This window comes from Anas platyrhynchos, chromosome 1 (assembly GCF_047663525.1).
Source record: "Anas platyrhynchos isolate ZD024472 breed Pekin duck chromosome 1, IASCAAS_PekinDuck_T2T, whole genome shotgun sequence".
NCBI classification, from domain to species: Eukaryota; Metazoa; Chordata; class Aves; order Anseriformes; family Anatidae; genus Anas; species Anas platyrhynchos.
Window position 1 is genome coordinate 109,405,877 of NC_092587.1, and position 53,426 is coordinate 109,459,302.

General features: G+C 46.9%; 4 protein-coding genes across 4 annotated transcripts in view; all 4 read right to left on the minus strand.

Moving 5' to 3' along the window:
* LOC139999176 (uncharacterized) overlaps window positions 1-176 on the minus strand; it is a 1,918-nt gene extending 1,742 nt beyond the window's left edge. The window contains exon 1 of the mRNA XM_072026239.1: window positions 1-176. This exon is cut by the window's left edge and continues 447 nt beyond it. Coding sequence (XP_071882340.1) covers window positions 1-111 — 111 coding nt within the window. The 5' untranslated portion in view covers window positions 112-176.
* Window positions 177-14,648: 14,472 nt separating this feature from the next.
* Window positions 14,649-16,573, minus strand: LOC139999179 (uncharacterized). Its single transcript, XM_072026240.1, has 2 exons — window positions 15,944-16,573; window positions 14,649-15,458 (listed from the first exon to the last, which is right to left on the minus strand). The coding sequence occupies exons 1-2, from the start codon at window positions 16,499-16,501 to the stop codon at window positions 14,778-14,780; spliced, it is 1,239 nt and encodes a 412-aa protein (XP_071882341.1). The 5' UTR covers window positions 16,502-16,573; the 3' UTR covers window positions 14,649-14,777.
* A 6,269-nt stretch (window positions 16,574-22,842) lies between these two features.
* LOC139999180 (uncharacterized) lies at window positions 22,843-25,815 on the minus strand. Its single transcript, XM_072026245.1, has 2 exons — window positions 24,138-25,815; window positions 22,843-23,652 (listed from the first exon to the last, which is right to left on the minus strand). The coding sequence occupies exons 1-2, from the start codon at window positions 24,783-24,785 to the stop codon at window positions 22,972-22,974; spliced, it is 1,329 nt and encodes a 442-aa protein (XP_071882346.1). The 5' UTR covers window positions 24,786-25,815; the 3' UTR covers window positions 22,843-22,971.
* A 5,213-nt stretch (window positions 25,816-31,028) lies between these two features.
* On the minus strand, window positions 31,029-33,972 carry LOC139999183 (uncharacterized). Its single transcript, XM_072026249.1, has 2 exons — window positions 32,324-33,972; window positions 31,029-31,838 (listed from the first exon to the last, which is right to left on the minus strand). Exons 1-2 carry the CDS (start codon window positions 32,969-32,971, stop codon window positions 31,158-31,160), a joined length of 1,329 nt encoding a protein of 442 aa, XP_071882350.1. The 5' UTR covers window positions 32,972-33,972; the 3' UTR covers window positions 31,029-31,157.
* Window positions 33,973-53,426: the final 19,454 nt, after the last annotated feature.

The following is a 53,426-nucleotide window of genomic DNA, read 5'->3' on the forward strand; positions in this document are numbered from 1 at the left end:
TGAGGATTCAACCGGCTTGTCTGGAGCAGCATCGGGTGAAGTTTCTGCTGGAAGCGGCTCCCTTTTAATTTCTTTTGTCTCATCTTCACTGAAACTTCCGCCTGAAGCCATTTCAGTGGGCAGCTCAGTCTTCGTCCTGCCAGTCAGCAAGTGAGACCCAGCTGGTCTGTCTGGGCGTTCTGGTGGGAGATGCTTGAACATCACCGTGACACCCGCAGTCACCACAGTGACATCACAGTGGAACGGCCAGAGCAGATGTTGCTGCCCAGCACTTGTTGCTGGTGCTGTACCACGGGTGTTTCCACTCCAAAGAAGCACATAAAGCTGTGTTGAAAGGGGATGGCTTCTTCCCTAGACCTTGCTTCCCCTTCCCCGTGTGATAGCTCCCTTCTGGCCTCCTTGATGTCCCTCTACGTTTTCCAGCTGGGGAGGGAAATCAGTTGCCCGAGCAATGTGAACTAAAGAATGTAGCAATCTCTTCCTAGTTTCCTGCCACTCCTTGAAAATGCTCTGTGATTTCCACAGCACCGCTTCTGCAAGGGAATAGCTGTGTACCCAGGCGATGCTCCTCAAGGTCAGCAGTCTCCCAGAGGCTGCTCTGCAGGTCCAACCAGAATAAAACCTATACAGATTTTGCTGATGACATAACAGAGTAGATGTACAAGCCCTTGTTTCTTTGATTGGCTTCCTATGCTTTGATTTGATATTTTAGCAGTGTGGAAAGCAACTCAACAAAACCAGTGACGTTCTCCAAGCCTTTTAAATCACACCCCTCTCTACAGGGTCAAATGGGCCCCTTTTTGGAAAGGAAAGGTTCGATGTCGAGGTAGTGTCTGGATGCACTATGGATGGAATAAATCCTAAGTTTGCAAATCATACTAACTATGAGGAGATGTGAGCTCCCTTGTGTATAGACAGGCCTTGTGGCGAGATCTTGACAAGTCCGAGTGCCAGGCAATCACTGACGTATGAAGTTTAACAGGGACAAGCGACAGATTCTTCACCTACATGTAGGTTGGGGCAACATTGCCTATGCATACAGAGTGGGGGATGAGCAGCCCTGCAGCAAGGGATCTGGGCACTGTGGTCAGTGGCAAGTTGAATAGGTATCAACAGCGTACCCTGCGGCCAGGAGGGCCACCCATACCCTGGGCTGCATCAGGCACGGCATTCCTAGCCAGCTGAGGGAAAGGATTGTCCTGCTCTGCTCTGCTCTGCTCTGCACTGATGTGGCTTCACCTCAAGCACTGTGTGCAGTTTTGGGTGCCACAAAATAAGAAGTACATAGAGCTGTTAGCGAGTGTCCAAAGGAAGCTAGGGAAATGGTAAATAAAAGGTCTAGAGGGCAAAACGTGTGAGGAGCGGCTGAGCTCCCCTGGTTTGCTCAGCCCCGACAGGAGCAGGCTGAGGGGAGGCCTCATGGCAGCCTGCAGCTCCCTCAGGAGGGGAGCGGAGGGGCAGGCGCTGAGCTCTGCTCTCTGGGGACAGCGACAGGACCTGAGGGCACGGCATGGAGCTGGGGCAGGGCAGGGTCAGGCTGGGGGTTAGGGAAAGCTTCTGCACCCAGAGGGTGCTTGGGCACTGGGACAGGCTCCCCAGGGCAGCGGTCACAGCACTGAGCCTACAGAGTACAAGAAGCGTTTGGACAATGCTCTCAGACACATGGTCTAAATTTTGGGTGGTCCTGTGTGGAGCCAAGAATTGGACTTGATGATTCTGGTGGGTCGCTTCCAACTCAGGCTATTGGGTGATTATTTTATGATTATATACAGGAAGTGTAGCTCGTGTCATGTTGGAACTACAGCAAAAAGCAAAGTCAGCTCATGCAGGCCCACAGTTGCACCATTGCATGGTGCTTCTTATTAGATCAGCTCTTGAATTAAGTAAGCAACCTGGAGGTGAAAACCTCTTTTCTTACTTACCACTTCAGCAGTCCAGTTAACTTCAGTTTAGGCATTTTCCTAAGTGCTGCTTTTGTTTGGAGAAGAACATTTATTCAGTGTTTCTTTCCATTCCTAATATTTCAGGTTCCTAAAGGAAGTCACTGCTGGTCAATGATTGCACACTCCAGGCCCATTCTTTGGAAGGACAGTGGCCAAAAAGGCAGCCAGAGCAGATGTTGCTGCCCAGCACTTGTTGCTGGTGCTGTACCACGGGTGTTTCCACTCCAAAGAAGCACATAAAGCTGTGTTTCAAGGGGATCGCTTCTTCCCTAGACCTTGCTTCCCCTGCTACTACCTGAAAGCAGCAGCTCCGGCTCCTACCTGAAAGTGGAGGAAAGCACCCGCTGGTTCCAGATCTCACTGAAAGCAGCCTGGGAGCTTCTGCCACAGTCCTGCCACTGCTGCCTGACGGTGCTGCGCTCCTGCTGCTCCCGCAGGCTCAGGCTGACCGGTGCCTCCAAGAGCACTACATCAAAAGGATGCTTGGTGTGCAGCTAGATGACTCAGACACCTCCCTGAGCATCAAGTAGGCTGCAGCCAGCTTCAGCAGCAGCACGGCACCACCAAAGAGTTGTGCTGCAGCAGAGATGCAGTTTGTCAGGCACATGGCCAGGCATGCCTGCCACCACTGCTTCCACCTCAGATGTCTGCAGATCTGCACCCGCATGCTGGTGGGCAAAGGCTTTTCTCCCCCCATGCCTTGAAGAAGGTTGGGTTCCAGCACCTGACGCCAAGAGCTCTGTCTAGCCTGGTGCAGGAGAGATTGCCCCCTGTCGCCGGTTGATCCTCCTGTGGCACCTCTGCTCTTGCCTTGACCACTTGCTGTTAGGCAAAGAGACAACAATGTTTGTCCTTTGTTCTCCCTGAACAGGGTTTTGTTCGAGTGCATGAAATCCAGTTTCAGTTCTGCTAACCAAGGCATCCTTCCCCTGTCATGCCCTGCCCCTATTCTGGAGAGGGTTGGAGATAAAATCGTTCTAGTGTTATGGACTTCAAATAAAGCGCAATGCCTTCAGTGGCTTGCTTTACCTTGAATCGCTGATACCCATTCCAAAGCAATTTCTGGAAGTCTTTACACATCTTCAAATTGTCATACCCCGTTTTGTCAGGGAACAATTTCCTAGTTGTGAAAACCTTGTTTGCACTAGAGTGCAAACCTGCAAAAGCTAATCTCAAAATAATGCCATTTTCTAGGCTAACAAAGTGTTAGTGAATCCGATTTTTCTAAATGTGCATCTCTTAAAACTACAGGAATCATCAAGTTCTATTCTGATCTTCCCTAATGCAATGGAGATGAACTTCTTCAGGTCAGTTTCAGATTGGAGAGAAGAAAAAACAACTGCATAGCACTTACCTTTTAAGGTTTAGTGACAAAATCAATCTTTTAACTGTTATGAAAATAGTCAAAACTTTAAATGGCAACTAGAAGATGGTGACCAGTTTGGTAACACTTAAAAAGGATGCTCAGAAAACTGTAAGCACAGAACTGTGGAAAATCAAGCCCTTTAAGATTGCCCACCTTAGATATCCATAAGTGACTAAGCTCTACGTGTTAATCTTCAAAAGCTTGTAATTAGGTTGTATTTTATTCTCTACTCATTTAAATTAAAGCATTACCAAGATTCAGTAGATAAACTTCAATTCTTTTCCCATTCCTGCTACAAATAAATGTTATGACTTCCAAATGAGCCACAACAATACCAGTTCTTTTATAACGATGAACAAAGCCCACCCTGCCATGGGCAGGGACACCTCTGTCGCGTTAAAGGGGTGTAGCTGATTAACCGTTACGGGCCCGGTTGGATTCAGAATACTGAACCAGTCGGACATTCACCAAAACTGGGGGTCCGTTCGGACATTCACCAAAAATGTAATAACCGCCTGGGGGTCCGCTCAGACATTCACCAAAAACGTATTAACCACCTGGGGGTCCGTTCAGACATTCACCAAAAATGCATTAACCGTCTGGGGGTCTGGTTAGATTCAGAACACTGAACTATCACGGATAACCATCCTCACCCTAGTTGCATTAATGAGAGCTATCACAATGCAATCAAGTATGGTTTATTACAGCAACAGATAATCAGGTTCTTTTGGATTGCCGGCGATAGTGACTGTCTGCAAAAGCAAGCTAGTATGCATGAAATACACAGGTGTTATAGGTGTTACAGATGTGACAGGTGTTATAGGTGTTATAGGCGTTACAGATGTTATAGATGTTATAGGTGTTACAGATGTTATAGATGGTATAGATGTTACAGGTGTTACAGGTGTTACAGGTGTTATAGGTGCACAGCCTAGAAATAAACGCGTTGAAAGGATCAAAGACTCTATATAGAGATTTATAAGCAAATATTCAGATCTCACCCAAAGGCGTCCCAATGGGGGGGGAAGAGAGGCTCAGCCCGTCGACTGATCCCAGGAGTCAGGAGGTCCTAAGGATGTTGTATGTCCTCGGGATGGTATCTCCCCTGACGATGGTATCTTCCCTAACATCCCCGCTCTCTCGGGCCAATTTATATTATTTTCTATCTTTTAGGTGGAGCTTGAGTGGCTCTAGTCAAGCATATCTTAGTTATGATTGGTGTAAAGTTTTCCCGTCTCCGTTTAAAGTAATAGGCTCCGAGAAATTCAGGGCGCATGCTCAGTGAGGGGTGGTCGCACCTTGGAGGCGGGTAGCTTTTGGGATGGAGGTGTGTTTTGGTATTATAATGATATTATAATGAGCAAAAAGTACACTAGGGTACAGCATTTGTCAAAAGATGACAGGTCTTTGGCTTAGGGTGGCAAAAAGTGCAGCTTTGTGCACAAGAACAATTGAGGCCCCACCTGATTACAGAGCCTAGCCGTGGTGTCTCCACTCCACTCCACGCTCCGTGGTGTTCCTTAGAGCTAGCACACCAAGTTTCCCCAGCGCGATAGCATCTAAGGTTGGGAGCCTAGGGAATGCTCAGGTAATGCAGTTATGCCCTACCCTGAAAGCCTCTTCAATGCTGTACCTTTTCCTTAAAAGTGTGAATGTTAGTTTTATTTTCCTAGTTACTTCAGGCATTTACACCACAACCGCCCAGCAGACCAGGCTGCCCAAAGCCCCATCCAGCCTGGCCTTGAGCACCTCCAGGGATGGGGCACCCACAGCTTCTCTGGGCAGCCTGTGCCAGTGCCTCACTGCCCTCAGGGTAAAGAATTTCCTCCTAATATCTAATCTAATTGTACCCTCTTTTATTTTAAAACCATTACCCAAGAAAGTTCTGTCACTGCACTCCCTGACAGAGTCCCTCCCCAGCTTTCCTGCAGGCCCCCTTTAGGCACTGTAAGGTCACTGTAAGGTCTCCCCAGAGCCTTCTGTTCTTCAGGCTGAACAACCTCAGCTGCCTCAGCGTGTTTTCACAGGAGAGGTGCTCCAGCCCCTTCGTCCATCCATCCTCGGGGCCCTCCTCTGGACTCATTGTCATACTTGTGTGTCCTTCTTGTGCTGGGGGCCCCAGAGCTGAGCACAGGGCTCCAGGTGGAATCTCACAAGAGCAGAGAAGAGGGAGACAATCATCTCCCTCACCCTGCTGCCCACTCTGCTTTTGATGCAGCCCAGGATACAGCTGCCTTTCTGTGCCTCAAACCCACACTGCTGGCTCATGCTGAGCTTCTCATCAAACCAGCAGCCCCAGGGCCTTCTCCTCAGGGCTGCTCTCAATCCCTTCTTCACCCAGGGCCCAGGCGCAGGGCCTTGCACTTGGTCTTGTTGAACTCCATCAGGTTCTCACAGGTGCACCTCTTGAGCCGGGTCCCTCTAAATGGCATCCCTTCCCTCCAGCATGTCGACCGCACCACTCAGCTTGGGCTCACTGGCAAACTTGCTGCGGGTGCACTTGATCCCACTGCCCATGACACTAACAAAGACATGAAAAAGCAGTGGTCCCAAGACTGGTCCCTGAGGAACACCGCTCATGACTGTTCTGCACTTGGACATTGACTGCAATTCTTCAAGTGCAACCATCCAGCCAGTTCCTTATCCACCGAGTGCTCCAACACTTCTAGAAATATCAATATTTTAAATACATATCTTTTCATCAGTTCTGGACTCTGCTCTCTTGCTTTTCAGGGATGCCTCTCCAAAGCACTTGATTTCTCAGCACCTTCATGAATGTTAGCTCAGAAATTTAAGCACAGGTTGTTACTGCCTGGCAATGTAGGGCCTTTCCCTTGTAAGCATTCATCCTACTATGAAGGTGACATTCCCTTTCTGAGTCTTCTCTAATTAAAATGCTGTTATTTAATTAGACTTTCTCAACTTGCCCTCAGAAGCCATCATTAGGAAGAGCATCCTCGGTGCATGCCAACATCACCCAGTCTTTTACTCTCTACAGCTAAGTACCTAGAGCTTGACTGTTACAGAAAACCATCACACTGATGTCAGAACAGTTGCTTGTCCTTCCTTCTGAGGAAAGAAAAGCAAACTCAATCTGAGGTTACACCATAAAAATGTATATAATAATAATAAATGGACACAGGAGAACTGTAAAAGGTTTATTATGCAAACAACTATTTTCAGAACAATCAGCCTATGAACTGTGAACAACTCTGAACAACTCTGAACCTGGAAGTGGGTGCCGCTCTCCCTGCTATCCCTAGTGGGTCCTGCGCTAGGGTGCCGGCCCATCGCCTGCAGCTGTCCTGTCTGAGCCGCAGGTGCAAGTTGGGCAGTGTGGGGGTGCTGAGGGCTGCCAGTCGGGTGGATTTGGCATGGCCGTGGCAGAGGCTGCTGCCAGCCCGGGACTTGCAAGTGGACGCAAGGGAGGTCTGGCAGCCTCGGGAAAGCGCGCAGCTGCCGCGTTTCGGTGCATAGGTGGCAAGGCGGGTCCCATGAGAGGCAGAAAGTGGTAGCGTGTGGGAGTAGGAGAGGCAGGTGGGCTCTGGCTGCTGCGTGCTGGCAGCTGGGGGGAGGCCGGAGGCTGTTGATTGTCCCTGCCTGCTGCCTCTGCAGCGGGGCCTGGCAGGGAGGGAGCATCCGTGCATGAGGCTGGATGGGCACCGCTAGCCTGGGGGGGGGCTTTTGCCTGGCGCTTTGGGAGAGGGGACCCTGGGGGGGCTGCTGTCTGCGTGTCTTCTTCTGCAGCTTTTTCCATCCCGTCCTTCTCCTGCCCAGCATCTGCTCCCCGCCCATGCTGGATGCCTGAGCTGCTGCTGCTGGGGCACTTTGCATCCAGATCCGCCTGTGTTGCAGGGGCAGCCGGGGCTTTCCTCTTCAGGGCGGCACGGCGATTGCAGTTGATGAGCAGGTGGGGAGAATACCTCTTGAAGTTGGGGTTGTGGTAGAGGAGTAACTAAAAAAATGCAAAGGAGGAGAGTTAGTTGCTACCATTTCCCAAAAATAATAAAAAATCGTTGATTGAGAAACCCAGGTACCACGACTCGACAGATGCTTCTGCGTAGCATTAACATAGAGGTAAAGGTAAGACTACCCTGCTAATGTGCATCCTACAGTTGAAACAAGAATTCAGATATTGCACAGCAAGAGATCTTGCAACTATATTAAACTGAGTAGACTCCTCATAGCCCAATTTATTTATATTTCCATTCCATTAATTTAAACTCATTGAGTATAACCCAAATATAGTGTATCCACATTTCTACCACTCATCAATGCCACCTGACAAATACCTCGACACCAGCCTGAGAAAGACATTAAGTTTAGAACATTTTCTGTCGTCCTCACCTCCTCTATTGCCAAGGCCTACTTTATTTAACCCCCCCTATCTCCCACTAGAATATCGTGAGTGTTGGTTCATGTGTGGAGCAAGTGATGTACCTTCCTATGAGCAGAAAATGCATCTTCTGCCATGAATTTGGGAAGCGAGGCAGATCTTGGGAAGGTCCATTTCATTTTGGTGAATCCATACAGGTTAAGTTCACGAATGAAACTCTTCACACTGTCAGCCTCAAAAATTTTCTGCGGCCCGGTCCTCCCCAGCACTTCTACTTTAAACATTTCCTCATCGATCACAATACAGCTTTCACAGCGAGCCCAGCAAATGCTCTTAAACTCGTCGCCTTCAACTAGGTACCACAGTTTCGTTGGGAAACTGAGGAAGGAGAAGACATTGGTTTTGACAGCACGCTCCTCAGAAGAACTACCGCGTCTGCTCTCACGGTTATCAGTGGAAGCTGGGCAATCCTTTCCTCCCTCCGTTGATGCTGCAGCACCATCAGAAGCTGCTCCTCCATCCTGTCCCGGAGGCTCAGCAGAAGGGGACTCTGAGGATTCAACCGGCTTGTCTGGAGCAGCAACGGGTGAAGTTTCTGCTGGAAGCGGCTCCCTTTTAATTTCTTTTGTCTCATCTTCACTGAAACTTCCGCCTGAAGCCATTTCAGTGGGCAGCTCAGTCTTCGTCCTGCCAGTCAGCAAGTGAGACCCAGCTGGTCTGTCTGGGCGTTCTGGTGGGAGATGCTTGAACATCACCGTGACACCCGCAGTCACCACAGTGACATCACAGTGGAACGGCCAGAGCAGATGTTGCTGCCCAGCACTTGTTGCTGGTGCTGTACCACGGGTGTTTCCACTCCAAAGAAGCACATAAAGCTGTGTTGAAAGGGGATGGCTTCTTCCCTAGACCTTGCTTCCCCTTCCCCGTGTGATAGCTCCCTTCTGGCCTCCTTGATGTCCCTCTACGTTTTCCAGCTGGGGAGGGAAATCAGTTGCCCGAGCAATGTGAACTAAAGAATGTAGCAATCTCTTCCTAGTTTCCTGCCACTCCTTGAAAATGCTCTGTGATTTCCACAGCACCGCTTCTGCAAGGGAATAGCTGTGTACCCAGGCGATGCTCCTCAAGGTCAGCAGTCTCCCAGAGGCTGCTCTGCAGGTCCAACCAGAATAAAACCTATACAGATTTTGCTGATGACATAACAGAGTAGATGTACAAGCCCTTGTTTCTTTGATTGGCTTCCTATGCTTTGATTTGATATTTTAGCAGTGTGGAAAGCAACTCAACAAAACCAGTGACGTTCTCCAAGCCTTTTAAATCACACCCCTCTCTACAGGGTCAAATGGGCCCCTTTTTGGAAAGGAAAGGTTCGATGTCGAGGTAGTGTCTGGATGCACTATGGATGGAATAAATCCTAAGTTTGCAAATCATACTAACTATGAGGAGATGTGAGCTCCCTTGTGTATAGACAGGCCTTGTGGCGAGATCTTGACAAGTCCGAGTGCCAGGCAATCACTGACGTATGAAGTTTAACAGGGACAAGCGACAGATTCTTCACCTACATGTAGGTTGGGGCAACATTGCCTATGCATACAGAGTGGGGGATGAGCAGCCCTGCAGCAAGGGATCTGGGCACTGTGGTCAGTGGCAAGTTGAATAGGTATCAACAGCGTACCCTGCGGCCAGGAGGGCCACCCATACCCTGGGCTGCATCAGGCACGGCATTCCTAGCCAGCTGAGGGAAAGGATTGTCCTGCTCTGCTCTGCTCTGCTCTGCACTGATGTGGCTTCACCTCAAGCACTGTGTGCAGTTTTGGGTGCCACAAAATAAGAAGTACATAGAGCTGTTAGCGAGTGTCCAAAGGAAGCTAGGGAAATGGTAAATAAAAGGTCTAGAGGGCAAAACGTGTGAGGAGCGGCTGAGCTCCCCTGGTTTGCTCAGCCCCGACAGGAGCAGGCTGAGGGGAGGCCTCATGGCAGCCTGCAGCTCCCTCAGGAGGGGAGCGGAGGGGCAGGCGCTGAGCTCTGCTCTCTGGGGACAGCGACAGGACCCGAGGGGACGGCATGGAGCTGGGGCAGGGCAGGGTCAGGCTGGGGGTTAGGGAAAGCTTCTGCACCCAGAGGGTGCTTGGGCACTGGGACAGGCTCCCCAGGGCAGCGGTCACAGCACTGAGCCTACAGAGTACAAGAAGCGTTTGGACAATGCTCTCAGACACATGGTCTAAATTTTGGGTGGTCCTGTGTGGAGCCAAGAATTGGACTTGATGATTCTGGTGGGTCGCTTCCAACTCAGGCTATTGGGTGATTATTTTATGATTATATACAGGAAGTGTAGCTCGTGTCATGTTGGAACTACAGCAAAAAGCAAAGTCAGCTCATGCAGGCCCACAGTTGCACCATTGCATGGTGCTTCTTATTAGATCAGCTCTTGAATTAAGTAAGCAACCTGGAGGTGAAAACCTCTTTTCTTACTTACCACTTCAGCAGTCCAGTTAACTTCAGTTTAGGCATTTTCCTAAGTGCTGCTTTTGTTTGGAGAAGAACATTTATTCAGTGTTTCTTTCCATTCCTAATATTTCAGGTTCCTAAAGGAAGTCACTGCTGGTCAATGATTGCACACTCCAGGCCCATGATTTTGAAGGACAGTGGCCAAAAAGGCAGCCAGAGCAGATGTGGCTGCCCAGCACTTGTTGCTGGTGCTGTACCACGGGTGTTTCCACTCCAAAGAAGCACATAAAGCTGTGTTTCAAGGGGATCGCTTCTTCCCTAGACCTTGCTTCCCCTGCTACTACCTGAAAGCAGCAGCTCCGGCTCCTACCTGAAAGTGGAGGAAAGCACCCGCTGGTTCCAGATCTCACTGAAAGCAGCCTGGGAGCTTCTGCCACAGTCCTGCCACTGCTGCCTGACGGTGCTGCCCTCCTGCTGCTCCCGCAGGCTCAGGCTGACCGGTGCCTCCAAGAGCACTACATCAAAAGGATGCTTGGTGTGCAGCTAGATGACTCAGACACCTCCCTGAGCATCAAGTAGGCTGCAGCCAGCTTCAGCAGCAGCACGGCACCACCAAAGAGTTGTGCTGCAGCAGAGATGCAGTTTGTCAGGCACATGGCCAGGCATGCCTGCCACCACTGCTTCCACCTCAGATGTCTGCAGATCTGCACCCGCATGCTGGTGGGCAAAGGCTTTTCTCCCCCCATGCCTTGAAGAAGGTTGGGTTCCAGCACCTGACGCCAAGAGCTCTGTCTAGCCTGGTGCAGGAGAGATTGCCCCCTGTCGCCGGTTGATCCTCCTGTGGCACCTCTGCTCTTGCCTTGACCACTTGCTGTTAGGCAAAGAGACAACAATGTTTGTCCTTTGTTCTCCCTGAACAGGGTTTTGTTCGAGTGCATGAAATCCAGTTTCAGTTCTGCTAACCAAGGCATCCTTCCCCTGTCATGCCCTGCCCCTATTCTGGAGAGGGTTGGAGATAAAATCGTCCTAGTGTTATGGACTTCAAATAAAGCGCAATGCCTTCAGTGGCTTGCTTTACCTTGAATCGCTGATACCCATTCCAAAGCAATTTCTGGAAGTCTTTACACATCTTCAAATTGTCATACCCCGTTTTGTCAGGGAACAATTTCCTAGTTGTGAAAACCTTGTTTGCACTAGAGTGCAAACCTGCAAAAGCTAATCTCAAAATAATGCCATTTTCTAGGCTAACAAAGTGTTAGTGAATCCGATTTTTCTAAATGTGCATCTCTTAAAACTACAGGAATCATCAAGTTCTATTCTGATCTTCCCTAATGCAATGGAGATGAACTTCTTCAGGTCAGTTTCAGATTGGAGAGAAGAAAAAACAACTGCATAGCACTTACCTTTTAAGGTTTAGTGACAAAATCAATCTTTTAACTGTTATGAAAATAGTCAAAACTTTAAATGGCAACTAGAAGATGGTGACCAGTTTGGTAACACTTAAAAAGGATGCTCAGAAAACTGTAAGCACAGAACTGTGGAAAATCAAGCCCTTTAAGATTGCCCACCTTAGATATCCATAAGTGACTAAGCTCTACGTGTTAATCTTCAAAAGCTTGTAATTAGGTTGTATTTTATTCTCTACTCATTTAAATTAAAGCATTACCAAGATTCAGTAGATAAACTTCAATTCTTTTCCCATTCCTGCTACAAATAAATGTTATGACTTCCAAATGAGCCACAACAATACCAGTTCTTTTATAACGATGAACAAAGCCCACCCTGCCATGGGCAGGGACACCTCTGTCGCGTTAAAGGGGTGTAGCTGATTAACCGTTACGGGCCCGGTTGGATTCAGAATACTGAACCAGTCGGACATTCACCAAAACTGGGGGTCCGTTCGGACATTCACCAAAAATGTAATAACCGCCTGGGGGTCCGCTCAGACATTCACCAAAAACGTATTAACCACCTGGGGGTCCGTTCAGACATTCACCAAAAATGCATTAACCGTCTGGGGGTCTGGTTAGATTCAGAACACTGAACTATCACGGATAACCATCCTCACCCTAGTTGCATTAATGAGAGCTATCACAATGCAATCAAGTATGGTTTATTACAGCAACAGATAATCAGGTTCTTTTGGATTGCCGGCGATAGTGACTGTCTGCAAAAGCAAGCTAGTATGCATGAAATACACAGGTGTTATAGGTGTTACAGATGTGACAGGTGTTATAGGTGTTATAGGCGTTACAGATGTTATAGATGTTATAGGTGTTACAGATGTTATAGATGGTATAGATGTTACAGGTGTTACAGGTGTTATAGGTGTTATAGGTGCACAGCCTAGAAATAAACGCGTTGAAAGGATCAAAGACTCTATATAGAGATTTATAAGCAAATATTCAGATCTCACCCAAAGGCGTCCCAATGGGGGGGGAAGAGAGGCTCAGCCCGTCGACTGATCCCAGGAGTCAGGAGGTCCTAAGGATGTTGTATGTCCTCGGGATGGTATCTCCCCTGACGATGGTATCTTCCCTAACATCCCCGCTCTCTCGGGCCAATTTATATTATTTTCTATCTTTTAGGTGGAGCTTGAGTGGCTCTAGTCAAGCATATCTTAGTTATGATTGGTGTAAAGTTTTCCCGTCTCCGTTTAAAGTAATAGGCTCCGAGAAATTCAGGGCGCATGCTCAGTGAGGGGTGGTCGCACCTTGGAGGCGGGTAGCTTTTGGGATGGAGGTGTGTTTTGGTATTATAATGATATTATAATGAGCAAAAAGTACACTAGGGTACAGCATTTGTCAAAAGATGACAGGTCTTTGGCTTAGGGTGGCAAAAAGTGCAGCTTTGTGCACAAGAACAATTGAGGCCCCACCTGATTACAGAGCCTAGCCGTGGTGTCTCCACTCCACTCCACGCTCCGTGGTGTTCCTTAGAGCTAGCACACCAAGTTTCCCCAGCGCGATAGCATCTAAGGTTGGGAGCCTAGGGAATGCTCAGGTAATGCAGTTATGCCCTACCCTGAAAGCCTCTTCAATGCTGTACCTTTTCCTTAAAAGTGTGAATGTTAGTTTTATTTTCCTAGTTACTTCAGGCATTTACACCACAACCGCCCAGCAGACCAGGCTGCCCAAAGCCCCATCCAGCCTGGCCTTGAGCACCTCCAGGGATGGGGCACCCACAGCTTCTCTGGGCAGCCTGTGCCAGTGCCTCACTGCCCTCACGGTAAAGAATTTCCTCCTCATATCTAATCTAATTGTACCCTCTTTTATTTTAAAACCATTACCCAAGAAAGTTCTGTCACTGCACTCCCTGACAGAGTCCCTCCCCAGCTTTCCTGCAGGCCCCCTTTAGGCACTGTAAGGTCACTGTAAGGTCTCCCCAGAGCCTTCTGTTCTTCAGGCTGAACAACCTCAGCTGCCTCAGCGTGTTTTCACAGGAGAGGTGCTCCAGCCCCTTCGTCCATCCATCCTTGGGGCCCTCCTCTGGACTCATTGTCATACTTCGGTGTCCTTCTTGTGCTGGGGGCCCCAGAGCTGAGCACAGGGCTCCAGGTGGAATCTCACAAGAGCAGAGAAGAGGGAGACAATCATCTCCCTCACCCTGCTGCCCACTCTGCTTTTGATGCAGCCCAGGATACAGCTGCCTTTCTGTGCCTCAAACCCACCCTGCTGGCTCATGCTGAGCTTCTCATCAAACCAGCAGCCCCAGGGCCTTCTCCTCAGGGCTGCTCTCAATCCATTCTTCACCCAGGGCCCAGGCGCAGGGCCTTGCACTTGGTCTTGTTGAACTCCATCAGGTTCTCACAGGTGCACCTCTTGAGCCGGGTCCCTCTAAATGGCATCCCTTCCCTCCAGCATGTCGACCGCACCACTCAGCTTGGGCTCACTGGCAAACTTGCTGCGGGTGCACTTGATCCCACTGCCCATGACACTAACAAAGACATGAAAAAGCAGTGGTCCCAAGACTGGTCCCTGAGGAACACCGCTCATGACTGTTCTGCACTTGGACATTGACTGCAATTCTTCAAGTGCAACCATCCAGCCAGTTCCTTATCCACCGAGTGCTCCAACACTTCTAGAAATATCAATATTTTAAATACATATCTTTTCATCAGTTCTGGACTCTGCTCTCTTGCTTTTCAGGGATGCCTCTCCAAAGCACTTGATTTCTCAGCACCTTCATGAATGTTAGCTCAGAAATTTAAGCACAGGTTGTTACTGCCTGGCAATGTAGGGCCTTTCCCTTGTAAGCATTCATCCTACTATGAAGGTGACATTCCCTTTCTGAGTCTTCTCTAATTAAAATGCTGTTATTTAATTAGACTTTCTCAACTTGCCCTCAGAAGCCATCATTAGGAAGAGCATCCTCGGTGCATGCAGCATGCCCAGTCTTTTACTCTCTACAGCTAAGTACCTAGAGCTTGACTGTTACAGAAAACCATCACACTGATGTCAGAACAGTTGCTTGTCCTTCCTTCTGAGGAAAGAAAAGCAAACTCAATCTGAGGTTACACCATAAAAATGTATATAATAATAATAAATGGACACAGGAGAACTGTAAAAGGTTTATTATGCAAACAACTATTTTCAGAACAATCAGCCTATGAACTGTGAACAACTCTGAACAACTCTGAACCTGGAAGTGGGTGCCGCTCTCCCTGCTATCCCTAGTGGGTCCTGCGCTAGGGTGCCGGCCCATCGCCTGCAGCTGTCCTGTCTGAGCCGCAGGTGCAAGTTGGGCAGTGTGGGGGTGCTGAGGGCTGCCAGTCGGGTGGATTTGGCATGGCCGTGGCAGAGGCTGCTGCCAGCCCGGGACTTGCAAGTGGACGCAAGGGAGGTCTGGCAGCCCCGGGAAAGCGCGCAGCTGCCGCGTTTCGGTGCATAGGTGGCAAGGCGGGTCCCATGAGAGGCAGAAAGTGGTAGCGTGTGGGAGTAGGAGAGGCAGGTGGGCTCTGGCTGCTGCGTGCTGGCAGCTGGGGGGAGGCCGGAGGCTGTTGATTGTCCCTGCCTGCTGCCTCTGCAGCGGGGCCTGGCAGGGAGGGAGCATCCGTGCATGAGGCTGGATGGGCACCGCTAGCCTGGGGGGGGGCTTTTGCCTGGCGCTTTGGGAGAGGGGACCCTGGGGGGGCTGCTGTCTGCGTGTCTTCTTCTGCAGCTTTTTCCATCCCGTCCTTCTCCTGCCCAGCATCTGCTCCCCGCCCATGCTGGATGCCTGAGCTGCTGCTGCTGGGGCACTTTGCATCCAGATCCGCCTGTGTTGCAGGGGCAGCCGGGGCTTTCCTCTTCAGGGCGGCACGGCGATTGCAGTTGATGAGCAGGTGGGGAGAATACCTCTTGAAGTTGGGGTTGTGGTAGAGGAGTAACTAAAAAAATGCAAAGGAGGAGAGTTAGTTGCTACCATTTCCCAAAAATAATAAAAAATCGTTGATTGAGAAACCCAGGTACCACGACTCGACAGATGCTTCTGCGTAGCATTAACATAGAGGTAAAGGTAAGACTACCCTGCTAATGTGCATCCGACAGTTGAAACAAGAATTCAGATATTGCACAGCAAGAGATCTTGCAACTATATTAAACTGAGTAGACTCCTCATAGCCCAATTTATTTATATTTCCATTCCATTAATTTAAACTCATTGAGTATAACCCAAATATAGTGTATCCACATTTCTACCACTCATCAATGCCACCTGACAAATACCTCGACACCAGCCTGAGAAAGACATGAAGTTTAGAACATTTTCTGTCGTCCTCACCTCCTCTATTGCCAAGGCCTACTTTATTTAACCCCCCCTATCTCCCACTAGAATATCGTGAGTGTTGGTTCATGTGTGGAGCAAGTGATGTACCTTCCTATGAGCAGAAAATGCATCTTCTGCCATGAATTTGGGAAGCGAGGCAGATCTTGGGAAGGTCCATTTCATTTTGGTGAATCCGTACAGGTTAAGTTCACGAATGAAACTCTTCACACTGTCAGCCTCAAAAATTTTCTGCGGCCCGGTCCTCCCCAGCACTTCTACTTTAAACATTTCCTCATCGATCACAATACAGCTTTCACAGCGAGCCCAGCAAATGCTCTTAAACTCGTCGCCTTCAACTAGGTACCACAGTTTCGTTGGGAAACTGAGGAAGGAGAAGACATTGGTTTTGACAGCACGCTCCTCAGAAGAACTACCGCGTCTGCTCTCACGGTTATCAGTGGAAGCTGGGCAATCCTTTCCTCCCTCCGTTGATGCTGCAGCACCATCAGAAGCTGCTCCTCCATCCTGTCCCGGAGGCTCAGCAGAAGGGGACTCTGAGGATTCAACCGGCTTGTCTGGAGCAGCAACGGGTGAAGTTTCTGCTGGAAGCGGCTCCCTTTTAATTTCTTTTGTCTCATCTTCACTGAAACTTCCGCCTGAAGCCATTTCAGTGGGCAGCTCAGTCTTCGTCCTGCCAGTCAGCAAGTGAGACCCAGCTGGTCTGTCTGGGCGTTCTGGTGGGAGATGCTTGAACATCACCGTGACACCCGCAGTCACCACAGTGACATCACAGTGGAACGGCCAGAGCAGATGTTGCTGCCCAGCACTTGTTGCTGGTGCTGTACCACGGGTGTTTCCACTCCAAAGAAGCACATAAAGCTGTGTTGAAAGGGGATGGCTTCTTCCCTAGACCTTGCTTCCCCTTCCCCGTGTGATAGCTCCCTTCTGGCCTCCTTGATGTCCCTCTACGTTTTCCAGCTGGGGAGGGAAATCAGTTGCCCGAGCAATGTGAACTAAAGAATGTAGCAATCTCTTCCTAGTTTCCTGCCACTCCTTGAAAATGCTCTGTGATTTCCACAGCACCGCTTCTGCAAGGGAATAGCTGTGTACCCAGGCGATGCTCCTCAAGGTCAGCAGTCTCCCAGAGGCTGCTCTGCAGGTCCAACCAGAATAAAACCTATACAGATTTTGCTGATGACATAACAGAGTAGATGTACAAGCCCTTGTTTCTTTGATTGGCTTCCTATGCTTTGATTTGATATTTTAGCAGTGTGGAAAGCAACTCAACAAAACCAGTGACGTTCTCCAAGCCTTTTAAATCACACCCCTCTCTACAGGGTCAAATGGGCCCCTTTTTGGAAAGGAAAGGTTCGATGTCGAGGTAGTGTCTGGATGCACTATGGATGGAATAAATCCTAAGTTTGCAAATCATACTAACTATGAGGAGATGTGAGCTCCCTTGTGTATAGACAGGCCTTGTGGCGAGATCTTGACAAGTCCGAGTGCCAGGCAATCACTGACGTATGAAGTTTAACAGGGACAAGCGACAGATTCTTCACCTACATGTAGGTTGGGGCAACATTGCCTATGCATACAGAGTGGGGGATGAGCAGCCCTGCAGCAAGGGATCTGGGCACTGTGGTCAGTGGCAAGTTGAATAGGTATCAACAGCGTACCCTGCGGCCAGGAGGGCCACCCATACCCTGGGCTGCATCAGGCACGGCATTCCTAGCCAGCTGAGGGAAAGGATTGTCCTGCTCTGCTCTGCTCTGCTCTGCACTGATGTGGCTTCACCTCAAGCACTGTGTGCAGTTTTGGGTGCCACAAAATAAGAAGTACATAGAGCTGTTAGCGAGTGTCCAAAGGAAGCTAGGGAAATGGTAAATAAAAGGTCTAGAGGGCAAAACGTGTGAGGAGCGGCTGAGCTCCCCTGGTTTGCTCAGCCCCGACAGGAGCAGGCTGAGGGGAGGCCTCATGGCAGCCTGCAGCTCCCTCAGGAGGGGAGCGGAGGGGCAGGCGCTGAGCTCTGCTCTCTGGGGACAGCGACAGGACCTGAGGGCACGGCATGGAGCTGGGGCAGGCCAGGGTCAGGCTGGGGGTTAGGGAAAGCTTCTGCACCCAGAGGGTGCTTGGGCACTGGGACAGGCTCCCCAGGGCAGCGGTCACAGCACTGAGCCTACAGAGTACAAGAAGCGTTTGGACAATGCTCTCAGACACATGGTCTAAATTTTGGGTGGTCCTGTGTGGAGCCAAGAATTGGACTTGATGATTCTGGTGGGTCGCTTCCAACTCAGGCTATTGGGTGATTATTTTATGATTATATACAGGAAGTGTAGCTCGTGTCATGTTGGAACTACAGCAAAAAGCAAAGTCAGCTCATGCAGGCCCACAGTTGCACCATTGCATGGTGCTTCTTATTAGATCAGCTCTTGAATTAAGTAAGCAACCTGGAGGTGAAAACCTCTTTTCTTACTTACCACTTCAGCAGTCCAGTTAACTTCAGTTTAGGCATTTTCCTAAGTGCTGCTTTTGTTTGGAGAAGAACATTTATTCAGTGTTTCTTTCCATTCCTAATATTTCAGGTTCCTAAAGGAAGTCACTGCTGGTCAATGATTGCACACTCCAGGCCCATGATTTTGAAGGACAGTGGCCAAAAAGGCAGCCAGAGCAGATGTGGCTGCCCAGCACTTGTTGCTGGTGCTGTACCACGGGTGTTTCCACTCCAAAGAAGCACATAAAGCTGTGTTTCAAGGGGATCGCTTCTTCCCTAGACCTTGCTTCCCCTGCTACTACCTGAAAGCAGCAGCTCCGGCTCCTACCTGAAAGTGGAGGAAAGCACCCGCTGGTTCCAGATCTCACTGAAAGCAGCCTGGGAGCTTCTGCCACAGTCCTGCCACTGCTGCCTGACGGTGCTGCGCTCCTGCTGCTCCCGCAGGCTCAGGCTGACCGGTGCCTCCAAGAGCACTACATCAAAAGGATGCTTGGTGTGCAGCTAGATGACTCAGACACCTCCCTGAGCATCAAGTAGGCTGCAGCCAGCTTCAGCAGCAGCACGGCACCACCAAAGAGTTGTGCTGCAGCAGAGATGCAGTTTGTCAGGCACATGGCCAGGCATGCCTGCCACCACTGCTTCCACCTCAGATGTCTGCAGATCTGCACCCGCATGCTGGTGGGCAAAGGCTTTTCTCCCCCCATGCCTTGAAGAAGGTTGGGTTCCAGCACCTGACGCCAAGAGCTCTGTCTAGCCTGGTGCAGGAGAGATTGCCCCCTGTCGCCGGTTGATCCTCCTGTGGCACCTCTGCTCTTGCCTTGACCACTTGCTGTTAGGCAAAGAGACAACAATGTTTGTCCTTTGTTCTCCCTGAACAGGGTTTTGTTCGAGTGCATGAAATCCAGTTTCAGTTCTGCTAACCAAGGCATCCTTCCCCTGTCATGCCCTGCCCCTATTCTGGAGAGGGTTGGAGATAAAATCGTCCTAGTGTTATGGACTTCAAATAAAGCGCAATGCCTTCAGTGGCTTGCTTTACCTTGAATCGCTGATACCCATTCCAAAGCAATTTCTGGAAGTCTTTACACATCTTCAAATTGTCATACCCCGTTTTGTCAGGGAACAATTTCCTAGTTGTGAAAACCTTGTTTGCACTAGAGTGCAAACCTGCAAAAGCTAATCTCAAAATAATGCCATTTTCTAGGCTAACAAAGTGTTAGTGAATCCGATTTTTCTAAATGTGCATCTCTTAAAACTACAGGAATCATCAAGTTCTATTCTGATCTTCCCTAATGCAATGGAGATGAACTTCTTCAGGTCAGTTTCAGATTGGAGAGAAGAAAAAACAACTGCATAGCACTTACCTTTTAAGGTTTAGTGACAAAATCAATCTTTTAACTGTTATGAAAATAGTCAAAACTTTAAATGGCAACTAGAAGATGGTGACCAGTTTGGTAACACTTAAAAAGGATGCTCAGAAAACTGTAAGCACAGAACTGTGGAAAATCAAGCCCTTTAAGATTGCCCACCTTAGATATCCATAAGTGACTAAGCTCTACGTGTTAATCTTCAAAAGCTTGTAATTAGGTTGTATTTTATTCTCTACTCATTTAAATTAAAGCATTACCAAGATTCAGTAGATAAACTTCAATTCTTTTCCCATTCCTGCTACAAATAAATGTTATGACTTCCAAATGAGCCACAACAATACCAGTTCTTTTATAACGATGAACAAAGCCCACCCTGCCATGGGCAGGGACACCTCTGTCGCGTTAAAGGGGTGTAGCTGATTAACCGTTACGGGCCCGGTTGGATTCAGAATACTGAACCAGTCGGACATTCACCAAAACTGGGGGTCCGTTCGGACATTCACCAAAAATGTAATAACCACCTGGGGGTCCGCTCAGACATTCACCAAAAACGTATTAACCACCTGGGGGTCCGTTCAGACATTCACCAAAAATGCATTAACCGTCTGGGGGTCTGGTTAGATTCAGAACACTGAACTATCACGGATAACCATCCTCACCCTAGTTGCATTAATGAGAGCTATCACAATGCAATCAAGTATGGTTTATTACAGCAACAGATAATCAGGTTCTTTTGGATTGCCGGCGATAGTGACTGTCTGCAAAAGCAAGCTAGTATGCATGAAATACACAGGTGTTATAGGTGTTACAGATGTGACAGGTGTTATAGGTGTTATAGGCGTTACAGATGTTATAGATGTTATAGGTGTTACAGATGTTATAGATGGTATAGATGTTACAGGTGTTACAGGTGTTATAGGTGTTATAGGTGCACAGCCTAGAAATAAACGCGTTGAAAGGATCAAAGACTCTATATAGAGATTTATAAGCAAATATTCAGATCTCACCCAAAGGCGTCCCAATGGGGGGGGAAGAGAGGCTCAGCCCGTCGACTGATCCCAGGAGTCAGGAGGTCCTAAGGATGTTGTATGTCCTCGGGATGGTATCTCCCCTGACGATGGTATCTTCCCTAACATCCCCGCTCTCTCGGGCCAATTTATATTATTTTCTATCTTTTAGGTGGAGCTTGAGTGGCTCTAGTCAAGCATATCTTAGTTATGATTGGTGTAAAGTTTTCCCGTCTCCGTTTAAAGTAATAGGCTCCGAGAAATTCAGGGCGCATGCTCAGTGAGGGGTGGTCGCACCTTGGAGGCGGGTAGCTTTTGGGATGGAGGTGTGTTTTGGTATTATAATGATATTATAATGAGCAAAAAGTACACTAGGGTACAGCATTTGTCAAAAGATGACAGGTCTTTGGCTTAGGGTGGCAAAAAGTGCAGCTTTGTGCACAAGAACAATTGAGGCCCCACCTGATTACAGAGCCTAGCCGTGGTGTCTCCACTCCACTCCACGCTCCGTGGTGTTCCTTAGAGCTAGCACACCAAGTTTCCCCAGCGCGATAGCATCTAAGGTTGGGAGCCTAGGGAATGCTCAGGTAATGCAGTTATGCCCTACCCTGAAAGCCTCTTCAATGCTGTACCTTTTCCTTAAAAGTGTGAATGTTAGTTTTATTTTCCTAGTTACTTCAGGCATTTACACCACAACCGCCCAGCAGACCAGGCTGCCCAAAGCCCCATCCAGCCTGGCCTTGAGCACCTCCAGGGATGGGGCACCCACAGCTTCTCTGGGCAGCCTGTGCCAGTGCCTCACTGCCCTCACGGTAAAGAATTTCCTCCTCATATCTAATCTAATTGTACCCTCTTTTATTTTAAAACCATTACCCAAGAAAGTTCTGTCACTGCACTCCCTGACAGAGTCCCTCCCCAGCTTTCCTGCAGGCCCCCTTTAGGCACTGTAAGGTCACTGTAAGGTCTCCCCAGAGCCTTCTGTTCTTCAGGCTGAACAACCTCAGCTGCCTCAGCGTGTTTTCACAGGAGAGGTGCTCCAGCCCCTTCGTCCATCCATCCTTGGGGCCCTCCTCTGGACTCATTGTCATACTTCGGTGTCCTTCTTGTGCTGGGGGCCCCAGAGCTGAGCACAGGGCTCCAGGTGGAATCTCACAAGAGCAGAGAAGAGGGAGACAATCATCTCCCTCACCCTGCTGCCCACTCTGCTTTTGATGCAGCCCAGGATACAGCTGCCTTTCTGTGCCTCAAACCCACCCTGCTGGCTCATGCTGAGCTTCTCATCAAACCAGCAGCCCCAGGGCCTTCTCCTCAGGGCTGCTCTCAATCCATTCTTCACCCAGGGCCCAGGCGCAGGGCCTTGCACTTGGTCTTGTTGAACTCCATCAGGTTCTCACAGGTGCACCTCTTGAGCCGGGTCCCTCTAAATGGCATCCCTTCCCTCCAGCATGTCGACCGCACCACTCAGCTTGGGCTCACTGGCAAACTTGCTGCGGGTGCACTTGATCCCACTGCCCATGACACTAACAAAGACATGAAAAAGCAGTGGTCCCAAGACTGGTCCCTGAGGAACACCGCTCATGACTGTTCTGCACTTGGACATTGACTGCAATTCTTCAAGTGCAACCATCCAGCCAGTTCCTTATCCACCGAGTGCTCCAACACTTCTAGAAATATCAATATTTTAAATACATATCTTTTCATCAGTTCTGGACTCTGCTCTCTTGCTTTTCAGGGATGCCTCTCCAAAGCACTTGATTTCTCAGCACCTTCATGAATGTTAGCTCAGAAATTTAAGCACAGGTTGTTACTGCCTGGCAATGTAGGGCCTTTCCCTTGTAAGCATTCATCCTACTATGAAGGTGACATTCCCTTTCTGAGTCTTCTCTAATTAAAATGCTGTTATTTAATTAGACTTTCTCAACTTGCCCTCAGAAGCCATCATTAGGAAGAGCATCCTCGGTGCATGCAGCATGCCCAGTCTTTTACTCTCTACAGCTAAGTACCTAGAGCTTGACTGTTACAGAAAACCATCACACTGATGTCAGAACAGTTGCTTGTCCTTCCTTCTGAGGAAAGAAAAGCAAACTCAATCTGAGGTTACACCATAAAAATGTATATAATAATAATAAATGGACACAGGAGAACTGTAAAAGGTTTATTATGCAAACAACTATTTTCAGAACAATCAGCCTATGAACTGTGAACAACTCTGAACAACTCTGAACCTGGAAGTGGGTGCCGCTCTCCCTGCTATCCCTAGTGGGTCCTGCGCTAGGGTGCCGGCCCATCGCCTGCAGCTGTCCTGTCTGAGCCGCAGGTGCAAGTTGGGCAGTGTGGGGGTGCTGAGGGCTGCCAGTCGGGTGGATTTGGCATGGCCGTGGCAGAGGCTGCTGCCAGCCCGGGACTTGCAAGTGGACGCAAGGGAGGTCTGGCAGCCCCGGGAAAGCGCGCAGCTGCCGCGTTTCGGTGCATAGGTGGCAAGGCGGGTCCCATGAGAGGCAGAAAGTGGTAGCGTGTGGGAGTAGGAGAGGCAGGTGGGCTCTGGCTGCTGCGTGCTGGCAGCTGGGGGGAGGCCGGAGGCTGTTGATTGTCCCTGCCTGCTGCCTCTGCAGCGGGGCCTGGCAGGGAGGGAGCATCCGTGCATGAGGCTGGATGGGCACCGCTAGCCTGGGGGGGGGCTTTTGCCTGGCGCTTTGGGAGAGGGGACCCTGGGGGGGCTGCTGTCTGCGTGTCTTCTTCTGCAGCTTTTTCCATCCCGTCCTTCTCCTGCCCAGCATCTGCTCCCCGCCCATGCTGGATGCCTGAGCTGCTGCTGCTGGGGCACTTTGCATCCAGATCCGCCTGTGTTGCAGGGGCAGCCGGGGCTTTCCTCTTCAGGGCGGCACGGCGATTGCAGTTGATGAGCAGGTGGGGAGAATACCTCTTGAAGTTGGGGTTGTGGTAGAGGAGTAACTAAAAAAATGCAAAGGAGGAGAGTTAGTTGCTACCATTTCCCAAAAATAATAAAAAATCGTTGATTGAGAAACCCAGGTACCACGACTCGACAGATGCTTCTGCGTAGCATTAACATAGAGGTAAAGGTAAGACTACCCTGCTAATGTGCATCCGACAGTTGAAACAAGAATTCAGATATTGCACAGCAAGAGATCTTGCAACTATATTAAACTGAGTAGACTCCTCATAGCCCAATTTATTTATATTTCCATTCCATTAATTTAAACTCATTGAGTATAACCCAAATATAGTGTATCCACATTTCTACCACTCATCAATGCCACCTGACAAATACCTCGACACCAGCCTGAGAAAGACATGAAGTTTAGAACATTTACTGTCGTCCTCACCTCCTCTATTGCCAAGGCCTACTTTATTTAACCCCCCCTATCTCCCACTAGAATATCGTGAGTGTTGGTTCATGTGTGGAGCAAGTGATGTACCTTCCTATGAGCAGAAAATGCATCTTCTGCCATGAATTTGGGAAGCGAGGCAGATCTTGGGAAGGTCCATTTCATTTTGGTGAATCCGTACAGGTTAAGTTCACGAATGAAACTCTTCACACTGTCAGCCTCAAAAATTTTCTGCGGCCCGGTCCTCCCCAGCACTTCTACTTTAAACATTTCCTCATCGATCACAATACAGCTTTCACAGCGAGCCCAGCAAATGCTCTTAAACTCGTCGCCTTCAACTAGGTACCACAGTTTCGTTGGGAAACTGAGGAAGGAGAAGACATTGGTTTTGACAGCACGCTCCTCAGAAGAACTACCGCGTCTGCTCTCACGGTTATCAGTGGAAGCTGGGCAATCCTTTCCTCCCTCCGTTGATGCTGCAGCACCATCAGAAGCTGCTCCTCCATCCTGTCCCGGAGGCTCAGCAGAAGGGGACTCTGAGGATTCAACCAGCTTGTCTGGAGCAGCATCGGGTGAAGTTTCTGCTGGAAGCGGCTCCCTTTTAATTTCTTTTGTCTCATCTTCGCTGAAACTTCCGCCTGAAGCCATTTCAGTGGGCAGCTCAGTCTTCGTCCTGCCAGTCAGCAAGTGAGACCCAGCTGGTCTGTCTGGGCGTTCTGGTGGGAGATGCTTGAACATCACCGTGACACCCGCAGTCACCACAGTGACATCACAGTGGAACGGCCAGAGCAGATGTTGCTGCCCAGCACTTGTTGCTGGTGCTGTACCACGGGTGTTTCCACTCCAAAGAAGCACATAAAGCTGTGTTGAAAGGGGATGGCTTCTTCCCTAGACCTTGCTTCCCCTTCCCCGTGTGATAGCTCCCTTCTGGCCTCCTTGATGTCCCTCTACGTTTTCCAGCTGGGGAGGGAAATCAGTTGCCCGAGCAATGTGAACTAAAGAATGTAGCAATCTCTTCCTAGTTTCCTGCCACTCCTTGAAAATGCTCTGTGATTTCCACAGCACCGCTTCTGCAAGGGAATAGCTGTGTACCCAGGCGATGCTCCTCAAGGTCAGCAGTCTCCCAGAGGCTGCTCTGCAGGTCCAACCAGAATAAAACCTATACAGATTTTGCTGATGACATAACAGAGTAGATGTACAAGCCCTTGTTTCTTTGATTGGCTTCCTATGCTTTGATTTGATATTTTAGCAGTGTGGAAAGCAACTCAACAAAACCAGTGACGTTCTCCAAGCCTTTTAAATCACACCCCTCTCTACAGGGTCAAATGGGCCCCTTTTTGGAAAGGAAAGGTTCGATGTCGAGGTAGTGTCTGGATGCACTATGGATGGAATAAATCCTAAGTTTGCAAATCATACTAACTATGAGGAGATGTGAGCTCCCTTGTGTATAGACAGGCCTTGTGGCGAGATCTTGACAAGTCCGAGTGCCAGGCAATCACTGACGTATGAAGTTTAACAGGGACAAGCGACAGATTCTTCACCTACATGTAGGTTGGGGCAACATTGCCTATGCATACAGAGTGGGGGATGAGCAGCCCTGCAGCAAGGGATCTGGGCACTGTGGTCAGTGGCAAGTTGAATAGGTATCAACAGCGTACCCTGCGGCCAGGAGGGCCACCCATACCCTGGGCTGCATCAGGCACGGCATTCCTAGCCAGCTGAGGGAAAGGATTGTCCTGCTCTGCTCTGCTCTGCTCTGCACTGATGTGGCTTCACCTCAAGCACTGTGTGCAGTTTTGGGTGCCACAAAATAAGAAGTACATAGAGCTGTTAGAGAGTGTCCAAAGGAAGCTAGGGAAATGGTAAATAAAAGGTCTAGAGGGCAAAACGTGTGAGGAGCGGCTGAGCTCCCCTGGTTTGCTCAGCCCCCAGCAGAGCAGGCTGAGGGGAGGCCTCATGGCAGCCTGCAGCTCCCTCAGGAGGGGAGCGGAGGGGCAGGCGCTGAGCTCTGCTCTCTGGGGACAGCGACAGGACCTGAGGGCACGGCATGGAGCTGGGGCAGGCCAGGGTCAGGCTGGGGGTTAGGGAAAGCTTCTGCACCCAGAGGGTGCTGGGACAGGCTCCCCAGGGCAGCGGTCACAGCACTGAGCCTACAGAGTACAAGAAGCGTTTGGACAATGCTCTCAGACACATGGTCTAAATTTTGGGTGGTCCTGTGTGGAGCCAAGAATTGGACTTGATGATTCTGGTGGGTCGCTTCCAACTCAGGCTATTGGGTGATTATTTTATGATTATATACAGGAAGTGTAGCTCGTGTCATGTTGGAACTACAGCAAAAAGCAAAGTCAGCTCATGCAGGCCCACAGTTGCACCATTGCATGGTGCTTCTTATTAGATCAGCTCTTGAATTAAGTAAGCAACCTGGAGGTGAAAACCTCTTTTCTTACTTACCACTTCAGCAGTCCAGTTAACTTCAGTTTAGGCATTTTCCTAAGTGCTGCTTTTGTTTGGAGAAGAACATTTATTCAGTGTTTCTTTCCATTCCTAATATTTCAGGTTCCTAAAGGAAGTCACTGCTGGTCAATGATTGCACACTCCAGGCCCATGATTTTGAAGGACAGTGGCCAAAAAGGCAGCCAGAGCAGATGTGGCTGCCCAGCACTTGTTGCTGGTGCTGTACCACGGGTGTTTCCACTCCAAAGAAGCACATAAAGCTGTGTTTCAAGGGGATCGCTTCTTCCCTAGACCTTGCTTCCCCTGCTACTACCTGAAAGCAGCAGCTCCGGCTCCTACCTGAAAGTGGAGGAAAGCACCCGCTTGTTCCAGATCTCACTGAAAGCAGCCTGGGAGCTTCTGCCACAGTCCTGCCACTGCTGCCTGACGGTGCTGCCCTCCTGCTGCTCCCGCAGGCTCAGGCTGACCGGTGCCTCCAAGAGCACTACATCAAAAGGATGCTTGGTGTGCAGCTAGATGACTCAGACACCTCCCTGAGCATCAAGTAGGCTGCAGCCAGCTTCAGCAGCAGCACGGCACCACCAAAGAGTTGTGCTGCAGCAGAGATGCAGTTTGTCAGGCACATGGCCAGGCATGCCTGCCACCACTGCTTCCACCTCAGATGTCTGCAGATCTGCACCCGCATGCTGGTGGGCAAAGGCTTTTCTCCCCCCATGCCTTGAAGAAGGTTGGGTTCCAGCACCTGACGCCAAGAGCTCTGTCTAGCCTGGTGCAGGAGAGATTGCCCCCTGTCGCCGGTTGATCCTCCTGTGGCACCTCTGCTCTTGCCTTGACCACTTGCTGTTAGGCAAAGAGACAACAATGTTTGTCCTTTGTTCTCCCTGAACAGGGTTTTGTTCGAGTGCATGAAATCCAGTTTCAGTTCTGCTAACCAAGGCATCCTTCCCCTGTCATGCCCTGCCCCTATTCTGGAGAGGGTTGGAGATAAAATCGTCCTAGTGTTATGGACTTCAAATAAAGCGCAATGCCTTCAGTGGCTTGCTTTACCTTGAATCGCTGATACCCATTCCAAAGCAATTTCTGGAAGTCTTTACACATCTTCAAATTGTCATACCCCGTTTTGTCAGGGAACAATTTCCTAGTTGTGAAAACCTTGTTTGCACTAGAGTGCAAACCTGCAAAAGCTAATCTCAAAATAATGCCATTTTCTAGGCTAACAAAGTGTTAGTGAATCCGATTTTTCTAAATGTGCATCTCTTAAAACTACAGGAATCATCAAGTTCTATTCTGATCTTCCCTAATGCAATGGAGATGAACTTCTTCAGGTCAGTTTCAGATTGGAGAGAAGAAAAAACAACTGCATAGCACTTACCTTTTAAGGTTTAGTGACAAAATCAATCTTTTAACTGTTATGAAAATAGTCAAAACTTTAAATGGCAACTAGAAGATGGTGACCAGTTTGGTAACACTTAAAAAGGATGCTCAGAAAACTGTAAGCACAGAACTGTGGAAAATCAAGCCCTTTAAGATTGCCCACCTTAGATATCCATAAGTGACTAAGCTCTACGTGTTAATCTTCAAAAGCTTGTAATTAGGTTGTATTTTATTCTCTACTCATTTAAATTAAAGCATTACCAAGATTCAGTAGATAAACTTCAATTCTTTTCCCATTCCTGCTACAAATAAATGTTATGACTTCCAAATGAGCCACAACAATACCAGTTCTTTTATAACGATGAACAAAGCCCACCCTGCCATGGGCAGGGACACCTCTGTCGCGTTAAAGGGGTGTAGCTGATTAACCGTTACGGGCCCGGTTGGATTCAGAATACTGAACCAGTCGGACATTCACCAAAACTGGGGGTCCGTTCGGACATTCACCAAAAATGTAATAACCGCCTGGGGGTCCGCTCAGACATTCACCAAAAACGTATTAACCACCTGGGGGTCCGTTCAGACATTCACCAAAAATGCATTAACCGTCTGGGGGTCTGGTTAGATTCAGAACACTGAACTATCACGGATAACCATCCTCACCCTAGTTGCATTAATGAGAGCTATCACAATGCAATCAAGTATGGTTTATTACAGCAACAGATAATCAGGTTCTTTTGGATTGCCGGCGATAGTGACTGTCTGCAAAAGCAAGCTAGTATGCATGAAATACACAGGTGTTATAGGTGTTACAGATGTGACAGGTGTTATAGGTGTTATAGGCGTTACAGATGTTATAGATGTTATAGGTGTTACAGATGTTATAGATGGTATAGATGTTACAGGTGTTACAGGTGTTACAGGTGTTATAGGTGCACAGCCTAGAAATAAACGCGTTGAAAGGATCAAAGACTCTATATAGAGATTTATAAGCAAATATTCAGATCTCACCCAAAGGCGTCCCAATGGGGGGGGAAGAGAGGCTCAGCCCGTCGACTGATCCCAGGAGTCAGGAGGTCCTAAGGATGTTGTATGTCCTCGGGATGGTATCTCCCCTGACGATGGTATCTTCCCTAACATCCCCGCTCTCTCGGGCCAATTTATATTATTTTCTATCTTTTAGGTGGAGCTTGAGTGGCTCTAGTCAAGCATATCTTAGTTATGATTGGTGTAAAGTTTTCCCGTCTCCGTTTAAAGTAATAGGCTCCGAGAAATTCAGGGCGCATGCTCAGTGAGGGGTGGTCGCACCTTGGAGGCGGGTAGCTTTTGGGATGGAGGTGTGTTTTGGTATTATAATGATATTATAATGAGCAAAAAGTACACTAGGGTACAGCATTTGTCAAAAGATGACAGGTCTTTGGCTTAGGGTGGCAAAAAGTGCAGCTTTGTGCACAAGAACAATTGAGGCCCCACCTGATTACAGAGCCTAGCCGTGGTGTCTCCACTCCACTCCACGCTCCGTGGTGTTCCTTAGAGCTAGCACACCAAGTTTCCCCAGCGCGATAGCATCTAAGGTTGGGAGCCTAGGGAATGCTCAGGTAATGCAGTTATGCCCTACCCTGAAAGCCTCTTCAATGCTGTACCTTTTCCTTAAAAGTGTGAATGTTAGTTTTATTTTCCTAGTTACTTCAGGCATTTACACCACAACCGCCCAGCAGACCAGGCTGCCCAAAGCCCCATCCAGCCTGGCCTTGAGCACCTCCAGGGATGGGGCACCCACAGCTTCTCTGGGCAGCCTGTGCCAGTGCCTCACTGCCCTCAGGGTAAAGAATTTCCTCCTCATATCTAATCTAATTGTACCCTCTTTTATTTTAAAACCATTACCCAAGAAAGTTCTGTCACTGCACTCCCTGACAGAGTCCCTCCCCAGCTTTCCTGCAGGCCCCCTTTAGGCACTGTAAGGTCACTGTAAGGTCTCCCCAGAGCCTTCTGTTCTTCAGGCTGAACAACCTCAGCTGCCTCAGCGTGTTTTCACAGGAGAGGTGCTCCAGCCCCTTCGTCCATCCATCCTTGGGGCCCTCCTCTGGACTCATTGTCATACTTCGGTGTCCTTCTTGTGCTGGGGGCCCCAGAGCTGAGCACAGGGCTCCAGGTGGAATCTCACAAGAGCAGAGAAGAGGGAGACAATCATCTCCCTCACCCTGCTGCCCACTCTGCTTTTGATGCAGCCCAGGATACAGCTGCCTTTCTGTGCCTCAAACCCACCCTGCTGGCTCATGCTGAGCTTCTCATCAAACCAGCAGCCCCAGGGCCTTCTCCTCAGGGCTGCTCTCAATCCATTCTTCACCCAGGGCCCAGGCGCAGGGCCTTGCACTTGGTCTTGTTGAACTCCATCAGGTTCTCACAGGTGCACCTCTTGAGCCGGGTCCCTCTAAATGGCATCCCTTCCCTCCAGCATGTCGACCGCACCACTCAGCTTGGGCTCACTGGCAAACTTGCTGCGGGTGCACTTGATCCCACTGCCCATGACACTAACAAAGACATGAAAAAGCAGTGGTCCCAAGACTGGTCCCTGAGGAACACCGCTCATGACTGTTCTGCACTTGGACATTGACTGCAATTCTTCAAGTGCAACCATCCAGCCAGTTCCTTATCCACCGAGTGCTCCAACACTTCTAGAAATATCAATATTTTAAATACATATCTTTTCATCAGTTCTGGACTCTGCTCTCTTGCTTTTCAGGGATGCCTCTCCAAAGCACTTGATTTCTCAGCACCTTCATGAATGTTAGCTCAGAAATTTAAGCACAGGTTGTTACTGCCTGGCAATGTAGGGCCTTTCCCTTGTAAGCATTCATCCTACTATGAAGGTGACATTCCCTTTCTGAGTCTTCTCTAATTAAAATGCTGTTATTTAATTAGACTTTCTCAACTTGCCCTCAGAAGCCATCATTAGGAAGAGCATCCTCGGTGCATGCAGCATGCCCAGTCTTTTACTCTCTACAGCTAAGTACCTAGAGCTTGACTGTTACAGAAAACCATCACACTGATGTCAGAACAGTTGCTTGTCCTTCCTTCTGAGGAAAGAAAAGCAAACTCAATCTGAGGTTACACCATAAAAATGTATATAATAATAATAAATGGACACAGGAGAACTGTAAAAGGTTTATTATGCAAACAACTATTTTCAGAACAATCAGCCTATGAACTGTGAACAACTCTGAACAACTCTGAACCTGGAAGTGGGTGCCGCTCTCCCTGCTATCCCTAGTGGGTCCTGCGCTAGGGTGCCGGCCCATCGCCTGCAGCTGTCCTGTCTGAGCCGCAGGTGCAAGTTGGGCAGTGTGGGGGTGCTGAGGGCTGCCAGTCGGGTGGATTTGGCATGGCCGTGGCAGAGGCTGCTGCCAGCCCGGGACTTGCAAGTGGACGCAAGGGAGGTCTGGCAGCCCCGGGAAAGCGCGCAGCTGCCGCGTTTCGGTGCATAGGTGGCAAGGCGGGTCCCATGAGAGGCAGAAAGTGGTAGCGTGTGGGAGTAGGAGAGGCAGGTGGGCTCTGGCTGCTGCGTGCTGGCAGCTGGGGGGAGGCCGGAGGCTGTTGATTGTCCCTGCCTGCTGCCTCTGCAGCGGGGCCTGGCAGGGAGGGAGCATCCGTGCATGAGGCTGGATGGGCACCGCTAGCCTGGGGGGGGGCTTTTGCCTGGCGCTTTGGGAGAGGGGACCCTGGGGGGGCTGCTGTCTGCGTGTCTTCTTCTGCAGCTTTTTCCATCCCGTCCTTCTCCTGCCCAGCATCTGCTCCCCGCCCATGCTGGATGCCTGAGCTGCTGCTGCTGGGGCACTTTGCATCCAGATCCGCCTGTGTTGCAGGGGCAGCCGGGGCTTTCCTCTTCAGGGCGGCACGGCGATTGCAGTTGATGAGCAGGTGGGGAGAATACCTCTTGAAGTTGGGGTTGTGGTAGAGGAGTAACTAAAAAAAGGCAAAGGAGGAGAGTTAGTTGCTACCATTTCCCAAAAATAATAAAAAATCGTTGATTGAGAAACCCAGGTACCACGACTCGACAGATGCTTCTGCGTAGCATTAACATAGAGGTAAAGGTAAGACTACCCTGCTAATGTGCATCCGACAGTTGAAACAAGAATTCAGATATTGCACAGCAAGAGATCTTGCAACTATATTAAACTGAGTAGACTCCTCATAGCCCAATTTATTTATATTTCCATTCCATTAATTTAAACTCATTGAGTATAACCCAAATATAGTGTATCCACATTTCTACCACTCATCAATGCCACCTGACAAATACCTCGACACCAGCCTGAGAAAGACATGAAGTTTAGAACATTTACTGTCGTCCTCACCTCCTCTATTGCCAAGGCCTACTTTATTTAACCCCCCCTATCTCCCACTAGAATATCGTGAGTGTTGGTTCATGTGTGGAGCAAGTGATGTACCTTCCTATGAGCAGAAAATGCATCTTCTGCCATGAATTTGGGAAGCGAGGCAGATCTTGGGAAGGTCCATTTCATTTTGGTGAATCCGTACAGGTTAAGTTCACGAATGAAACTCTTCACACTGTCAGCCTCAAAAATTTTCTGCGGCCCGGTCCTCCCCAGCACTTCTACTTTAAACATTTCCTCATCGATCACAATACAGCTTTCACAGCGAGCCCAGCAAATGCTCTTAAACTCGTCGCCTTCAACTAGGTACCACAGTTTCGTTGGGAAACTGAGGAAGGAGAAGACATTGGTTTTGACAGCACGCTCCTCAGAAGAACTACCGCGTCTGCTCTCACGGTTATCAGTGGAAGCTGGGCAATCCTTTCCTCCCTCCGTTGATGCTGCAGCACCATCAGAAGCTGCTCCTCCATCCTGTCCCGGAGGCTCAGCAGAAGGGGACTCTGAGGATTCAACCGGCTTGTCTGGAGCAGCAACGGGTGAAGTTTCTGCTGGAAGCGGCTCCCTTTTAATTTCTTTTGTCTCATCTTCGCTGAAACTTCCGCCTGAAGCCATTTCAGTGGGCAGCTCAGTCTTCGTCCTGCCAGTCAGCAAGTGAGACCCAGCTGGTCTGTCTGGGCGTTCTGGTGGGAGATGCTTGAACATCACCGTGACACCCGCAGTCACCACAGTGACATCACAGTGGAACGGCCAGAGCAGATGTTGCTGCCCAGCACTTGTTGCTGGTGCTGTACCACGGGTGTTTCCACTCCAAAGAAGCACATAAAGCTGTGTTGAAAGGGGATGGCTTCTTCCCTAGACCTTGCTTCCCCTTCCCCGTGTGATAGCTCCCTTCTGGCCTCCTTGATGTCCCTCTACGTTTTCCAGCTGGGGAGGGAAATCAGTTGCCCGAGCAATGTGAACTAAAGAATGTAGCAATCTCTTCCTAGTTTCCTGCCACTCCTTGAAAATGCTCTGTGATTTCCACAGCACCGCTTCTGCAAGGGAATAGCTGTGTACCCAGGCGATGCTCCTCAAGGTCAGCAGTCTCCCAGAGGCTGCTCTGCAGGTCCAACCAGAATAAAACCTATACAGATTTTGCTGATGACATAACAGAGTAGATGTACAAGCCCTTGTTTCTTTGATTGGCTTCCTATGCTTTGATTTGATATTTTAGCAGTGTGGAAAGCAACTCAACAAAACCAGTGACGTTCTCCAAGCCTTTTAAATCACACCCCTCTCTACAGGGTCAAATGGGCCCCTTTTTGGAAAGGAAAGGTTCGATGTCGAGGTAGTGTCTGGATGCACTATGGATGGAATAAATCCTAAGTTTGCAAATCATACTAACTATGAGGAGATGTGAGCTCCCTTGTGTATAGACAGGCCTTGTGGCGAGATCTTGACAAGTCCGAGTGCCAGGCAATCACTGACGTATGAAGTTTAACAGGGACAAGCGACAGATTCTTCACCTACATGTAGGTTGGGGCAACATTGCCTATGCATACAGAGTGGGGGATGAGCAGCCCTGCAGCAAGGGATCTGGGCACTGTGGTCAGTGGCAAGTTGAATAGGTATCAACAGCGTACCCTGCGGCCAGGAGGGCCACCCATACCCTGGGCTGCATCAGGCACGGCATTCCTAGCCAGCTGAGGGAAAGGATTGTCCTGCTCTGCTCTGCTCTGCTCTGCTCTGCACTGATGTGGCTTCACCTCAAGCACTGTGTGCAGTTTTGGGTGCCACAAAATAAGAAGTACATAGAGCTGTTAGAGAGTGTCCAAAGGAAGCTAGGGAAATGGTAAATAAAAGGTCTAGAGGGCAAAACGTGTGAGGAGCGGCTGAGCTCCCCTGGTTTGCTCAGCCCCCAGCAGAGCAGGCTGAGGGGAGGCCTCATGGCAGCCTGCAGCTCCCTCAGGAGGGGAGCGGAGGGGCAGGCGCTGAGCTCTGCTCTCTGGGGACAGCGACAGGACCTGAGGGCACGGCATGGAGCTGGGGCAGGCCAGGGTCAGGCTGGGGGTTAGGGAAAGCTTCTGCACCCAGAGGGTGCTGGGACAGGCTCCCCAGGGCAGCGGTCACAGCACTGAGCCTACAGAGTACAAGAAGCGTTTGGACAATGCTCTCAGACACATGGTCTAAATTTTGGGTGGTCCTGTGTGGAGCCAAGAATTGGACTTGATGATTCTGGTGGGTCGCTTCCAACTCAGGCTATTGGGTGATTATTTTATGATTATATACAGGAAGTGTAGCTCGTGTCATGTTGGAACTACAGCAAAAAGCAAAGTCAGCTCATGCAGGCCCACAGTTGCACCATTGCATGGTGCTTCTTATTAGATCAGCTCTTGAATTAAGTAAGCAACCTGGAGGTGAAAACCTCTTTTCTTACTTACCACTTCAGCAGTCCAGTTAACTTCAGTTTAGGCATTTTCCTAAGTGCTGCTTTTGTTTGGAGAAGAACATTTATTCAGTGTTTCTTTCCATTCCTAATATTTCAGGTTCCTAAAGGAAGTCACTGCTGGTCAATGATTGCACACTCCAGGCCCATTCTTTGGAAGGACAGTGGCCAAAAAGGCAGCCAGAGCAGATGTTGCTGCCCAGCACTTGTTGCTGGTGCTGTACCACGGGTGTTTCCACTCCAAAGAAGCACATAAAGCTGTGTTTCAAGGGGATCGCTTCTTCCCTAGACCTTGCTTCCCCTGCTACTACCTGAAAGCAGCAGCTCCGGCTCCTACCTGAAAGTGGAGGAAAGCACCCGCTGGTTCCAGATCTCACTGAAAGCAGCCTGGGAGCTTCTGCCACAGTCCTGCCACTGCTGCCTGACGGTGCTGCGCTCCTGCTGCTCCCGCAGGCTCAGGCTGACCGGTGCCTCCAAGAGCACTACATCAAAAGGATGCTTGGTGTGCAGCTAGATGACTCAGACACCTCCCTGAGCATCAAGTAGGCTGCAGCCAGCTTCAGCAGCAGCACGGCACCACCAAAGAGTTGTGCTGCAGCAGAGATGCAGTTTGTCAGGCACATGGCCAGGCATGCCTGCCACCACTGCTTCCACCTCAGATGTCTGCAGATCTGCACCCGCATGCTGGTGGGCAAAGGCTTTTCTCCCCCCATGCCTTGAAGAAGGTTGGGTTCCAGCACCTGACGCCAAGAGCTCTGTCTAGCCTGGTGCAGGAGAGATTGCCCCCTGTCGCCGGTTGATCCTCCTGTGGCACCTCTGCTCTTGCCTTGACCACTTGCTGTTAGGCAAAGAGACAACAATGTTTGTCCTTTGTTCTCCCTGAACAGGGTTTTGTTCGAGTGCATGAAATCCAGTTTCAGTTCTGCTAACCAAGGCATCCTTCCCCTGTCATGCCCTGCCCCTATTCTGGAGAGGGTTGGAGATAAAATCGTTCTAGTGTTATGGACTTCAAATAAAGCGCAATGCCTTCAGTGGCTTGCTTTACCTTGAATCGCTGATACCCATTCCAAAGCAATTTCTGGAAGTCTTTACACATCTTCAAATTGTCATACCCCGTTTTGTCAGGGAACAATTTCCTAGTTGTGAAAACCTTGTTTGCACTAGAGTGCAAACCTGCAAAAGCTAATCTCAAAATAATGCCATTTTCTAGGCTAACAAAGTGTTAGTGAATCCGATTTTTCTAAATGTGCATCTCTTAAAACTACAGGAATCATCAAGTTCTATTCTGATCTTCCCTAATGCAATGGAGATGAACTTCTTCAGGTCAGTTTCAGATTGGAGAGAAGAAAAAACAACTGCATAGCACTTACCTTTTAAGGTTTAGTGACAAAATCAATCTTTTAACTGTTATGAAAATAGTCAAAACTTTAAATGGCAACTAGAAGATGGTGACCAGTTTGGTAACACTTAAAAAGGATGCTCAGAAAACTGTAAGCACAGAACTGTGGAAAATCAAGCCCTTTAAGATTGCCCACCTTAGATATCCATAAGTGACTAAGCTCTACGTGTTAATCTTCAAAAGCTTGTAATTAGGTTGTATTTTATTCTCTACTCATTTAAATTAAAGCATTACCAAGATTCAGTAGATAAACTTCAATTCTTTTCCCATTCCTGCTACAAATAAATGTTATGACTTCCAAATGAGCCACAACAATACCAGTTCTTTTATAACGATGAACAAAGCCCACCCTGCCATGGGCAGGGACACCTCTGTCGCGTTAAAGGGGTGTAGCTGATTAACCGTTACGGGCCCGGTTGGATTCAGAATACTGAACCAGTCGGACATTCACCAAAACTGGGGGTCCGTTCGGACATTCACCAAAAATGTAATAACCGCCTGGGGGTCCGCTCAGACATTCACCAAAAACGTATTAACCACCTGGGGGTCCGTTCAGACATTCACCAAAAATGCATTAACCGTCTGGGGGTCTGGTTAGATTCAGAACACTGAACTATCACGGATAACCACCCTCACCCTAGTTGCATTAATGAGAGCTATCACAATGCAATCAAGTATGGTTTATTACAGCAACAGATAATCAGGTTCTTTTGGATTGCCGGCGATAGTGACTGTCTGCAAAAGCAAGCTAGTATGCATGAAATACACAGGTGTTATAGGTGTTACAGATGTGACAGGTGTTATAGGTGTTATAGGCGTTACAGATGTTATAGATGTTATAGGTGTTACAGATGTTATAGATGGTATAGATGTTACAGGTGTTACAGGTGTTACAGGTGTTATAGGTGCACAGCCTAGAAATAAACGCGTTGAAAGGATCAAAGACTCTATATAGAGATTTATAAGCAAATATTCAGATCTCACCCAAAGGCGTCCCAATGGGGGGGGAAGAGAGGCTCAGCCCGTCGACTGATCCCAGGAGTCAGGAGGTCCTAAGGATGTTGTATGTCCTCGGGATGGTATCTCCCCTGACGATGGTATCTTCCCTAACATCCCCGCTCTCTCGGGCCAATTTATATTATTTTCTATCTTTTAGGTGGAGCTTGAGTGGCTCTAGTCAAGCATATCTTAGTTATGATTGGTGTAAAGTTTTCCCGTCTCCGTTTAAAGTAATAGGCTCCGAGAAATTCAGGGCGCATGCTCAGTGAGGGGTGGTCGCACCTTGGAGGCGGGTAGCTTTTGGGATGGAGGTGTGTTTTGGTATTATAATGATATTATAATGAGCAAAAAGTACACTAGGGTACAGCATTTGTCAAAAGATGACAGGTCTTTGGCTTAGGGTGGCAAAAAGTGCAGCTTTGTGCACAAGAACAATTGAGGCCCCACCTGATTACAGAGCCTAGCCGTGGTGTCTCCACTCCACTCCACGCTCCGTGGTGTTCCTTAGAGCTAGCACACCAAGTTTCCCCAGCGCGATAGCATCTAAGGTTGGGAGCCTAGGGAATGCTCAGGTAATGCAGTTATGCCCTACCCTGAAAGCCTCTTCAATGCTGTACCTTTTCCTTAAAAGTGTGAATGTTAGTTTTATTTTCCTAGTTACTTCAGGCATTTACACCACAACCGCCCAGCAGACCAGGCTGCCCAAAGCCCCATCCAGCCTGGCCTTGAGCACCTCCAGGGATGGGGCACCCACAGCTTCTCTGGGCAGCCTGTGCCAGTGCCTCACTGCCCTCAGGGTAAAGAATTTCCTCCTAATATCTAATCTAATTGTACCCTCTTTTATTTTAAAACCATTACCCAAGAAAGTTCTGTCACTGCACTCCCTGACAGAGTCCCTCCCCAGCTTTCCTGCAGGCCCCCTTTAGGCACTGTAAGGTCACTGTAAGGTCTCCCCAGAGCCTTCTGTTCTTCAGGCTGAACAACCTCAGCTGCCTCAGCGTGTTTTCACAGGAGAGGTGCTCCAGCCCCTTCGTCCATCCATCCTCGGGGCCCTCCTCTGGACTCATTGTCATACTTCGGTGTCCTTCTTGTGCTGGGTGCCCCAGAGCTGAGCACAGGGCTCCAGGTGGAATCTCACAAGAGCAGAGAAGAGGGAGACAATCATCTCCCTCACCCTGCTGCCCACTCTGCTTTTGATGCAGCCCAGGATACAGCTGCCTTTCTGTGCCTCAAACCCACACTGCTGGCTCATGCTGAGCTTCTCATCAAACCAGCAGCCCCAGGGCCTTCTCCTCAGGGCTGCTCTCAATCCCTTCTTCACCCAGGGCCCAGGCGCAGGGCCTTGCACTTGGTCTTGTTGAACTCCATCAGGTTCTCACAGGTGCACCTCTTGAGCCAGGTCCCTCTAAATGGCATCCCTTCCCTCCAGCATGTCGACCGCACCACTCAGCTTGGGCTCACTGGCAAACTTGCTGCGGGTGCACTTGATCCCACTGCCCATGACACTAACAAAGACATGAAAAAGCAGTGGTCCCAAGACTGGTCCCTGAGGAACACCGCTCATGACTGTTCTGCACTTGGACATTGACTGCAATTCTTCAAGTGCAACCATCCAGCCAGTTCCTTATCCACCGAGTGCTCCAACATTTCTAGAAATATCAATATTTTAAATACATATCTTTTCATCAGTTCTGGACTCTGCTCTCTTGCTTTTCAGGGATGCCTCTCCAAAGCACTTGATTTCTCAGCACCTTCATGAATGTTAGCTCAGAAATTTAAGCACAGGTTGTTACTGCCTGGCAATGTAGGGCCTTTCCCTTGTAAGCATTCATCCTACTATGAAGGTGACATTCCCTTTCTGAGTCTTCTCTAATTAAAATGCTGTTATTTAATTAGACTTTCTCAACTTGCCCTCAGAAGCCATCATTAGGAAGAGCATCCTCGGTGCATGCAGCATGCCCAGTCTTTTACTCTCTACAGCTAAGTACCTAGAGCTTGACTGTTACAGAAAACCATCACACTGATGTCAGAACAGTTGCTTGTCCTTCCTTCTGAGGAAAGAAAAGCAAACTCAATCTGAGGTTACACCATAAAAATGTATATAATAATAATAAATGGACACAGGAGAACTGTAAAAGGTTTATTATGCAAACAACTATTTTCAGAACAATCAGCCTATGAACTGTGAACAACTCTGAACAACTCTGAACCTGGAAGTGGGTGCCGCTCTCCCTGCTATCCCTAGTGGGTCCTGCGCTAGGGTGCCGGCCCATCGCCTGCAGCTGTCCTGTCTGAGCCGCAGGTGCAAGTTGGGCAGTGTGGGGGTGCTGAGGGCTGCCAGTCGGGTGGATTTGGCATGGCCGTGGCAGAGGCTGCTGCCAGCCCGGGACTTGCAAGTGGACGCAAGGGAGGTCTGGCAGCCTCGGGAAAGCGCGCAGCTGCCGCGTTTCGGTGCATAGGTGGCAAGGCGGGTCCCATGAGAGGCAGAAAGTGGTAGCGTGTGGGAGTAGGAGAGGCAGGTGGGCTCTGGCTGCTGCGTGCTGGCAGCTGGGGGGAGGCCGGAGGCTGTTGATTGTCCCTGCCTGCTGCCTCTGCAGCGGGGCCTGGCAGGGAGGGAGCATCCGTGCATGAGCCTGGATGGGCACCGCTAGCCTGGGGGGGGGCTTTTGCCTGGCGCTTTGGGAGAGGGGACCCTGGGGGGGCTGCTGTCTGCGTGTCTTCTTCTGCAGCTTTTTCCATCCCGTCCTTCTCCTGCCCAGCATCTGCTCCCCGCCCATGCTGGATGCCTGAGCTGCTGCTGCTGGGGCACTTTGCATCCAGATCCGCCTGTGTTGCAGGGGCAGCCGGGGCTTTCCTCTTCAGGGCGGCACGGCGATTGCAGTTGATGAGCAGGTGGGGAGAATACCTCTTGAAGTTGGGGTTGTGGTAGAGGAGTAACTAAAAAAATGCAAAGGAGGAGAGTTAGTTGCTACCATTTCCCAAAAATAATAAAAAATCGTTGATTGAGAAACCCAGGTACCACGACTCGACAGATGCTTCTGCGTAGCATTAACATAGAGGTAAAGGTAAGACTACCCTGCTAATGTGCATCCTACAGTTGAAACAAGAATTCAGATATTGCACAGCAAGAGATCTTGCAACTATATTAAACTGAGTAGACTCCTCATAGCCCAATTTATTTATATTTCCATTCCATTAATTTAAACTCATTGAGTATAACCCAAATATAGTGTATCCACATTTCTACCACTCATCAATGCCACCTGACAAATACCTCGACACCAGCCTGAGAAAGACATTAAGTTTAGAACATTTTCTGTCGTCCTCACCTCCTCTATTGCCAAGGCCTACTTTATTTAACCCCCCCTATCTCCCACTAGAATATCGTGAGTGTTGGTTCATGTGTGGAGCAAGTGATGTACCTTCCTATGAGCAGAAAATGCATCTTCTGCCATGAATTTGGGAAGCGAGGCAGATCTTGGGAAGGTCCATTTCATTTTGGTGAATCCATACAGGTTAAGTTCACGAATGAAACTCTTCACACTGTCAGCCTCAAAAATTTTCTGCGGCCCGGTCCTCCCCAGCACTTCTACTTTAAACATTTCCTCATCGATCACAATACAGCTTTCACAGCGAGCCCAGCAAATGCTCTTAAACTCGTCGCCTTCAACTAGGTACCACAGTTTCGTTGGGAAACTGAGGAAGGAGAAGACATTGGTTTTGACAGCACGCTCCTCAGAAGAACTACCGCGTCTGCTCTCACGGTTATCAGTGGAAGCTGGGCAGTCCTTTCCTCCCTCCGTTGATGCTGCAGCACCATCAGAAGCTGCTCCTCCATCCTGTCCCGGAGGCTCAGCAGAAGGGGACTCTGAGGATTCAACCGGCTTGTCTGGAGCAGCATCGGGTGAAGTTTCTGCTGGAAGCGGCTCCCTTTTAATTTCTTTTGTCTCATCTTCGCTGAAACTTCCGCCTGAAGCCATTTCAGTGGGCAGCTCAGTCTTCGTCCTGCCAGTCAGCAAGTGAGACCCAGCTGGTCTGTCTGGGCGTTCTGGTGGGAGATGCTTGAACATCACCGTGACACCCGCAGTCACCACAGTGACATCACAGTGGAACGGCCAGAGCAGATGTTGCTGCCCAGCACTTGTTGCTGGTGCTGTACCACGGGTGTTTCCACTCCAAAGAAGCACATAAAGCTGTGTTGAAAGGGGATGGCTTCTTCCCTAGACCTTGCTTCCCCTTCCCCGTGTGATAGCTCCCTTCTGGCCTCCTTGATGTCCCTCTACGTTTTCCAGCTGGGGAGGGAAATCAGTTGCCCGAGCAATGTGAACTAAAGAATGTAGCAATCTCTTCCTAGTTTCCTGCCACTCCTTGAAAATGCTCTGTGATTTCCACAGCACCGCTTCTGCAAGGGAATAGCTGTGTACCCAGGCGATGCTCCTCAAGGTCAGCAGTCTCCCAGAGGCTGCTCTGCAGGTCCAACCAGAATAAAACCTATACAGATTTTGCTGATGACATAACAGAGTAGATGTACAAGCCCTTGTTTCTTTGATTGGCTTCCTAGGCTTTGATTTGATATTTTAGCAGTGTGGAAAGCAACTCAACAAAACCAGTGACGTTCTCCAAGCCTTTTAAATCACACCCCTCTCTACAGGGTCAAATGGGCCCCTTTTTGGAAAGGAAAGGTTCGATGTCGAGGTAGTGTCTGGATGCACTATGGATGGAATAAATCCTAAGTTTGCAAATCATACTAACTATGAGGAGATGTGAGCTCCCTTGTGTATAGACAGGCCTTGTGGCGAGATCTTGACAAGTCCGAGTGCCAGGCAATCACTGACGTATGAAGTTTAACAGGGACAAGCGACAGATTCTTCACCTACATGTAGGTTGGGGCAACATTGCCTATGCATACAGAGTGGGGGATGAGCAGCCCTGCAGCAAGGGATCTGGGCACTGTGGTCAGTGGCAAGTTGAATAGGTATCAACAGCGTACCCTGCGGCCAGGAGGGCCACCCATACCCTGGGCTGCATCAGGCACGGCATTCCTAGCCAGCTGAGGGAAAGGATTGTCCTGCTCTGCTCTGCTCTGCTCTGCACTGATGTGGCTTCACCTCAAGCACTGTGTGCAGTTTTGGGTGCCACAAAATAAGAAGTACATAGAGCTGTTAGCGAGTGTCCAAAGGAAGCTAGGGAAATGGTAAATAAAAGGTCTAGAGGGCAAAACGTGTGAGGAGCGGCTGAGCTCCCCTGGTTTGCTCAGCCCCCAGCAGAGCAGGCTGAGGGGAGGCCTCATGGCAGCCTGCAGCTCCCTCAGGAGGGGAGCGGAGGGGCAGGCGCTGAGCTCTGCTCTCTGGGGACAGCGACAGGACCTGAGGGCACGGCATGGAGCTGGGGCAGGCCAGGGTCAGGCTGGGGGTTAGGGAAAGCTTCTGCACCCAGAGGGTGCTTGGGCACTGGGACAGGCTCCCCAGGGCAGCGGTCACAGCACTGAGCCTACAGAGTACAAGAAGCGTTTGGACAATGCTCTCAGACACATGGTCTAAATTTTGGGTGGTCCTGTGTGGAGCCAAGAATTGGACTTGATGATTCTGGTGGGTCGCTTCCAACTCAGGCTATTGGGTGATTATTTTATGATTATATACAGGAAGTGTAGCTCGTGTCATGTTGGAACTACAGCAAAAAGCAAAGTCAGCTCATGCAGGCCCACAGTTGCACCATTGCATGGTGCTTCTTATTAGATCAGCTCTTGAATTAAGTAAGCAACCTGGAGGTGAAAACCTCTTTTCTTACTTACCACTTCAGCAGTCCAGTTAACTTCAGTTTAGGCATTTTCCTAAGTGCTGCTTTTGTTTGGAGAAGAGCATTTATTCAGTGTTTCTTTCCATTCCTAATATTTCAGGTTCCTAAAGGAAGTCACTGCTGGTCAATGATTGCACACTCCAGGCCCATTCTTTGGAAGGACAGTGGCCAAAATGCAGTCCCAAGTCTGTCTGCTTCTTTCACCTCTGCATTCCCCTTCTCCTCCACTCAAATCCTCTCTTGCCTAATTTTTGATCACCTAGGCAGTGAAGCAAGTGAGAACTGATCTGCACTAAAACTAACCCCAATCAAACTTGGTCAGCTTTCAGTTTTCCTACTCACTTACATGTGTGTGCAAAATCTTGGGCTGGCATGAGGAGATCTGAAGGGAGACAAGGCAGAGTCTTTCTGTGGCAGTGCTGCTTTACTTTATCTTCAGTTATTTCAGGAACTGCCTTGTTGGTACAATGCCTTCAATGAAGCTTGTACTGGTTCCTTTTTTTTTTTTAATTTTTTAATTCAGAATACCACTAAAGCTAGAATATATATGTATGTGCTAAATGTATGTGCATTATTATGAATATGTACACACATATATTAATTTGTATTACACTGTCACTGAAGCATCTCTTCTGTTATAATCAGGAGTTACTTGGGACTCAGTGCCTAAGCATGACTTTGAGTTGGCCTTGATCTTTTTTTAGCTATTCATATACACCATTTATATTCTGCACAGATATTGCCATGCTAAAGGACCATCCAAAGGTCAGAGGGTTGGCCATTGGCAGTTGGCTGTCCTTTCATCAGCCAAAATCTATTACTGTACACATGGAAATCCCCAGCTTATCTGTAGGCACATGTTTGTCAAACTCTGGGATGGTAAGATTTAACAATGTCTTGGGAAGTTCATACAAAGGACAGACTGTTAAAGGGCTTAATTGCTGTTTACTTATTCAGCAGTGGGAACATAAGCAATTGGAAAAATAAGGAATAGAAAAGTATTTGGTATAACTGTGAGTGTAACTAACATCTGATTGTGTTTGTCAAACAACATTGATGTTTGGCCAATGAAAAAATATGAGTACCATGTTGAGGGAAGCCTGAGGACCATACTTAGTTTGCAGAGAATCATGATTATACCTGACAAACAGAAGTGTGAAACAAATAGGGTTGAGGAATCAGGATGAACATTATACTGTACGTAACAGCAGCAGTAGTTACATCAGCTTTTCCCAGATTTTGCTTGTGTCACCTGTCACATAATGAAAAGGAGTACTCTAATAAACTATGAATACTTCCTATGCCATTAGTGCAAAGCTCCTGGGCTAAGCGCTGCTAGTATCCTGGGCTTATCTCACTTGTTGGATCAAGCTAGACAGGAAAGCAAAATTTTCTTACCATTTGTGTATTCTTACCCCAGCACATGAACTTTCAGCTAATAACTAAAGACTTCTGCTGAAATAACACCCAAAAGAAGTTGGTTAGAGTAAATGAAATCACAACTGTTTGTAGGCTTGTAGAAACAAATCACTATTACACCTGATCGGCATTTCTTTCAGCTTTGCAGACACTAAGTAGAAAAATGTAGATTCTGAGATCAAGACCAGAACTTAAATTTGCTGGTGCTTGGACCACTGAGGTCTGTAATCTTTCTTCATTGTGTCATGCCTTCACCAATCTGGAATTTTCTAAGGATGGTCTAAAACATTACTAGATCCTTAGGACTGGGACAAAGGTTTTTCCTTTTTTTTTTTTTTTTTTTTTTTTTTTTTATATATACTTTGTTTCTCTGCCCAAACAATTTTAAAGACCTTGTCCAAGTAACTGCAAATTTTGTTTCTTGTGTTGTCCCCATTCTTATTTGGGCTTAATCTTAGGTTTCTTGACTATACATCATCCAAATATACCCATTTAGAAATCCATAAATTCTCCAGAACTCAGGTTCAGGAAGACTCCTTGCCCAGCTGTCTCTAAACCATGAAATCATAGAATGGCTTTGATTGCAAGGAACCTGTCCCTCACAGGACATGCCTGCCAGCCCTTCTGCCAGCTTCGTTGCCCTCCTCTGGATACTTTCAAGGACCTTAACATCCTTTTTATATTGTGGAAGCAGAACGGCACAGAGCATTCAAGGTGAGGCTGCACCAGCAGTAACTATAGCGGGAGAATCGCCCCTTTTGAGCGGCTGGCTGTGCTGTGTGTAACACACCCCAAAATGCAGTCTGCCCTCCTGGCTGCCAGGGCACACTGTTGGCTCACGCTGAGCCAGCTGTCGACCAGCACCCCCAGGTCTCTTTCTGCTGAGCCACTCCTCAGCCGCTCCTCTCCCAGGCTGTGCTTGTGGCCCGTGCTTGTCTGTCCAAGGTGCAGCTCCTGGCATTTGCCTTTCTGGAACTTCATAATGTTGCCAATTGTCTGGTGCTTCAATCTATCTAAAAGAAAAGTAATAGTTCACAAAATTAATGTTCTGGTGGTTTACTTAACCAGAAAATCTCCCTACCGTACATCTGATCAGCAGTAACTAATGTTTGTACTGTGCTGTGACAATACGTAAAGCTACCAAAACACTGCATTACTTTTTTCGTATGGATTTGTGTGTATTTATTAAGCATTTGGTCTCTGGAAGCTTTGTGTACTACACAATGAATGGGTGACATGAGAACTAGAGAACTAGGCTTAGGAAAGCAAAATTATGTTTCTAGACATTGAAGTCACAAGGCAAAGGTGGCGAAAGCACATCCCCAACTCAGCAGTGTCAGTAGTTTTCCATGTTGGCTATCATCCAGATTTAATTCTGAATCCTCTGTTGGGGTTAAGGTTCTTGAAACCATTATCAAGCAGTAAAGAAATCTCTGCCTTTTTTTTTTTTTTTTTTGCTCTTGAAGGATAATTGTCACAACTTCTTTTCATTCCCGATATTGCATATCCTACCAACTCTTGATTTTATCTGTGATGCATTTGAGCTTCTTAATTTCTATCATTTATTTATTTTTAAATATAATACAGTGAAATGAATGTCTAAATGTTTTTTATGAATCTTTATGGTCTAGGTTCTGAATTCTATGGACTAAAATCTGGGCATCAGTAAGCCACATGTGAGATTCACAACAGATTCTCTGTTAATCATTCTCTTGTGTAAAAATGGTCCAAAACATATGTTAAAGCTTCACACTGGTTATTTTGATCCACTAACAGATGTCCTTGTTGTCAGCCAACTGGCAAAGAAACAACAGAAGACATTAAACCAGTGCTTGAAGTAGGACAATATATGGCAGCAAGCCATACCACCGCTATCTCTCTTACTTTGAACATCAGCATGCCATGCTTTAGGAGGAAGTCATCTTTCCCAACACCTGCAGAAGGTCTGAGAAAGCAATTGGCTTGTTTGATCACTTACAAAGGCTTTGGTAGGTTGGCCCAGAAGACACCACCTTCACAGAAGGTGGTGCCTACAGGACTCCAAACCATGGCCCTACCTTTTTGCTTCGTTTCAGCTTCATTTTCTGTGTAAATAAAAAAAGACATTTGACAACTAAACTTGCTTTGTGCATGAACTCAGAAAAATACAGTGGAATGGGGTTCAGCAAGGAATCTGTGGAAAAGATGGAAAGCCTCAAGTATTCATTCAGCAGTATGGCCATCTACAATGCTTTTGAAGACACAAGTATAACTTCCTTTGCTCTCACAGACAGTCTGATGTCTGCTTTTCAAGCCTTCAGAGTCCTGAAGTTTGAACTCTCACACTTAATGGGGTACTTCATTATGTTTCCATGTCTCCAATCCTCTATGATACAGTCTAACCATCAATTTCTCTTCAGTCTTGAGTTTCTGTAATCACTGGCATGTACAGAAGAACTATGACAGAAAATATGTTATTCTGATGAGACTTATGAAACGTTATGAATTTGAGATCCAATAATTGATTTTACATACTGGAATCACAGTCCAAACAGGAACAGTAAAACACAGAGTGTATGTTTTTCAGGATGCCATTTTTACTGTAAAAACAAATAACAATAATTTATTGTGCCTTATCACTAGATGCCTGTGCTAAAGATTCCGGATAAATACTTTCAATATTTATCCCTTAAATCTATTAAAGAATGAATCCTTTGTCAACATACAGTCTCTTAGAAGCTTACTACTTAAAATTTTGGTGTCTTTCTTGGTTTTAGGAGGAGTAAATGAGTTTATGGTGAGAGCTGTAAGTGGTAATGCAAAGATGAATAGCAAAAAAATAGTAATATTTGGATATTCAGAATGTTAAAAAAGATTCTTCTCAGCAAGTGAAAGTAGATAATATTTAAAAAAAAAAAAAAACAACAGTATTTTGTAATTGCTATGGCAATAATGACATAATTTGTCTTATAAATATCGTTTTAAGGTAACAAATATATGAAGCAAGTTTCTTTTTCTTACTCTTTTGCATTTTTAAAATTCAAAACCACTCTGTCATGTCTATATTCCATATTTTTTGTAACTCTTGAAAGTAATGTTTTAAAATTGCAATCTCATCAACCACTAAGCTGTGGTAATGGAAATGGTCTGGTACTACTAAAAAACACTCTTGTACTAGATTTAACATTTCAAGAAATGTGGGCTTTTAAATCAGTGTCATTTTATTTATGGCTGTAAAACTGGAGGAGCCAAAAGAATAGAACAGGAGTAATTTTCATTTTATGTATTTCAATAGCAATTTTTTAGTTTTGCACTATGTTTGAAGGCATAATACTCAAATGGCAGACAGACTGATGATCTAAGCTGTAACCTGGAATGAGCAATTTGTCCTCTCAAATGTGCTACACCACATACCTTACAGCTTTTCTTCTGATGCTATTGGAGAATACATGAGACTGCGGTCTTGGGTTTCGTAATGTTTCATCTGAAATGGATGGCTACCAGATATTAAGATCTCACTGTGTTCTTCTATATGTATTCAAGGTATGATGAAGCATCACACATGGATAGAGATCATGCATTCTGCAAGATGAGATTCTTAAACATTTTTATCAGGAGCCCCTATTTCAGATAATTTAGAAGTATTCCCTTCTGCCTCCCTGTTAAAGTGGCATTGCTGTCACTTTCACAAGAGAATCAGGATTTAGAGAGCTCAAGCGGGAGCTGTGGCAGCCTGCGCACAGTTCATGGTATTAAAACAATTAGTTGGTACCACCAACAAACCTTAATAAAAGGAAGGGAGAAAAAGAAGAAGAAGAAGAAAAAGAAAAAGAAGAAGAAGAAAAAGAAGAAGAAGAAGGAAAAGAAGAAGAAGAAGGAAAAGAAGAAGGAAAAGGGAAAAGAAAAAAAAAGGAAAAGGAGAAGGAAAAGGAGAAGGAAAAGGAGAAGGAAAAGGAGAAGGAAAAGGAAAAAGAAAAGGAAAAGGAAAAGGAAAAGGAAAAGGAAAAGGAAAAGGAAAAGGAAAAGGAAAAGGAAAAGGAAAAGGAAAAGGAAAAGGAAAAGGAAAAGGAAGAAAAAGGAAGAAAAAGGAAGAAAAAGGAAGAAAAAGGAAGAAAAAGGAAGAAAAAGGAAGAAAAAGAAAAAAGTGAAAAGAGAAAAGGAAGGGAAGGGAAGGGAAGGGAAGGGAAGGGAAGGGAAGGGAAGGGAAGGGAAGGGAAGGGAAGGGAAGGGAAGGGAAGGGAAGGGAAGGGAAGGGAAGGGAAGGGAAGGGAAGGGAAGGGAAGGGAAGGGAAGGGAAGGGAAGGGAAGGGAAGGGAAGGGAAGGGAAGGGAAGGGAAGGGAAGGGAAGGGAAGGGAAGGGAAGGGAAGGGAAGGGAAGGGAAGGGAAGGGAAGGGAAGGGAAGGGAAGGGAAGGGAAGGGAAGGGAAGGGAAGGGAAGGGAAGGGAAGGGAAGGGAAGGGAAGGAAAGGAAAGGAAAGGAAAGGAAAGGAAAGGAAAGGAAAGGAAAGGAAAGGAAAGGAAAGGAAAGGAAAGGAAAGGAAAAGAAAAGAAAAGAAAAGAAAAGAAAAGAAAAGAAAAGAAAAGAAAAGAAAAGAAAAGAAAAGAAAAGAAAAGAAAAGAAAAGAAAAGAAAAGAAAAGAAAAGAAAAGAAAAGAAAAGAAAAGAAAAGAAAAGAAAAGAAAAGAAAAGAAAAGAAAAGAAAAGAAAAGAAAAGAAAAGAAAAGAAAAGAAAAGAAAAGAAAAGAAAAGAAAAGAAAAGAAAAGAAAAGAAAAGAAAAGAAAAGAAAAGAAAAGAAAAAAGACTCAGTACATGTTTAGCTTGGAAATTTCATTTTATTCCTGTATTATTGTGGATGACCATATGAAGAAAATCATGAAGTTAAAACTGGGATGCTATTAAAGGACTTGCACAAAAGTGATACAGGGAATCAAGCTTGTTTTTTGACAAACACAGCTGTAGAAAAGGCAATTTCTAAAAGTGATTAAGGATTTTTTCTTGTTAATATGCCATAGTGGTTAATAGGTTAATAATTATTAGGTTTCAAATGATGCAGCATTACGTAGTCTCAATACAGTTCTGTCTGTCTTGTCTTCATAGTCTCTTTTACAGGGAGTGGATGAATTTCTCGAATGTGTCCTCTAAGGGGCAGCATTGAAGAGCAGGTATCTCCGTAAACGTCGGCTTCTATTTGTAATAAGAGGTAGGTGTAAGTGAATAACTACCAAATCAGTGATTATTCTCTGTTGTCTGAAATTGTGGGATTTAAAGGTAAACAATATGTTTGGGGGTCATTACTGCCAATCTGTCAAAAATCCTGTAGTAGACACGTTTTAATTAAAGTGCATTCTCACCATTGGCATTCTCACCTGTGGAGTGCTCACAGTCATATGAGTAATTGGGGTATTTTGTTAATCTTTGAGAGCGAAAGAAAAGAGAAACTGATGATAGATCCAGCACATTTCTTTCATGTGAGAAATATCAATATTATGTCATTTCTAGAAGCAATATGTCATCTTGACTAATGTTAATAAGGTAGTGCCAAGTTTTCCTGGCAGTATACTTATACTTAGTATTGTGTAGGTGTCTTAATATGGGAATATTCTGAAGTATTAATATCACTGGCTTAATCCTCTATATTAAATCAAAAGAATATCTGCTTGTTCATTATAAAAAATTGGTGATAAGGGGAAGAGTATGGCATTAATAATGAGAAAATGGTTGTGGTTGGTCCTTCACTTAGAGTCAACCTCAGGCACAAGGGTCATCTTTTAGGAAGAATGACATTCAAGTACCTTTTTCCCCAAAACATAAAGAAGCGGTTTACTGTCCTTGCCCCACTTTGCCTTGCTAGTGTCTCAGTACAAACAGCCTTGTTTTCCGGGCAAGAGCCATCCCTGGGCAAGCTGGCCTGTGAATGTGTCTTGTGCAATTCATCTGCCACAGCAAACACTTTATTTTATTATTTTTTTTCTTGATGTGCCAATTTAAAAATATAATACCTTTCATTGGAGCAAAGCATTTTGGCTGAATTTGGGTTGCTGGGGGGAAGTGGAGTATGCATCCATTGTTAAAGATCATACCACAGATACACAAGGGTTCTGAACCATATGTGAATAGGCAGGCTGTTCATAAGCCTGAAAGTGTTTGACTTTGTAACAATAATGATATCCTGTTTAGTGTAGCTCATTCTATAGATCAAGATAAATTCATGCACATGCATCCTGTCATTGTCTGATAGTCCTGGGCCTGATACATGCACACCACTGCAGAACTGTCTGTTCTACTCTTGCTGGTTATAGTACCATATGCTTTCTCTTCGAGGAGAGAGGGAAAATAAATATCTAGAGGAGGTGTGAGGACTTTCAAGACTATTATAAGCAGTGCTTCATAATGAAGAAGTTTTGCTAATCAACATTCTAGCTTGTATTGTTTCTTAATTTCTCCTCCATGTTTGCAGGTGGGAATTTTGCCACGGGTTCTTCTGGAGGCTGATTTCTTCCTGGTAGCAGGAAAGTTTGATGAAAAAGTGTTTGGCTTAAAATTCTTGTGCCTATATCCATAAGAGTATGACAACCTCAGCCATCATCTACAAGTGAGGCTGTAATGTCTTGCAGTATTCCCTTCCAGTAAGATCTTATGCAAGGTAGACTAAACATTCCCTTGGGACATGGCAAGTCCAATTGAAATGGAATGACTACATTTGTATGTGGCTGCGAGAGAATTATCTTTCTGTACTAGGACAGTTGGATGTGGTTTAGTGACAAAATCAATAACCAAAATTGATGTATTTTGGTTTTAGTGCTTTCAAGAAAGTACTGGTGTTTCCAGCTAGACAGAACTAGCCAGTGATATCTTTGAACATTTGGCTGGCGATCTCCTAGTGCATTGCATCCTGTCTTTCTATATCCTCCATCATTCCCTGTTGAGATGTCCTGCCACCATTCTTCCTGTATTTAATTTCTAAAGGTTATTTGCATCTCTGTGCTGATGTGAGTGAAGTATATAAGTTTGCACCTGTTGATTTCTGACAACAGTGATACTTTTCCAATAATATTTCTAACTTCAGCTTTCATCTTATTTTCCACCCAAGAGATATTAGAGGATGCCAAAGCAGCATCCTATCTCAAAGGCTTAAGTTTTCTTCCTGTCATCAGCATTAGCTTTCCACAGTTTTTCTCTAGAGGTTGCTGTGGAAGAGACAGAGCTTTTCACCAGTCAGACTGTCAAATGATTCAAGATGCTGTTATTTCCAGATGGTCATCAAGCAGGTGAAAAAGTGTTGAGTCGGCTCCTGTAATTCCACATCACCTCAACTAAGTCAATTTTTTTAATTTCTCTGGAACAATCTCCTTCATTAGATCAGTGTGACCCTATATAACTGAATTCAGCTACTGCACATCTATTTCTCATTAATTATAACATTTGTGTGCTATTTTTTGCCACTGTTCAATGTCTGCATCAGGTTGTTTTTAATTAATTAATTTCATCTGACAGGGTTCAGACATTTATGATTGTAGAGCTTGGGGGAAAGTATGTTATTTTACCCATGTTAAAATATTACCCAGGCAAGAAGACTGGAGGCAGTATCTAAGAAGAATAATGAAGTAATATGTTGGCTGCTCCAGTCGTTAGAACTTGGGATATAAGGTTGTGAATGAGATGAAACCAAGTAATGTATATTTTATCCATACCTTTCTATCATCCAAAAGACATAAGAGAAGTATTGACCTCTGCCTTTAGATTTCTGTGTGGAAAAATTGTAGTTTGAATTCATCATATTGGATGTTCTGATCTCACTGAGGATGAAACGGGCTGAAGAAAAAAACTTTTCTGTACTCAGTTTCATGCAGACTAGAGATGCTTATCCTTATGGACTGACTGCAATATGAGATTGGATCAACAAATAACTTATTTTTGTGGCTGGTGTGAAGGCACTTTTTAAATTACCATGACAGAAAAATGGAATATACCATTTAGATTTTAATATCTGGCAAATTCTGAGCTTTACAATCTAGGTGTTTTTGGAGATTCTACAGGTAATGTGAAGCTGAAGGATGTAGCTCACTAATGTTTATGCCTTTAAAGTCAATTTTCTATGGCATGGAGCAGCTTCACCCTCATCAGCCTCAATCTGAGTAAAGTGGATCAAATGCCTCCTGCAGTGGTTTGTTTTAACATATTTTTTTTCTGCAAAAATACTCTGCAACAAAATCAGAAATTGTCAAAAATGTGATTCTGTTAGTACTCAAGGGAATTATTAAAATGGAGATTTCACTCTATGTGCAATTATAGGGAAAGCTTTTTTTTTATTTTTATTTTATTTCTCCTTGGAACATCTTCCATATGTTGGAATATTTAAAGTATATTTTTAAATAGTGACTGACAATCTGTGAAACACCATTTTAGCATGAATGAAGTCATATGTTACTAAAATACCACTTATACTAGGAAACTGAGATGAATTGGGAGTAGCACAACTAAAAAAAGTAAGGCAACAGGTGTTTTATTAGATAGCAGATATTGGCTTTTTTTACATCTGTAGAATAACTTATACTTCACCCTAAAAGTTGTTACAAATTTGCATGTTTCTGCTACAGAATATCAACAAGTTTCAGTGTTCCTAATTTAGCACACACTTTTTCAAGGTGTTTTTGATGAATAAAGCATGATATCCTCCTCTAGTTTATCACCAGTTTCATAATGTGATAATTAAAAAAAAAAAAATTGCTTGGGTACCAGACATTCAGTGACTAAGAGTATTCTGGAAAGGAAATGGGGCAGACTGTGCTCCTAAAAAATAAAAAATTATAAAAAAATAAAGGAGTTATCAACATCCTGTAATTTTCACAAGGATACCTATAAGGTGTATGAGCAGCCTGTTATAAAAAAGTATTTTTTGTTTTGTGATAAATGGGAGAATAATTTTCTTAGATGCATAATTAGCCTATGGAGTGAACAAGTGGGATTTATGTCTTCCCCAAATTTACAATGTCTTTGACTACTAGCTTCAGCAAATCACAGTAGTGAAGTACTCTGGACTTCAATTTCCCCCTTGCTTAAAACAGAGCTCTTCCCCAGTTTATTGCTATAAAGTTATTTAGAAAACTTTTTGAAATGTGCTGCTTAAATCCATATTTTT

Bases quoted from the DNA above. Each gene is read 5' to 3' on its own strand.
- LOC139999183 (XM_072026249.1), bottom strand. From the start codon at position 32,971: ATGTTCAAGCATCTCCCACCAGAACGCCCAGACAGACCAGCTGGGTCT. The intron at 31,839-32,323 runs GTACATCACTTG...GCCTTTTTTTAG, and splicing joins CATTTTCTGCTCATAGGAAG to TTACTCCTCTACCACAACCC.
- LOC139999179 (XM_072026240.1), bottom strand. From the start codon at position 16,501: ATGGCTTCAGGCGGAAGTTTCAGTGAAGATGAGACAAAAGAAATTAAA. The intron at 15,459-15,943 runs GTACATCACTTG...GCATTTTTTTAG, and splicing joins CATTTTCTGCTCATAGGAAG to TTACTCCTCTACCACAACCC.
- LOC139999180 (XM_072026245.1), bottom strand. From the start codon at position 24,785: ATGTTCAAGCATCTCCCACCAGAACGCCCAGACAGACCAGCTGGGTCT. The intron at 23,653-24,137 runs GTACATCACTTG...GCATTTTTTTAG, and splicing joins CATTTTCTGCTCATAGGAAG to TTACTCCTCTACCACAACCC.